The sequence below is a fragment of the Lethenteron reissneri genome, chromosome 3, assembly GCF_015708825.2.
Source record: "Lethenteron reissneri isolate LAM-NWPU_2019-01 chromosome 3, ASM1570882v1, whole genome shotgun sequence".
NCBI lineage: Eukaryota > Metazoa > Chordata > Hyperoartia > Petromyzontiformes > Petromyzontidae > Lethenteron > Lethenteron reissneri.
Genome location: NC_083781.1, coordinates 14,480,965 through 14,553,053, shown reverse-complemented (window position 1 = coordinate 14,553,053; position 72,089 = coordinate 14,480,965). Strand labels below are relative to the sequence as shown.

Below are 72,089 nucleotides of genomic sequence, written 5' to 3'. Positions count from 1 at the left end.
AATCAACGGTGCCAACTGCAGATATGGTAACAAAGAGTAACACATCCATAGATGGCTCCTTGGTATCTTATAGCAGTAAGAGCCAGCAGTGGACTTTGCATTTTGCAGTCGTGGTTATCACATTCAGCTTACTACATGACCAGGAACCATAATAATGTCCCACCTTGTTGCACACCTATATCACCTGCACACACTTGGAGTGCCAGCAATAGGCAAAACGAGTCATTCGTGTCCCATCGTGCCAACGCCAGAACTGTGGAGTGTCCCTTTGCTATTATTGCCCAAAAGTTATGGAATGGTGTGCCCAACTATCACGGCATTGACAAACTTAGGGAAAATCGTGAACTGGCAGCGGGATTATTTTTCTCAAATCAGCTATGATCAATGACTCCCCGTGAATTTTACGAGGAAACATTGTATTTTGTAAAGTTGTATTTATTCACACGTTCATACCGTAATTGGTTGCTGTTGCATGTTGTGCATCGGGGGGCATTTAGTTCACATCGGGGCTTCGTTTCAGCTGCAACGATCTTGGACGGAGCTCTGGAAATATCTAGTGGAGATTGAGATTTGGGGGCCGCAGGGAATATTCTATAAACAAATGAATCCCTGGTTCATACGTTACACCACGGTGCACGTCCTGTGAGATGTAAACAAATATATTAAATGATGTTGATATTAAGATGGGCCCCAGTATATCCATATGATAATGGTTGACATCCCACAAAATTGCAGTATTTCCAGGTGGTGCCCATTTCACCCACTTCACAGAAGCATGAGAATGACACTTGTTGACTGGTAAGTGGTAGCAGTGGAGGTGATGTGGCTTGGCTTACCCGAGTTAGTATTTGAACTCACATCCTCATGCTCTGAAACACTCCTGTTCTATCACCTCAGCTACAATCTCCCGATCCTTCTAGTTATGTCCTGGCACCTTCACCTCTCCCTTGATCATCCCGGCGAGAGAAAAAATATCTTCATTGTAATGCAGATACGTTCCAATTACTACAATAATAACAATAATTTAAATGTGTAATGTGCCGCATGGTATTATTTGCTCACTCTCGGAGAGAGAGAACACCTCAAGAGGCGTGAGTAGGAACCAAAGACGAGTGGGAAATCCAGCAGGCAGGCAGTGGAGCTGGCGCCAAATTCTCCACCCACTTCACCCCAAGCTGTGCGGTCTTCTACATATTAAGGTATTGTAAAGGAGAGCCGACACAAGATTGCAGGGGTTTCGTCTTTTTAATCCATCCACACCTGTCCCCAGCCGTCCCAATCTCGTTCCCGCCAAAGGCCTCCTCTTCCCGCCCGTTCTCCCCTATATCTCCTCGATCACCCCTCCCACTAACCCTCCTATTGGTGGGAATCCTTCCCCTGACACCCCTACAGTATTATTGGTCAATGAATGAGTGTGTAAACGTGGGAGGAAACCGGAGTGCAAAGAGAAAACTCACACGTTCGAGTGAACAACTCTATCCCATACAGATGGAACAGGTGGGGTGCCCGTATACTATACCGCCTTCCCCTGGCAAGCCAGGATATGGCACTTCCACGACACCCGCGGGAAGGGAGTCTCACAATATTCGTGTGATCCACAAACTCTTGCCTCCACAGTGCCGGATTCCCGGTGTGCGCTACAATCGCATCACTTCCACCGCGATTGTAAACAGAATGAAGAATGTTTCACTTCAATACCACGCTATTATGGAGTGTTTTCTCTTTTCTTCTCTTGGGATATATGTGCATAAGATAAATTAACTGTTGACTTAAAGCTTTCGTGACTGCAGGAATTCATATTCTTTGGGTCTGTCGGTAAAGTCACGTACATAGGCTGTTATTTTCTTTGAACCTATCTACGTGACTTTACCGAAAGACCCAAAGAATATAAAGTAACTGTTTGAATCGTGGGGTATGACTTATAAACACAGCATAATGTCTCGCTGACCTATTCACTGCCAGGACAGTGAAAATAAAAACTTGGACAGGACTGCCAGAGCGGGGTCTTCATTCACTGAATACATTCGCAGAACAACGATTGTCGTGCATTTGGGTGGCACGACCACAAGCTCAGCAGTCAGCAATTTCAACGTGATGGAATTTGAATGTAATGAATAATGTCGCTGAGCAGTGTGAAAATAGAAATGTCAAGGTATTTAAATGCCACGTTATTTTCCACGAGAGCTAAGGATATCAGACAAGCACCTGTAGATGCGCGTGTCTTTGTCTTGCCCTTGGGAGAGTGGCAGCATAGTGGTTAGTGCGTCGCGCTGCGAACCTGACGACCAGGGTTCGATTTCAGGCCGTGGCTACCATCAGTGGTGGTTATTTAAACCGGTCCTGGCGATTCCCTGGGTCGACTCGGCCTTAAATAGGTACGCGGTACAGTGTGTAAACATCAGTACTGGGGGAGACAAAGGCAACTGGGCACGTGGTACGAGCCACACCACCCCCGTCGGACATCGAATTGGCCTTCATTGGTGCCCATTAACAGCACGGACCCCAGTAGCCGGTTGGGCTCAACAGCATGGTATGATCCTGGGGCTGTAACAATTGACTCATCCTCACTCCACAGCAACATTCGCATTTGCTTTCTGAAAATTGCATTGAAAAAAGTAAAGGCATAAACATTTATAATGTATTTGGCATCTCAGAATTTTCTGCTGACAGTCAATATGACAAACACATTTACAGGAAATGATTTGATATTTAAAGATTTGATATATAAAGGTTGAAAGGACTGGCTCAAGATAAGTACGTGAAAATGAACACCAAGTACAACACGTTCATTAAATAAATTAAGATGTTTGTTGGAGAGACACACCTGGACATCACATTAGAGTGTGTGTATGTAGAGAGCAATCATTGAAGATATATCCAGGGTGAAAAGTATTCAATAAAGTGGTGAGGGACAGAAGGCTATAAAACTAAACTTGATAACAATGATGTTGATCCCCAGCTATATATATATGCAACAGCCAGATGACCGAGGTGTCTAGTCGTACGTTGCTTGTGACCGCCTGTGATTGGCCACCAAAAAAATGGAAGGCAGTGCACTGGGTAGGAACCTAATCCCTGGTGAAGACTGCACAGGCTGTGTGAACTACAGTTCAGCAGTGGAAATGCTTCGAGAAAAAACTTTAGTATCTGATAGTTCCTTTTGCCTCTGGTCAAGCTTGGCAAAAGCTTTTTAATTTGTCTAAATTAGAGATAACGGCTCACACAGCTCCATTTTAAAATGTATTTATAATGGGTTCAATTTTCAAATGCCATTTACATACCCTCCCTTTTCATTTGTCTGGGAACAGTCGCTGGAACAGATGGTAGAAGAGAATTAACCTTATTACCCATAATCCCCTGAACACAAGCACAAACAAATTGCCCCAAGGAAGATGTTGCCTATTTTTAGAAGCCAAGGCACCATTTCCTGCTGCTGAGAAGCATTATTTTTTTAAGTTTAATTATTTTGCAAATCTGCAAAGCAAAATATATTTTAATTATTATTATTCAGCTTGGCTTGAAGAACTGGGTTTGGACACAATCGTTTTCGCATTTAGTTACTTTATCTGGAACAACAACAAAGGTGTATAACAGCACTACTGTTCATGGGAAATGCCACATGATGACATCAGTCAGACTCTGGCCAACATGAGACGAATCACCCTGCTGAGAATCTAATTCCACTCCCCTCAGAAACCTGATGTGTTTTGGCATTGCCGATGACAGTAGTCATCATAGCCAGTCCTGACACCGTTTGGTGACTGGGTACTTAAAGAAGCCTGCTGCAAAGCACCGTTGAGGAGTTTTCATTAATAACTGCATTTGCAACGTAACGGTATGGTAATTTCGATTTAAAGCTTTCGTGACTGCAGGGATTCATCTTCTTGGTTCTTTCGGTAAAGTCACGTAGAAGGGAAGTAATATTATGTTTTATTTTTATTATTTTATTACTTCCCTTCTACGTGACTTTACCGAAAGAACCAAGAAGAGGTATGGTAATTCTAATGCAATCTGGGCCACACAAAGAAGCGTGCGTTAGCCAAGACCGCATCAGTCTTGCAAATAATGTACAGTGAGGGAAAAAAGTATTTGATCCCCTGCTGATTTTGTACGTTTTCCTACTGACAAAGGAATGATCAGTCTATAATTTTAATGGTAGGGTTATTTGAACAGTGAGAGACAGAATAACAACAACAAAATCCAGAAAAACGCATGTCAAAAATGTCATTTCTATTATTTTATTATTTCCATTCTACGTGACTTTACCGAAAGAATCAAGAAGATGTTATAAATTGATTTGCATTTTAATGAGGAAAATAAGTATTTGACCCCTCTGCAAAACATGACTTAGTACTTGGTGGCAAAACCCTTGTTGGCAATCACAGAGGTCAGACGTTTCTTGTAGTTGGCCACCAGGTTTGCACACATCTCAGGAGGGATTTTGTCCCACTCCTCTATGCAGATCTTTTCCAAGTCATTAAGGTTTCGAGGCTGACGTTTGGCAACTCGAACCTTCAGCTCCCTCCACAGATTTTTTTATGGGATTAAGGTCTGGAGACTGACTGGCTAGGCCACTCCAGGACCTTAATGTGCTTCTTCTTGAGCCACTCCTTTGTTGCCTTGGCCGTGTGTTTTGGGTCATTGTCATGCTGGAATACCCATCCATGACCCATTTTAAATGCCCTGGCTGAGGGAAGGAGGTTCTCACCCAAGATTTGACGGTACATGGCCCCGTCCATCGTCCCTTTAATGCGGTGAAGTTGTCCTGCCCCCTTAGCAGAAAAACACCTCCAAAGCATAATGTTTCCACCTCCATGTTTGACGGTGGGGATGGTGTTCTTGGGATCATAGGCAGCATTCCTCCTCCTCCAAACACGGCGAGTTGAGTTGATGCTAAAGAGCTCCATTTTGGTCTCATCTGACCACAACACTTTCACCCAGTTGTCCTCTGAATCATTCAGATATTCATTGGCAAACTTAGACGGGCATGTATATGTGCTTTTTTGAGCAGGGGGACCTTGCGGGCGCTGCAGGATTTCAGTCCTTCACGGCGTAGTGTGTTACCGACTGTTTTCTTGGTGACTATGGTCCCAGCTGCCTTGAGATCATTGACAAGATCCTCCCGTGTAGTTCTCGGCTGATTCCTCACTGTTCTCATGATCATTGCAACTCCACGAGGTGAGATCTTGCATGGAGCCTCAGGCCGAGGGAGATTGACAGTTATTTTGTGTTTCTTCCATTTGCGAATAATTGCACCAACTGTTGTCACCTTCTCACCAAGCTGCTTGGCGATGGTCTTGTAACCCATTCCAGCCTTGTGTAAATCTACAATCTTGTCCCTGACATCCTTGGAGAGCTCTTTGGTCTTGGCCATGGTGGAGAGTTTGGAATCTGATTGATTGATTGCTTCTGTGAACAGGCGCACTCCCTTTAAGAGTGTGCTCCTAATCTCAGCTCATTACCTATATAAAAGACACCTGGGAGCCAGAAATCTTTCTGATTGAGAGGGGCTCAAATACTTATTTCCCTCATTAAAATGCAAATCAATTTATACAATTTTTGACATGCGTTTTTCTGGATTTTGTTATTATTCTGTCTCTCACTCTTCAAATAAACCTACCATTAAAATTATAGACTAATAATTTCTTTGTCAGTGGGCAAACGTACAAAATCAGCAGGGGATCAAATACGTTTTCCCTCACTGTACTTGCCACGCAATGAACAAGCACGCACATTAAATGTAGGTCATTGTAGGTTTTAACAAAGGAAGCGTGGTGATTATTAAAGGATCAACATTCTCTTACGTTAAAACCTCAGGCACAGAACTGATGTGTTTATATTTGAAAAAAATAGGGTATTTTCAGGCTATGCCAGCATTTTCAACGTGTTCCCACGATTTGGAAATGCGCCTGTCATTTGAGAACAGCGATTTCGGCACAGCTCGAGATTGTCTGCAAACCGAAGCAGTGCCATGTGCACGTTCCTTGATTGCATTCCGTAAACTCAAGGAATGTCAAAGTGTCTCCTGTGTGAACAAGCAACAGAGTGATGCTCACACTTGTCGGTGGCCTGGAGACACTGATACACATTACAAATTGCCATGGAAAGGGACATTTATTTAAATGTTTAACAATTATACAGTACATACAACCAATACAGAATAATAATAAAAATGAAATCACAAAATACTAAGTGGACTCCTGACCAGGATTTGAACTCGGAACTTTCCGATTGCGAGTCGGGACATGTAAACAGTGGAGTGATGGTGCAGACGTTACGTGCACTGAGCTACGACCCCAGGCACCCAAGTTTGATTTCCCAGCTAGGGCTAAAACTAGCGGTGAGTGATATCTGAATTGGTCCTAGGCCCCCTCCCCCCACCCTTTTTTGCCAACCCGCGTTGACTAGTCTGGTGAAGTATGGCAAAACAACCCCAGGACTCGCACAGCATAGAGGCCTTCATCCAGCAGTGGATTGACAAAGGTCTGTAAAGTGTCATTATTACATGAACATACCTGGTCAACTCGAGGCAGAACAATGTGTCAGGCCATGGTGTACGTTGAACTCCTTCCGTACCTTACACAGCTAACCGCGCTAATCGGAGGTGCGGGAAAAACAATGTCAGCACAAACAATAATTTCACTCTCTCAATTCTTAAGCTCACAACACAGTACATGCATCAGATTACTTACGTAAGAATCGATGCATTTTGATTGACACATGTTGTAAGTAATTGGTTCACATGACCTTGTCAGCCACTAGAGGTGCTACAATGTTAAAACAATGACACTCAATATCTACATGTACACAGATAATGGTGCGAATTCCCCAACAGAGCCACCTTACACCCGACCTTGCGCTCAACCCCAGGTTATTGTTGTAAATGTGATTTAGACGCAGCAGCAGTAACCAATTGTCCACATATTGTACATCACTAATGATCCTCTATAAAGTTAGTCTGAACACGACCACTACAAACCGCTGCCAAAATTCAGTCAATTCTCGAGTTTTCTGGGATAAATTCAACAAATTTACTCATGCAGCCTGTGTCCGTGGGCCCCTTTTTGTATCGCACTCAACAGCTGTTAGAGCATGTGGCCAAGCATGTGGCCAAGCATGTGGGCCACCCGACACAGCCACCACAGCCACCGATGCAGCCCACTTGATGGGAACGTGCCAAGATATTCATAGAATGTGATGGTTCCTCATGGATGCAAACCCCAAAACACAAAAGCCCATAACCGGGCACAGACACATTTATCTGATTGCTCTGGGCCCAAATTATCCCTCCCGTTGGGGGGTGGGGTTGGCATTGGCCTTCAATAGAGTGAGAGAAGAAAGGAGGTGTTTGACTTTGTCTAACAGGAGGATCATTTTGATCTGTAGATCACAGGCACCTGAGCAGCCAGCTAGCTCTGGATATAGACGCAAATCAACAACTGTGTGGAACTTGGTGACTGTCATAATCGAGCCGGTGAGATTGTGTCTCTGATGGCACACAGCGTCATCAAATATGTCCTGTGTCGAAGCAGGGCTGATTGTTTTAAGTACTATACATGTAACAACACATTGATTACAAACTGATTCTTCCACACACATTATGTATTATGATGCTAGCACATTATATGCTCATGTTACATTTTAGGCCAAATTAAACTAACAATACCCCAATAGTAGTGATAATAACAAATTCGATACACTAAAAATGATGGTAAAAAAATAACCTAAAAAATTATTCAATGCACTGAATTGCTGAGGAAGGGATTGAATATAACATCTGGTGAGAGTAAAAATTAATGGTGCAGCTCCAAAATTCTTATCCATGCCACTGCTGGCTGCCCAGCCTCCACTGAAGGGAGCCCTTGAGAGCCTCTCTATGAGGGTATATTTGGCCTACTCTTCTACATTGGTCAGACGTTTGAAGAGGGGAGGTGGGGGGGGCAGAACCCACACTTTTAACCCCACGGCACGTGACTTGCCGACCGACTGTGGTTTTCCCATTTGTACCGCTGAGTGGGCAGAGGCGGGTTTAAGAAATGTGCCCCATTGTTCCCACCGCCACCCCTTGAGGTGACCTCTGGATTGCAAGTCCAGTCGGCTGCTGACCGTTACACCACTGTGGCAGCATCTGTATTCTCATTAAGATCCTGTAGCTTCAACCCCAACGCTACTGCACGTAGCAAAAGTAAATAACTCATTTTCTGTGTGAGTAACAAACACTAAGGCCAATGACAGATGTGTTACATCTGAGCAGCAGCCTAAAAGTTTCCTAGAATGCACACAGGAATTGCATCAACTTTCCACTATATCTTTACCATATGGTGATTTCATGGGTGCAGCACTGGAAGTCTTCGTGATTTACACAGAACAAAATGAAATATATGTTGAGTATCCCTGCCAAAACCCATGAGTGTAGACAGACGTGCTCTTACTGTGGGTTTTATTCAGATCTGTTCACTATCACACAGAGACACCGATATCCAGATATCTAAGACTGACAGAGAGAGACAGAGATAAAGGTATATCATCAGACAGGATGTATAAACAAACATATCCAGACATAAATACACAGGCATGTGTAAACAGATGTGCTGTCACTTATTTTGCATATCATTCTTAAAGCTATTTGACCGGCCATCAATGCTACCGAAGATTATAAAAAAAGTATTAATTTGCCGTGTTAAACTCCATTGTTTGAATTGACGTCAAATTCACTTGTATGTCCAGAAGATACACGTGTACGTATATGGGAACTCGGCAGCCACACTGGTATGTAAGAAACTTGCCCCATTGTTTCAAATGCCACGCTGGGAGATCAACTCAAACAGTTGGGACCTCTGAATTGCAACCCGAGTGAGCTAACCATTACCCCACGTCACCATCCATACACCAAATGTGTTTAATCTAGATTCATCCACTCGCTAGATTTGTAAAGTAGGGCAAATAATCAAATCACCGTCACTGTTCCTCGAAGCTTAACAGAGTGTAAAATCGCGCTACGAAGCTTGGAATGTTGAATTAGAGTCTCGCTTCGGCGACGCGGACGTGCCTCGGATCGTGGTGGACAGACCACGTGGCACGTTCTGCCTTTTGCAGGCACATGAGCGGCAGTTCTGCAGCGCAGAGCTTTTGCGGGCGATTTTAACATTCAGCTCTCCGATGGGATAGCACGAGTTGGTTTATGTGCTGCTCGGCCCCATGTCCCATGTTTCGCTCCATGTGATGGGAGCTTCTTCAGGAACAAGAACGGTGCACGGCTCAAAAACACACACACACACATCCAAAATCGCCAAAACCAGGCAGTGATAAAAAAAGACCAAATTCACACTTTAACTCGGTGTTTTGATTTAAGCAAGATGGTCATGTCGGCATTTGACTGCCAAACAGCAGGAAGGAAATGAACCCAGTTTAGTTTTTTCTTTATCCCTGTTTCCCACTCCCTCCCTCGCTCGCTCTTCCACCACTGTTACCAGAGGGAGAAAAAACATGTACATTGGAGCCAGATGGGGCTTTCCTTCCAAAGGTTTCACGGCTCACTACAGTGCCCAGCTCCATTCCCCTTGACATTTTACATATTTCCTTATACATGAATTATTATTATTATTTAGCCGGCGCCTTGTGTTTCACACTCCCAGATGAACGGTGCAGCCTTCTGGGGTTCACGTCGATGCTATGCCGTCACACGATCCCCTGCAAGGAGAAGTCGATCAATCACATCCCGAAGGGCACGGAAAGGTGAAGCATGCTGCTCTCGTGCTTGTGTCTATGTCGCACTTCTTTCGCCGACCATGATAATCGGAGGGGCTGTGGCCATCCAACAACTGCTGCATTCAAGAATCTGCACGGAAAAAGCATCGAGCGAGCTCCAGTCGATGAAGCGGATCGATATCCCACTGAGAGAATAACACCGAGGCTCCTGGCTGCTCGACATATTGTGATGCTTTCTAAACCAGGGGTGCACTTCCATGCTATGATTTGCCAATGAACATCGATTCTTATGCTGGCGATACCTGCACCGAAGTCGCGTGTGCAAGAACCAATGTTATGTATTGTATGTTGAACTTCTTTCACACCGTACGTAGCCAACCATGCAAATCCGAGGTGCGAGGGAATGACAACAAACTAAAAACACAAACATCTGTTCCAAAGAAATTCGTTTTCAATATTGATTTTTTTTTTAAATTAATCATCCATGTTGTTTTATTCGTACATATGTTGTAGATAATGGGTTCACATGACCCCTGTAGCTGCTGGAGGTGCTAACATTCACCATCATGTTGAAATAGAACTGCATCTCTAATCGAATTTAGGACAAATCATCATCGAATCATTGCATCCCTACTTCTAACCTACAGCTTGCACCAGATTACCGTAGTTTAATAGCAGTCGATTGCATGGGAGTACACATGAACAATTCTGCAAAAATACAATTGAGTCAACATTAAGCACACACACTTTCAAGTTGAATTACATCGCGGTGGCGGCGGTAGAAGGAAGAGGAAATAGGGTTGGGCCATAGAGGTTGTGCAAAAATCGGATTTTGAGATAATACTCAATAGAGGTTTCAACTAAGCAGAAGAAAGGGAGATATCCTGATTGAGCCAAAAAGAATCTGAGACATCAGTCTCAAGCGTGAGCCATTGTTTGGTGGGTGTGCTGGCGAAATGTCATGCCCCAAATCTTGCTATACCACAAATAAACTCGAAATCAGAGGTGTCCTTCACCCAAATCCTCCACGAGACCCACCGTCCCGAAGGTAGAGTTGCCATTTCGTGTCTTCCAATGAATATATCTATCCATGAACATTTGAGGTACAGCTGACAGCACTCGTATGGAAAACATGAATTGCTAAAATGTCATCACTTCGGGCCAGGCAAAAACCCACAAAGAATCAACATCTTTTTTTTCAACAAGACCTGGAAATTTTAACCAAAAGACCATAACTATGAAAGTATGTCAGCACTTGCCCGTGTTACCCATTGACAGGTTATGAGCCGTTTACATTTGTTTACTCTGTGTTATTACACTTTCTCTAAAGGCTACCATCATTATTATTACGTATACCATGTAGTATTAATAATAATGTACAGCTTATTTGGATCTCATTATTTATGTATTTTATGTATTTTTATTTGATAATGATGAATGATTCCTCTTGTTCACCCAGGAAAGCCTCACGGAGTCTCGAGACGTCTTCAGGAGGGCACCGTCAAGTTTCTGCAGAAGGGGCGACGTTGCTGCTCTGTGTAATCCAAATTGTGTAACTTGCAGGCAATTGTTTAGCAGTAATGTTTGGCCAAGATCGGTTACAATTTATGGGTTTGTTTTAGCTATGGAAGGAAAATGGGGAACCCAGAAGAAACCCATCCAGAACAGAGGGCGAACATTACAAATTCCATACAAAAGCACCCAATTCGTTTGGATATATGGATGAAATGTGCATTACAAATGTAAATTATTATCAAGTAAGGAATCTAAGCAGACCCTTCTTGCTCTGAGGCACAGTGTTACAAGCATCACCACTGTACCACCCTGCTGCATGAGTCACTCAATTCAGTCCCTATAATTAATGTGCATCAACATTTTAAAACATTCACTAACAAAGTGCAGCATCTCATATCACACTAATGACAGTTTTTCCTTCCCAATCACTATTATAAGCAATGGGGAAGTAATTGTTTACGGAACTGAACGACCAATTGATCTTGAGAAAAGATAAACGTGCACAAATTCTCTTTCAGATGCACTGAAATGTCAAAAGTCCATCCTGAGAATAGCAGCTGCACAACGAGCTATTGCACAGGTTTTCTAATTAGTGCATGAACGCACAATAATTCGTTTTTATGCTCCCTCTTTCGACATTAAAGGCAATGGGAGAGGATCATTTGGTAGAACATCAACAAGCTGATTGCAAATTGAGAGCACGTTACGGGTACGAATAACGGACATAAAACAGCTGTCTATATAGTAAGAGTGCAAGCATTGTGAAACATAATGGGGTAATTCTGTAAGAGATCTCTTCTCGCTGCAGTGTTTGTTAAGTGCTGATAGCAAGCGTTTGTTTTTGATGGGATAGTACATTCAAACGTGTGTAATACATGCATGCCATGCTTTATAATGGTTGCTTTTCCCCAAAGATATCGCACGCTTCTGCGGGTATACAGTTAAGGGCCAAGTGACCTCCTGGGAGGCCCTCAGTGGGGAAGAGATCAACCTGAATAGTGGGGGAAATGTCAAAGGTCAGGTTTGTGTTTCACACAAGAAGCAGGCACTGACATTAAAACCATAACAAATATTTACGAAAATTCAGGATTATATTTGCAATTTTTTGGATAAATAATTCATTTGCAACGATATAACAAAGCACGGGTCACTGTTCTGCCAAGTCTTTACAGAAATTGTGACAGTCCTTTCTCAGAGATGCATCTCAGAGAGGAAGAACATGGGCACTGACGACGGAGCTATGTAGAACTTCTTTTACACCATACGTAGCCAACCGTGCTAATCAGAGGTGCGGGTTACACGTTCGTTTTGAAGGAGACAACCACGGGAGCATGGCAAGGGGTGATCTGGTAAGGAGGAGATGAGAGGCATGCTTGGCTTGTGAGGCCACATCACGACAGTCGATATAAATGCTCAGAATGTATTACACTGGTTAAAATAGATTCACATGCTTACGACAAATGCAGTAAATAGCATGCGTGATCGCTTATTTTTTACGATTAATGCCAATTGTATATGATTTAATGTAAATATTAGGCTAATTATGTATTTAAGTTAAGGGAATAAACAAGACAAACAGGAAAAAATAGAAATGAGACGGTTAAAAAAAGACAAAAGACACAGTGGGTTTTTTCCCCTTCGGGTCATGTGTTTTTTTCTTAAATTGCCACGCGATGGTTCGACTGTCGTGCAATGAACATTTCTCTCTGTAGCCGAATAGGTGAGAAAAGTGCTTGTTTGAACCAGAGGTCACTTGAAGGGAACTCAGAGGTAGTAGCTCTATGGCATCCATTTCCGTGGGCCTCATTCTCCAAGGGTTGCACTGCTGTGTGAGCAATCCAAATGGACACTTCATGTCATGACACCGATGGCACGAATCGGGATAACAATAAAAAGGTCAGCCCTGCATCCACGCACACTCACAGGCAGCAACTGCCGTGGCGTGTTGTGTGCACGGCACACTCATGAATTTGCCACGATGTAACACGACCACACCATACCTCCACCGGTGTGGTGTCCTCTCTATAAATAGGCATGTGTTTCCATTGATGCCTGCAACATGAGTTGTACCCGCCATATACAGTAATGTATGTGCACTCCATATACTGTGAAGGTTACTCAAATTGTACACACACGCGCGCCCTTTATTTAATCTCAGAGAGGCGAGGTCTCTATATTTATTTAATCTCAGAGGCAAAGTGTATATTATACAAGAGAAGACAAGCTTGTAACAGGGGTTGCTCGCAAATGGGGTTGAACTTTATGTAAATTATATATTGCTATACACATTGCACAATGTATCATTGTATCGCTGTTACTAAACGCTTGGTAAATATTACTGTAGTACACACACTATGTACTACAGTATAATAGTATACATGGCCAAATTCACATGTAAAAATGTCTTTATCTCTTACCAAATCCATCCAATAGCTCGGCTGTATACAGCGAGTAACTCACAATTGGAAGGTTGCGAGTTCAAATGCTGGTTGGGAGTTGACCAAGCCCATCATCCTTCTGGGGTAGATAAATAGGTATCACTTTGTGTGGAAGCCAGCAGTCGTTGTCCTACAGATAGACTCACCCCTGCCATAGGAATGGGGAATTCTCACCACTGACTCAGGATTGTAAACAGAGGATGAGCATGACCTCAGTGCCCATTTGTGCAGGAAATCACTTTGTCTGTTACCACTATGCAGTGTAGAAATAAACAAGGCTCCGCATGAATAACATACCTCGGTTTGGTACAGGATGCGAGTTCAAACATCCAAGTCAGGATGGACTCGGCACCAGCATCATTGCCATCAACATGATCATGGTCATATATCTGTCATCTATTCATTGCGCAAAAACCATTATCATGATCCCTTTCAGGAGTAGAGTATTTGTATTTCCCTGTGACTGGCTTGTCACATTCGTGTCCTGTGGAATGGGTACAGAATTTTCTTACGTTTGTCTCTATATTCATGTCTCCCTCATCGTCTCTTTATTCAATATTCTGTATTTCTCTCGCTGTGTCTGTGCCACCATCTCACTGCGGCTCTCTCCCCGTCTTCCTCCCAGGTTATGTGCCTCCGATGTGAATCGTTGCTCTCTGTTTGACTGCACTTTTGTCTCTGGTCATCTACTCCTCACTCTCTCTGAAGAGACAGACTACATTCAACTCTTTTTTTTATTTAACGAGGTAAGGCCCACTACTGTATTAGTTATTTTTTTCAGAAGCGACCTGGCCACAAATGATAGCTGAACGAAGTGGCTAATCACGTGAAAATTAAAGCAGCCAAATACTTTCAAGTCCAACCTCATGACGACGGGGAGAGAGGCACGCAAACTCCAAATACACAACAGGTATCAGGGTCGGCATCGAACCCACGACGACCTCCTGTACACACGGCGAGGTTGTCAACATCTCGCCACAGCGGCGCCAATCGCACAACAAAGACTACACGCACGTGCATCTCTGCTACGGAGCACCGTATTCTGCAGCATGGAGTTGTGGGTGAAGCGTTGAGATGCTTCCCCATGTTAGTCGGCGGGGGGATGCGATTCATAAAAACCCCGCGGCTTTGATGCGCCGCGCCACGCGTGATTTGCAGGCAGCAGACGGCGGCTGAGGGGCTCCTCCCATTGGCCACAGACACAGCAGGGGGCGGGGCGAGGGGCGGGGCGGGGCGAGGGGCGGGGCGGGGCGAGGGGCGGGGGGCGGAGAGGAACGCAGCAGTCGGAGCCGGCGGCTCCATCCCGCACGGAGCGCGCGTCAACAATCAGCACCACCACCAGCACCACCACCACGGTCAGTCAACCACCACCACGGCCAGTCGACCACCGCCACCTTCTCTGCAGCACGGCTCGTGCGCGGCGAGGATTAACGCAGAGGGGCTCTGCACTGGCGGTAAGAGGAGACGAATGCGTGGTGGTGGTGGTGGCGGTGGCCACCAGAACGGCGTCCTGCTGCCCGCGTCGTGCGTCACGTGTCGCGTCGTGCTGTGATGGGTGCTCGCGAACAGCACTCGGCCCCCCGGCCCCCAGCCGTGTGCTGTTGAAGGCTACACGGGGGACCTTTGCCTGTGTGTGAGTACACGTGTGTGTGTGTGTACACGTGTGTGTGTGTGTGTACACGTGTGTGTGTACACGTGTGTGTGTGTACACGTGTGTGTGTGTGTACACGTGTGTGTGTGTGTACGTGTGTGTGTGTGTGTACACGTGTGTACATGCACGCAGCATTGCGCATCACAGACTGAGTCATGGGTCCCGCGTGCCGACTGCACGGACTGCGGACAACGCAGTGGTCAGGGCTGCGTTGCATCCGAGTGTCTGAGTGTGTGTGTGTCTGTGTGTGTGTGTCTGTGTGTGTATGTGTGTCTGTGTGTCTATGTGTGTCTGAGTGTGTGTGTGTCTGTATGTGTGTCTGTATGTGTATGCGTGTCTGACTGTGTGTGTCTGTGTGTGTGTCTGACTGTGTGTGTGTCTGTGTGTGTGTCTGTGTGTCTGTGTGTGTGTCTGAGTGTCTGACTGTGTGTGTGTATCTGTATGTGAATGTGTGTCTGTGTGTGTGTGTCTGTATGTGCATGTGTGTCTGTGTGTGTGTGTCTGTGTGTCTGTGTGTGTGTGTGTCTGTCTGTGTGTGTGTCTGAGTGTGCAAGTAAGCCATGTGCAGTGTGTCCAATGTAGGGTGACATCGTTCAAATAATCTGGATTCTGATTTACAGCGCATGCGGCATGCGGCATGCGTGCGGAGGGCGCGTGTGCGACTTTCATGATTGTGTTATCCTAAGGAGCTATTATTATTATTCAGTGAATACGCTGTGTGTGTGTATATATAGATGGGCATCTCCATGTTTAAGTGTGTAATCCTACGTAATCTTTATACATGCCACTACGCATGCGTGTACTTATATTGCTATGCAAAGACAACTCTCGTAATAAGTAAATTGTTCTCTATTTCTACGATAAAAGTGAAGGACAGCCTGTCCCAGTAAACATACCAACGTGAGGGCAACGTTGGCAAGTGGTTGGAAACGTTGGACCAATGTTGGGCCATGGTTGGACAAAATTTGGACATACGTTAGCCCAACGTTAGCCCAACGTTGAGACATGTTGTGGGAACCGTTGGATCAGTGTTGGACCAAAGTTCCATGTCAGTGGGTTGTGAGCCCTTTGCCCAGCCAATGGTGCGTGAAGGTCTCCGAGATCCGCATTAGTCGTGGGGGTTTGTTTGACCATACTGCGCCACGGCTGCTCAGTAGGCACGGGGCTTTGAAACGCGATGGAAATGGGAAACCAGCCAGGACCCGTTCAGACGCATTCGCCGCTGATGTTTGCTGTGAACGGGAATCGAACTCGGGGTGGTTCGGTTCAGTGCAGCGAGTGAACCAGCGCACACACACCGAGTGCGATACTGTGAGTGTACACACACACACACACGTGTTTAGATTTGCTCACATCGTATATGCTGTATGTATTTAATGTCAACAAGTCAAATTCACCAATAGCACTGCAATGGCCCTTCACAGCACGTTGTGGTGCTGTGAAGGGCCATTGTCATACACGTCGCCTATTCCAGTGCAGTAATTCATTTAGAGCAGTGTCATTGACAAATGTGTTGATGTTGTTATTCGGGGCCGTCCATAAATGACGTCACGCACCTGGGGGGGGGGGGGGTCAGACATGTGTGACGAGGGGGGGGGGGGTGACAAATGTGACGTCACATCAAAATGCGCAACTTTAAATAAATATAGACAACACGTTCTTCTTAATTAAATATACTTTTTAATAAATGTTTTCTCATACAACATCAGAGTGCAGCGCCACACTAATTACGCACTACAATGACAATAGTTTAAAGAGATTTGAAGCATGTTTTATTTTTAGGGCGGGCAGAGCTTTGTGACGTCATATTTGAGGGGGGGGGGTCTGACTTTTTGTGACGTCGTGTGACGAAGGGGGGGGGGGTCAAAAATCGTCCAAAATCGCGTGACGTCATTTATGGACGGCCCCTTTGTGCACCACTGCCAAACGCAGCATCAAATTATTGATATTTAACATATGTCTATATGCAACGTGTCATCTAGTGTGTCATGCGTGCAATGTATGGCTGTTAACGTGAGGGTTTGTGCATTCAACATACACTAACTCACTTCTCTTCTGCGTATGTATGTGTGTAGCACAATGATAGAGGTTACACATGCTTCATACAGAATCGGTGTGCTCGTGAGCATGTGGGAATGTGTGTGCGCGGTGACTCACCAGAATGAGTACCTGGTGCCAGGCGTGGTGATGACCACACCACCACCTTGTGCACCGTTCTTATTATAACCAATGGGACAGTCAAGGTACTGCTCTGATTGTGTAAATGGGGATGGAAATTCTTACATTTCCCAGTGAGCAAAAAAACATTTCTCTCCCGGGGAAAATTAAAAGAAAATAGGGATAATTGGACCTCGGTTAATTTTCTCTGTCTCTCCCTGCTCGCTGTATTAAGTGGTTATTCTACGCGGTTATGTTGATGCGGTGAATATAATCACAACAGCGCTAGGGCAGAGCCATCCCCCCACGTTCTATTCAATAAAGCAGTAACACTTCAACTTGCAAGGTTACGGGTTCTTCCACTCAGTGTGATCGGGTAGGGCTTAAACTATTGTGATAAGTACTGTAGCTTCCAATATATAATTTATGCTTGACATTTTATCAATCAGTCCACGCTAATGTGAAGACCATGTGACAGAACTGCAGTTGACCTATGAGATATATATATATATAATCCATGCCAACTAAGAACCCAAAACGTTTTAAATTACTGTAACTAAAACTACTAGGGTAGACAAAGTGAAACAATATTCTAAAGGTTACTTATAAAAAAGATAATCAATGTGTATGCATATTTTTACTTAACAATTACCAAAACCTATCAGTCGCCTTTCATATTCCCACCAGAGAGCATTCATAACTGCTGCTGTTTTGTTTTTCTATGTATGTATAACTTATTTCAACGCCGTATGTAGCCAAGTGTGCTGATCGGAGGTGTGTCAGGACAACAAACCAAGCACAAAAAGCAGTTCTAAAGAAATGGGGTTTCAATCTAAATTTAAAAGTGCATAGCTCCAGTGACTTCCTAATATGGGAAGGAAGAGCGTTCCAGACGGCTGCAGAAGCGCATCTGAACGCGCCAGCCAAAGCCATTGTGAGGATGACTGGAGTTCGCGTGATGGTTTATGCTCCTTGATGAAATCAGCAAGATATTGTGGTTCATTTGTGGCAGTATATATAATATATCACTCTACAATTGCCGGCACTGCTGTTTATACGGGCGTATTGTGTGCTACTTGAGTGCAACATTCTGCTGCGCTGACCGTACAGTGATAGCGCGGCTCTCCATCTCATCCTGGGAGGGGATACGGTTACAGCCATCGCTGGTCGCCCTGGTTAAAAGGTGACATGGGCTCATTGCCATGAAAGATGGACAGATTATGCACTGAGGGACCATACCTCATGTATGCTATCACGTATTGAGGCGGTCAGCTGCCGATGTTTTTCACCCTATTGATACATTCCACTTTGTAAACAATTAGGAGAGGAAAAACATATTCAAATTGCTTTGCAATTCGGGAGACAGTAAAGGGTTCAAAATATTACAGCAGACTGCCAACATCAACAGGGTTGGCAAGTATGCAATCTCCTAGTTTACACACTAAATATATATCTCTCATTTAAGGAAGAGCACGTCTGAATGTAAAGCGTAATTATCGGAGAGCACTTTAACAACCTGCGAGCAATCACAACGTCTGCTGCACGTTGCCGTGGAAGGGGCAGACATCACCTGGCCTCATCTGCTGGCTCGACGGCAGCAAAATGCGATAATTTCAGGTGATTGGGGACGTGGTCAACATTGAGATTTACAAAACGACCCAAGTGGACCCCAGTAATTGACCGGAATGAGAAAACATTTAAAAGATGGCTATTTTGTTAATGATCAGTCATGTTTCCAAAAAATACATATTTAAGTTGCTATGTTGAAATATTAAATGTTTGGCCTCAAATGAGGTAAAATTTAAAAGTGGGATATGTTGTACTTACATTCATAAACATGAATACAAAATATGAATATTCATGGTAATTTTTTATATTAACATTTTTGAAATTCATGATATTATCAATATCTGTATCATCTATTTCACCCGAATGAGGTGAAATTTGAATATGATCGATCTTATTGGTCGTATTCGTATCAAGAAAGCGCAGATGCTATGCATTGTGTAGTAGCTCTCGTCCACAGACAGCAAAATAAGAATTAGCCTAAGGCACTCACCCAGTAATAATCTGTTTTGATATTTTGGTTGGAGTGCAGGGAAGAGAGGGTGGGAGGGTGGACTGGGGGTTCGAGGCTACTTAACAAGTCGCATTTGCAGCCGTTGAACTCTGGTACATATTTCCATTATCACCTTTCCCTTTATACCCTGAAATGGCATCGCAGAAGAAAAACAAATTCTCAGTTCTCCAAGTTCCACGAATGGATGAGGCACTCCCCATGACATCCATTGATGGTATCCCAGGACTATTTTGATATTACTTTCCACTGATTTTAGCTGCATCTAGGAATCAGACTCAGGTCCATGCGTTCATAGCGACTGCACCGCCACTCCCTATCATTGCAGGTATATGTGGAAAAACTATGCCTATAGTTTTTTTATGGAATTGTCTTTTCATTGGCTTAAAATCACAATCCATTGTTTACAATAACAAAAAAATCTAAATGTGTCCTTGCAATGTTCATAGTAGGTCCATGCTCACAAGGAAATTAAGTTATTGATGTACATTATTAAATTATTAATGGCCCTAGAAATAATAACTTTTTTCAGGAGGGTTCTCAAACAAGGTAATACCTGTTTTGGGTATCTTAATACTCGAATTACAGCGCTTTCCATTCACACCACAGAGCAATTTTAAAATTGGCAAATTAGCATGAAATCACAATTTGTAATAATAGTGCTTTTGCATTTAAAAGGTCATCGCAGCAGTTAAGAGGTTGCCTTGGTAATTAGTCTTTTTTTCCGTGCCAATGTAGGATGTGTCAAATGTGTCCGGGCATTCCGTGTGAAGCGGTGGTGGTACGAGAGCGTCTCTGTCTATGTGCGGCCCGCTCCTTACCCATGGCAATGTGATGCCAGCTGTACAGTCGTGCGGTGTGCATTCCACGCTTGTCGCACACGTACGAATTGGATTACATCGTGGGTGCACACAAGTACTCCACAAACATGTATTTTGTGCGCAAAGACAATAAATAGCAAACTCATTCATTAATTATTTTTAGATTTCTGGTTCTGTACTGTATTTGAGATGTATTTGTTTGTAAACGAGTACCATTGAGGTAATGATCAGTCAAATACAGCATTGTTCAGTTTTCCCTGTTATAGTATTGGAATGGTGGCACAGTGGTTAGCGCACTGAGAAACGATCCCAGTGACCTGAGTTCAATTCCGCATCGTACCCAACATCAGTGGCAAGCGATATCTGAATTGGTCTTTCCCCCCCCCTCCCATTTTCACCAACTTGCATTGACCAGCAAGGTGAAGTATGGTCAAACCCCCATGGCGGGCACAGCATCTTGCAGTGGAGTTTTCTTAACCCGTAATTAATATTATTATTGATTAATCATAACACATATGTAACCTGAATTTGGGCAGTTTGTATGCCATAATATACATTAACTATGTTAACCTGTTTTCAGGTGCTAAAGTAAAATATACAAATTAATCATCACGAAAATGTGTGACCTAACAATATTTTATTTACTTTTGTTGACGAGCGTATTGTAACATTTCATTTTGCAATATTAACTGTCCATTGCATTGATCTTGTGATGTCACCATTAATAATGCAGATTGAACTTCCCTGTTATAAACAAATATAACCTTTACATTATGACGAATTAATTCCGGTCTGCACGAGAAGCCGTACCAAAGAAACATACCAATGTTCCTACGGAGGAGCGTTTTTAATCAGTGCAGATTACCTGCCATGTGGTACCCCTAGTTCAGGCCACACAAGCAGCTGATTAGAGTAGAAGAAAAACGTGGATACTCGTTGAATGAGCCAGACTCTCGCCAAGCACGTTCTCCGGGGAGGATGCTTGGTTAGTTTTTGGGCTGGAAAACGCGAGGTGGATTCCACTGCCAACCTGGACCTGGAGCTACTACACGTGACAGTCACCTGACCCTCGGATCGGGTAACAAATCACCATGAATAGATTTGCTCTAGCAATGTGTAATGGCTTCCAGACTCGTTGGTTCTTTCGGTAAATTCACGTAGTTAGAAATAAAATAAAACAAATCACGACGTTTCGATCGCAACACAAGCGGTCGTCATCAGGCAGATAAGGGGGAACCCATGGGGGGGGGGAGGGTACCTTCATTTTGTTTGTAGAAAGTACCATTCCAGGTGAATTAAGTGTTGGTAAGACAATGCATAACCAGAGCAGGTACATCAGAATTCAGTCCATGTTAGACTAAATCTTTAATTATTGCTTAGGTGTCAGGTCCAGGAACCTTGGTGAACAGAGAAACTACATCAAAGCTGACAAGCAAATCATCTGGGGACAGTGAAATGCCCTTGATTAGAGAGACCAAGTGAGCTGAGTTACGTACTGCCGAGGTTGTCTTGCCCGTGAATGGAAGCAAGGTATCAGACAGAAAACGGGCCAGTTTGTAGGTAGGTGAGTTGATAGTGGAAACGATGGGCCGAAGTGGAGTGCCTTCTTCATGGATTTTTGGAAGACCATAGAATCTGGGTGGTCTAGTAGCAGAAGGTTTTAGGGAGAGCCGTTTGCATGGTTCGATTAGTTGTTTTTTTTGTAGCCAGGCTGTTAGTAGGCTCTTTGTTGATTTTGGTGTAGCTGCCATCATTAAGAAAGCCCTGGATTTTGTTGTTGTTGTTTTATGTGGTTTTATCCATGATGACAGTAGCATTGCCCTTGTCGGTTGAGAGGATGACTATGTCCTCTCTCTTTTTCAATTTGGCGAGTTCAGAGCACTTGTTTTTGCTGATGTTACTAATGGGTTTCTTAGCATTTTTAAGGATGGTGGCAATTTCAGATCTTGCCACGTCTGTCGGGATGTGTCCCAAGCCTTTGAGAGCTACATCTACCTGGGCAATTATATCATCCACTGGGATGTGTTTGGGGGTGACAGCAAAATTCAGTCCTCTAGCTAGTACCGATTTTAGGCTATCGGGGATTGTGCTGTTTCTCTGATTGATAGTATGGATTCCTGCAGTCACGAAAGCTTCAAATCAAGATTGTAATGTCTTCTTGGTTCTTTCGGTAAAGTCACGTAGAAGGGAAGTAATAAAATAATAAAAAAATTAAAACATAATAAAATAATTCTCACGACGTTTCGGCCACAACGCAAGCAGCCGTCCTCAGGTGAAAACCAGGTCTGTCGAGGCGACAGCGTCTGAATTCTTATGTTTTATTTTTATTATTTTATTACTTCCCTTCTACGTGACTTTACCGAAAGAACCAAGAAGACGAATCCCTGCAGTCACGAAAGCTTTAAATCGAAATTTAAGATTGTAATGGCTTCGTTGTAAGCCTCATTTACATATAAAAATCATAAGCTTTGCCACGACAGAAGTGACTACACTACATTTACATGCAAAGCAATATAAGTAAGCCTGCATCAGTGGCAGTGCGAGGCCGAAGTAAACCAAGCCACAGCTTAGATCCCCCAGGAGCTCAGGGGGGCCCAGATTTATGAAGAAAACAAAATACCGGGTCAAATAAAAATTCAAATAAACATGAGCCAATGAATGTAAACATCAAAACCCGCTAATATCTATAATGTCTGTATCTCCTCTCACGTTACTCCCTATTTATTGTTGTCCACATTAATTTTCGATCACTACATATCTATCTTTTGTCCATGTCTCTTCTGTCCATTCACTTTGCATTTTAAACATTGAAAGGGGGCCGCCAAAATTTTACGTTTTTCGGGCCATCAATTGGTTACTACCATCATTACAACTTGGGCATGCATACGACATTTACAAATACCACTGCCTACAAAACATATCTTGACCAGCCCTTGTATTCCAAGTCTTCTTCTTTCGTACGGCTGCTGATGTAGATGCAGAGCAACTACAATTTCACGTTCAGGTGGTCAAACCAGCAACGACGTCAGGAGCAGCGCAGTGTACTGCTGTGATGACTCATTCGTATCTGTAGATTGGGCATTGTGTTGTTATACGTTGTATCTTCTGTCCTGGATGACCAGGCGCACACTGGAGAGTTTTTAATATTCCATTTGTGCATCAGGTATCTGCGGATGCGGTTTAGGGTGGACTATGAGCTTCGTGGAAGATCAAATCCAGGGATCTTCTGCATTGGGTATTTCCCAAGGTGGTGTTTGAGAGTTCTTTTGAACTCCATTCAGCTCTCCAAGCTTCATCGGGGTTGAATTTGCATCGTTGAAGATTTAGCGCATGGGTCCAAAACGGCTTGCGTGACTTCAAGCGATGATGAGGGCCGTTAGTAGAGGTCTTAATGAATTACAAGTGGCACACTCAAACTCGGTAGTATCAAGGTGGTCGCGAGGAATGGTCCACCCAAAATATTCATAAATACTTTCAAACTCCGACCCCACCAATTGTCTCCCTGGCTTAGAGCTGACGCGCCGGTCATGGGGCCTTGCTTAACAGCATTTCCCCTACACACAGCGCGCATTTGTGTTCAAAGTTTCAACTGTGACACACGCGTGGTATATGGAAAGCCACGGCACTCGAGATGGAACGCGTCGCTTCACCGTCGCCACACACCCATCGCACTCGCAACGCTCCCGCTCTGCAAGCAGAAGCGTAAGTTGGTAAAACACACGCAGCTACCGTCATCAGCATCACCGGTCATGATCTATCCTTTGCTGGGTGAAGGTCTCTCCACGTCTTTGCTGTCCCTTACTCTCTTGCGATAGCATGGCCCATCTCGTTCCTGCGCTACAGCTTACAGGATCGCTCTATATCCATCGTGGCTGTCTTAGGCACATTCTCTTCTTGGGCCACCATTCCATTACTGGTTTTGTCCATGGGCCATAATCCCCATTCTTCAATGGGTTGTTCTTCCAACGTCCAATAATTGTATTGCAGTGAAGACTATGTCCGAGTTTTTTTTTTATCCTCGATATAATTCTAAGCATGCATCACCACACTTTCTTGCATAATATTCAGCTTTTGTAACATTTTCTCCATCAGTTTCCATGTTACATCAGGGAAAAGCACTAAAACACAGGCCCCCCCAAGCCTTTTAGGCTCCACCAGCCATAGCAGCTCTGGTAAGGGAAGACACTTTAGAGCGCTCACTGTTCAAGTCGCGTGACTTAAATACTTAACCACGGATGGGACGCGGGCGACAAGTCCCAGGCACAGCACCGGACTGCAGTTCACACAAATGTCTCCCCATGTGAAATCGCTTTGGAATATACAAACACACACATAAAGTAAACTCATCCTCAGCACATCTAAATAATCACCAGTCGTTTCTCAGAATGCTGAATAACCGAGGTAAAAAAGTGCAAGCATTTATTGAATAGAATACAATGTATACATTGAATAGAATACAATGTATACATTGAATAGAATACAATGTATACATTGAATAGAATACAATGTATACATTGAGGCAGCTTGGTAGCACTGTGGCTAGTGTCCGACTCGTAGAAGATTGCGTGGTGTTCAAATCTGTTCCACTAAGCCCATCACACATTTAGGGAGAGGGGGGGAGATGATGAAATGAGTACCACTTAATTGAATATAACATTTCGTGGGAACTCATCGATGGTAGTCCCATTTCAAAACTGACTTCCTGCCATGGGATTGTGGAATTTCCATCACAGGAACAGGCCCATCAATGAAGAGCAGCACCGCACTGTTGTTCCTATAGGTAGGGCGAATATAGATGTTAAGATGACATGGGGTGAGAACACATCGAGTGAGACGGACGAGGGACGAACCATGAGTTACGAAGGCAAGGTCCTGTGTTTTGGATGTAAACTGGAAGAGGGAACTTTTAGTGCAGAGACACAATAGGGGGAGAGAGAGACAATTGGGGGAGAGAAATTCAACTATCCCAGGCAGCAGTCAGCAGAGAAGGAACGATCTCTCATTGAACCTATTTTTAAAATGGGGGTGGGCGGAGTTGGTGAAGTGGTTAGCACACTACGCTAAGAACCCGGCGACCCTAGTTAGCTTCCCGCTCACGACCAACATTGGTGACAAACATCAGTTTTGAGGAGACAAAGGCGGTCGGGCGTGCTGCTGGAAACTAACCCCCGCGTGTGTCGTGTGCCAGCTTTCATAGGTGCTCACTAACAGCAATTTTATTGTCATTCCCCCGCACCTCCGATTAGCACGTTTGGCTACGTACGGTGTGAATGAAGTTCAACATACATACGTACTGTACTTGCCCCAACAGTCTGTTAAAGGCCATACGTGAGAACGTTGTCTTTGTGTTGAGGGGAGGCAGTGGCTGTTTGAGCAATATAGGAGCGATGAGGTTAGAGAGCGATGAGGTTCGAGGCACGAAGGGAGGGATCTGGAGGGTCACTGAGAACAAAGTCAATCTCGTTAGAATGCACATGGCAGTTTGGTGTTGCGATAAAAACATTTAGAAGGCGAGTAGCTACGTATTTCACAAAAATATAAACTCAACATATTCGTCAATAACACCGTGCATGGCATTAAAATAGAAATGTATCATCATCGCCGTGTTGGGCAGTGGCCCCCCTCGTTCCCAGCACTGAGGCCAGAGTGATGAGAGTTGACAAGGGTGAGAGACTGCACTTTACACCATGGGGCCTGATGAGAATGATATTTGTTTTTAAACATGTTTCCTGACGACTCGTTTTTAAAATCGGCTTAAGAATAGTGACATATAGTAGCTAATGGGTAGCTACTTATCGCTGTGGTTGTACAATGAATGCCATGAAAAAAGGGCCAATGCCTGAAATGTCGGTAATAAGATGCTTTTTTTATTTGAATGCCAGTGTTATTGATCAAGGTGGAGTTTTTTGTTTATTGTGCTCGTGCACCACTACCAATGAAGCGTCACCAAATAATACATTTGTAGTGGCTAATCGAGTAGTCTTTGTGAAGTGAATCTTTGAGTATATACAAGTAACCTTTAAAACCTGGATGAACTAGATCTCGAAATGACCCATGTGATAAAAGGACCACGGGCCAGAGGAATTGAATTGTCTGTCGTGTCAACATGTCAGGTTGTGGTTGGATGTCAAAGATTCCCAATTTCAGGAATTACTGGAAATCTGTGATAAAACAGCTGTCCAGCACAGAGAATGTCTATCACCATAATCCATATCTACATATGCGATGTTACCCTTCTTATGCCGAGCCTGCCAAGAATGAAATGCTTCCTAATCTATAGAACCGTGAATAGTGTAAGACTCCACTATTACCGACTCCCTCGTCAAAATAAGTGTTGGGTGACACTCATCTCCATTTGATCAGTGCCACTGGTGAAAATGCCACATTACCATGTTGGAAACCAGCCTCTCTTCCATAGTCCTACCCAACTTCCCACAAAGCGGAATTTGTTTTGTGGTTGCTGAAGGGATGATGGGCAGAGGGATTCCACCGAGACCACTGTGGGAGCCATCCACCAGGCAGATTGACGGCTGTATACCGTTTGAATCAGGTAAGGGTTGTTTTCTGTGGTGTTCTGTTGTGGGTATAGCGGTCTCAGACGTCTGGGTAGTTTTACGTTTTTGGTGCGCAAACCAGGCAATTTATGCCGATTGTCAAAAAACTAGGCATGAAACCTGTAAATGATTAGTATAGAGTCATCACTGCCAACACAATATCATTTCAACAACCTAAGAGCACAATGCATTGCAGTTTTCCCAGCTGGTACACGTCAGACACCACAATCTAGTGTAGTGAGTCGGTGGCGAAGTTAATCCTGTTCATCAATGATCGCAATAAAAAATAAATGATAATGGTGATTTTCAATTAACTTAGCCTAGCTCATCTAATGTGCTCAATAGATATTGTTTGGTTTTACAAATACATAAGTGGTAAAGACTCTCCTTCTCAGAGCCTGAAGCAGTGGAGTCCCGTGGTGGGCGAGAGCGAACTATCGACACCAAAAGGGCATCTGAAGTGTCGTCTTCAACACTCATTCTCCGATGTCATGTGATGCTCGTTTGGCTGCGACATCTGGCAGGACTTTTATTCTAGAATAAAAAAACACAACAGCAACGATCCCTGCCTGATCGTATCAGTGCAAGGGCGAGCTTGGGTCATTTCATGAACAGACTCAGGACAATTTTGTTTTCTAATTAGCAATAAACAGACTCGTGTGCATTGTATGAGAAAGCAAATTTGTTCCAATTGTTTATTTTATTATATTTAATGTATTTACATTTCTTTGTACAGTATGTGGTTCTTGTATTTATTAGATTTGTGGGCATTTGGTCCACATTAAACGATTATACAAGTACTTATATGATGCATTCTAAAATATTAAAATGGCGACGATGAATATGATTGGTGAAAAAATTGAAAACACAGTTTAAACAGTTGAATATCTGAACATTAATGCGTGTATCCGGTGTGTTTCGTGCTCGTTTACTTCGTTGAGATCCAGCTCCAGTTCAGATACCGCTCACTGTAGATGCTGTAGATCACAGCCAGGGAGCCATACCTGAATTCACAAGAATGCAGTGCATTGCGTGCCCTATCATGCCAGAATAACAAGCACATTCGATTCCCAGTAGCTCATCAGCGGGTGTACCTTACAGAGTTTCCTTCCTTGCCTCTCTAGCTACACGCTGTCGAAAGCAATTGGCGCATTGCCAAATCCAGCTCACATTTTTTCAAGATCCAACTGGAGTGGAGGAGGATGGGTGGGATCTACAGCATGTTAAAAAAAATAATTGTACGTTTGCTTGTTGCTTAAATTCTGACTTTATTTGGGGGGAGATTTAGAAAAAAGAACCTCTCCATAGAAAAGTAGTGCCTGCCTCTCGCCTGTGTCGCGTTTCAACGCGCGGAGGAGCAAGATGCGTGCACCGCTATAGGCCTCATTGTGCAATACCATGACCAGCGGCTTGGCTCTAGTACGTGCATGTCCCGTTTACATCTGCACATAAAAGTGCCAAATCCTCAGTCAATTAGGACGCATATTTAAATCGAGATCTATAACGAATGATACGATTCTGCATGTTAAAAAGATGAGCAATTTAATATAATAAAAATAACAATTGCCTCCCCCCTCCAAATGACCCTTTCGTACGTCACGTTTCTGCATGCCTCATTAGGATGAAATTTGCGCGTTTCAAATCGTCCGAGATTAATACACGAATATAATGGGGTAGCGAAATGTAATGCTCCAGGCAGTGTGGTGTTGTGCTTTGCTCCCCTGTAGTAGATTATACTGCTATGTATGATTGCCTCAAAAACATGCTTGGATGATGCGATAATATGAAAACGATAGCATTCCACTCTTAATGAAATGTAACTCAGAATTTTCACATTTCAAAAGCAATGCAATATTTAGTTTAAAAAAGCTTCAATATATCAGTTTCATGTAATGACATTGCATGTGTAATATATTCATCATCCGTGCAATCACAGACATCACGATGGGTCAGATATCACTCGCCACTCATTGTAGCTGTGATTGGGAATCAAACTTGGATCACCGGATTCATATAACAGGCCGACAAACCACTGCCACTAGAGACACTGTTCCACCCCAAAGGTGTTTAATAATTGCAGTTATTTGTATCTCGGTCACATGATTTAAAATCTGAAATAGTTTTTTTTTTAAGATTAAAGTATTGTATGCTCACTGTGTTGTGTCATTTACATTGTTTTTGCTTCTGTGTAACCTTTCGTCCCCATTGCCAGAGAGACTGTTTGTCTCAACGATCTCCTACCCGATTCTATGCGTCATTCATTTACAACAATTGTGCACAGTGCTCAATACGAGCGTGCATACGGGACATGCACACACGCAAGCGCCGCACGAGAAACAACAGTGAATGCCACAAAGAGCACAGGCGCTTGGCAATTAGTGTCGCACTGCCACAAGAGCCGAGGCCCTCCCAGTCTTGGAGGCACGTGGAGCGACGGGGCTTGCGAGGAGACGGCGCACGCAGGCTACGAACACAGGCGAACACTTAAGCTTGTAAATGGGAGCGTGTGTTTCACACAATATTCAGCCATTGTGTTGAGGAGTCAGCCGAGCTAACACGCACACGCGCGCTCATTTTTCAGCGCATCACTTGAAAATATAATTCATCGGCCCCGCGGCATTCTGGGAGTGCAAGTTCCTTGCCTGTAACATCTGGCACTTCTCCATCATTGGTTCAAGCGAGGGGGAGGGTTAAAATTTCACTTGTGACTGCTGGCCAAGAATTGAATTCAGGGCAGTGTTCACAGCGGATTACTCTAGTCACCGCGCTAGTCACTGCATGACAAAAATCACCACGCATGATACAATATGAACTGCACAATGCATAAACTCACTGCCATGCTGCTTTACCGTGTATTTAGACAAAAATAACTACAACAGCAATGAAGTGAATTAGCTTTCATCCAAACTGAAAATGTCATGTAAACAAAAAAACGAATCATCTATGTATTTGTATATTCATTTACGGACTACAAATTTGCTTGTTTTACAAGACCACGTTGCCAGCCTGGGGGAAAAATTGCTGCTTGTAACCCCTTAAATGAACGTCCGCCAGCAAGGTTCTCGTGTTATTGAAGAAGAGCAACGAGACGCGCTTTGACACGTTCACGTGGCGAAGCCCAAAGGCGCGGACTCGTAAAGCTCGTTTGTGCACAAAGGCCGTCTAGACAGATGGACCCTAATCCTGATCCTCTGACCAATACTTTGCCTCCTGGTAGGCAACTTAGATAGCAGAGGGATTTACCACCGTGGTGGCGAGACAATCTATCAGTGACGCATTTCACGATTAAATATAAAAAAATTTTAAGGGACTGCGTTTTCACAATTGCTGCACTTCCCTTCCATGCTTTTGTCACATAATTTCAGTGCAGCCATATCCACTTGAAAACAACAACACACCCAGCCAAACAATGGACAAATGGGAAACAGGATGAGATTTTACTTTAAAAATGCAAAAATTGCCTACATAGACTGTTGGGGTAGATGCTGTTGGTGAGCACCTATTTAGACCAATACAGCAGATGGGGGTGCTGTGACCAGCACCATGCCTGGCCAGCTTTGTCTTCCCCATGCTGACGTTTATATACTGCATCAGATAATAATTTGAGGCCGAGTTGACACAGGGGAGTCCCAGGACCGATTCAGATAATTGCCACCAATGTTCACTATGTCGCCGGGAATCAAACAGGTCAGCGGAGTTTTAGCAAACCACAATGCCATTGCCACTATACTATCATCTCGCAGGCGTGCAGGAAAACACACGAGCACACATTCACATCCGTGCATCATTCCCTGCTTAATTGTTTGGCTGCTGAAATGTTGATGTCATCCTCGCCATCAGCTGGTCTAGCGGCAATAATTAGGGGCAGAAAAAGAAAAGAACAGGCGAGCTTGGGGAGAGGCAGTAAGCCAACGCTTTAAATCATAATCTGACCACTATGGCAACCGCCTGTGAAAATACGTCTGTCAGCAGCAGGGAACTGGTAAAGCACAGTCCAGGCCAGGGTAAAACAACAGCGACGAAATAACACATCTCTTATTTCGGCTCATCCTTGACCAAATTGCTCAGAGCGTTCCCGATCTTGTCCGTTCTCCAAAACCAAAGCAGGGCCACGCCTGGAGAGTTGTTTGGGATGGCGGTGACCGCCATGTTGGTCGATTGTGCTGTACTTTCTATGGTGCCACGTTTATGCTCCACTCCGACCTGTGGATTACAAGTGGAATATGCTAACCATTACATCACTGCAGTCATCGCATTGCTAAGGAGACAGAGACACGATGCTGCCAGCTGGTATTTGTTCCTCAGTCCGGCTCACAAGGTTGAGGTTGGAGGAGGTAGCCCAGTACCGTGTTAGCACTCGTATCGTGCCTGGGTGATGCCACCACTGGCCTGATAAAGAACACACATAAATATCATGACAGGTCCAGAAAAAATAACGTAGGCGATGGTACAATGCAGCTCTCCGCTGTTTTTTACCCAGGTTGCACCGCGTGTTGTTCAGCACGAAGTTTGACATTTCGCAAAACAGAATTTGCATTCCAAGTTGGTTAAAAATCTCGCAAAAACACTCACAATTACCGCTATGTCGTTCAATCGAGTTTATGAAGAAGCTCTTAGCAACATGGAGTGAAACGTCGGACACCGTGCCAAACCAGGAAACACATCGGAGAGCCGTGTAGGGCAACTGTGGAAGAAACCCAACGCCGATGCGGCGGTCATGCAGTGCGAGGTAATGCCTCCGCACTGCACTGTATATGCCACTGCAAATAACAGAAGTGGAGGAAAATAACATAAATGTCCCACGCATGACTGACAATGGGGGGGGGGAGGCGGCCTCATTCCCAGACACTCCAGCATTCACATCCACAGCTGTTTCCTCAGTCGTGTCACGTGTCACAAAATCCACAGTGGCATTACTGCGAGATTATTGCTTTTTTTTCATGATTTCATTCATTTTTCTTTCATAAGGACCAAACGGAGTGCCAAATAGACTCCATGTTGTGAACAAGATGGCACATGCCACCGATACAGTGGCGTTACATGTGATGAGACCAGTCGGCCAAATTGGACCGAACATTTGATCCTAATGGCGATACCCCGGGGTACCAAATAATACAAAATGCCCGAGGCAATAACATTTTATTTCTGGGACACTTTTTTCCAGGGGTGTACTTAACTCAGCAACTAAGGTACCAATCAATCCACAATCAGTGCTACTCCGCGATGTTGAAACGCCAAACATTACCATAAAAAATCCGTTATCGAAAAATTCAACTTTGAATAGTGCATCGTGCACGGCTCGTCGAGATGAGTATCTTGCCGCATCGCCGACCATCAACAGACTAAAAACGACTGCATCACGGACATTATGCGAGAGCCGGGGTACTATGGTACCCGGTGGTACCGCCATAAGGTTCATTTCACTCCTGATTAAAATGTGGGCGATTGTGCACGCATCCGTGCGATGCTTACTAAAGACTCTACGTATTTCATTAAGCAGTGTTTATTGTTAGAATAATACCTCCAGCTAGTTGATCGTCAGATGTACATTTTTAGAGGGATTTATTTGTGTGAAAGATAAAAGGAGCAGCGCTGGTGATTGCTCGCTCGCGCTGCTGGTGCCGGAGGGGCTCCCACTCGAGGTGGTTCTAGTGACCCTCTCTATACGGTGGAGTTTGACCTCTTCTCTGGTGGTCGGATGTCTTGGAAGAGGTAGCAGTACCCACGTTTTACCCCACCACATGCAACCCAACGATCGACTAAGTGGTAAACCCATTTTATACTGCTGGGTCGAGAGAGGCAGGGGAATTTAATAAAAATCCACTATGGTTTCAACTGCCACACTGGGATATCAACCCAGACGCCTCTGTTTATAAGTGATATTAAAAACAATAATCTGGATGTGCAGACAAAGAAACGGAGTTGCCACTTTTGTTTAAATTTGTAGCGGGTTCAACTCAGACGTACTCTTCAACTCGGAGGCAGCGTATTTTATTCTTGAACACAACAGGACAACTTAACACAACAACCTAGGGTGGTGACCACCCTGGCTAACTATGTAACAACTGCTAACGTGGGCCGGGGATAACAGCATACTGCCCGGACCACGTGCTTGAAGACTCGCGGACCGTAGAACGTAGACGAAGGGTTTCTTCCCCGGGATGGACAGCCCAGAGCCCTCTCGGGGTTCGGCTTATATTCTCTCCACCCCTGGCCACGCCTCCCTTCCAGAACCTTCCCGAGGAACCTCAGTTTCATCACGTGACTCTCAGTGTCCACCCGGGTCAACTAGACTGTCATGGCCTTACCCAACCTTCCCTTCGGGTCGGTGCACACCCTGTCCGCTATGGCCGGTACTGTTCTGACAGCCTGGTGACATCCCTTCATGTCATTACCCGCATGCCGTGCCCCCCTAGGGCCGGTACTGCACCCACAGCATGGTGACATTTATGAAGCCACTGCACATTTACATGCAAAATGTTACTCTTTTTAAATTTAAGATGACGCCTCTCACGAGTAATTTGTACACAGATTACATCTGGTGGGTAAAACCATAATTGGCTTGTGGCTTCTGCTGAACAGAATGGTAGGACTATTTCCTGTGTGGCAGCGTGACTTTCTTCAAATGGAAAATAGTGTTTTTGAGATAGGTTAAACATCTGTTATTGTACAGATCAGAGTACTGGAGAGCTTAGCTGAGCAACCAGAGAAGAAGAGTCTTACATTTCTAAAGAGGCGTATGCTGGAAATTTAATGGCAAGATCGTGTACAGAGGTTTGGAAAATAATTTGGTGGAAAAGTGTCGACAGATATATGGAATCGGGAAGAGGAGATTTTCATGGATGGCACGGGTTGCCATTTCTGAGGATACAAGAAAACTGGGACATAATGTGGGATGAGGAATATCTTACAATACCAGAAAAGCGGGAGAGCGACGTGTGGTGTATTGGTGTTACACAACAAACAAAGACTTACAGATGTCATAAAACAGCCACCTCAATAAGAGGATGTCCTGGGATAGGGACAAGCTTGGGTTAGACACGCAGTGTGCAGGTTGGCGCAGGCCAGGTTACAGAAACAGTTATTGGAGTGGTACCCGAGGTTGCAATTAAAGGAATGACTGGCACCTACGTGCTGGTTGTGGCAGAGCAGACCTTGAGGGCCAGGTGTTGACTGTGCAACACTTTCCAAGACCCACTGGAAAGGAAGCATTGGCTGTTAATTCAAAGTTTCAAGCAGTCAGAAAGATAGTCTTATTACGAACCAAATTAATTATAAACGGTTGCCGTCTTCATCATAGACTGGGCCTTTACACGAGGGAATGTGGAATTGCCACCCATGGCTCAGGGATGCCCACTGAAGTGAGCACTGCAGAACACCCATTGGAGCAGGGACACGTTGACATTCATGCGAGACGCACGGTAGAGCGATGATTACAACCAATTGTAACTGCTAACTGGTACTAAAGTTGTTTGTACACAGTGCTATGACGCTGGCGATACGAGTTTCATTCCCAGCCATGGCTCATAGTATCTGAACCACTCCCAAACACCATTCACCTAAAGCACCAACATTGACCGGTATAGGTCAATCAATCCCCGTAACCAACCTGCCATTGGGGAGGCTTTCATGTTAGGCAGCACATTTACAAAAGGAATGTAAACTATTTAATGTTTAACAATAAAGCCGTAAAAAGAGTCCATTCAAACATGAACAGAGAGACTAAAATGACACCGATGACCGGTAATTTATGTAAGTGGTGACCTGTGATGAGCCTTTCAAACTTTGTGAAATCCTGACGATTACAAATCCACAACAATAACAAATTACATTTGTCACAGCGCTCCCACTCGCTTGGTGCCAGATAAGGTGCACCATGCATGACCACACGAAAGCTATTCTCTGATTATTTCGGGGCGAGTGACAATTAATGACTAGATCTGCTGGTCGAGCTGAAACGTATCAAAGCGAACGTTGCACAATTTCGCTCTCTGCGGTGCTGTTAATTTTGCCACTCTTTGACGGCGATTCCGGGGATGAAAATGTAATAAGTGACCGTGCATCGATCATTTCCATTTTTTGTGCACCCAAATTGGTTGCAAGCACTAAGTGCCAATTAAAGGGCGTGCAAGCTGTGCACTGTACTCTGTGCTCAGAGCCCAGAGCCATGTGCAATGAAGACCGAAAGGGGATTTTACGGATGATCCTTCCTGTGACTTAATCAGTGCGAGCTATACGCATGCACACATTTATATGTATTTGTGTGTGTGTATATATATATATACCTCGTGGTATCTTTACTCACGGGTGCTTCTATTTGCATTAGCAGGACTTCACTTCTCATGCAATGTTCATGATGCAAGGTTTCCTACCCTCGTAACCCTCCCAGGGTTGTTGAGCTTGGAAATATTTTCCAAAGCTCAGCCTTGGACAACTCCAGCTGAAATTAAGCCCTGGATACTGGTGTAAATTAAGTGTTTTTTTATTTTAAACACTACAGTAGCGTAGGTATTCTAATTTGATGTTTTGTTTTCTATTACTAGAGGAGTCAGTCATACGATAGAATACACTATGAGTGTTTAAAATGCTGTGCATTCAGGACTCGTAGATCGTGAAACTTCAATGTAGTTGATGCGTAAATAATCATAGAGTCTATCCACCGAGGGGATACCTACCGACGCTCATCTCCAGGAGGGGGCTGCATTGTGTGGTTTTGCTTCATGTGGAAGGGAGGCGATGGGGGCACCCAGAGATACCCCACGATTCATTCGAGCGGCTAACACCAACTCACAAGGCTACTCTTCTATTTAAGTCTCATTCTAAATCCTTTTTGTTCACCACGCCCTTTAATTGGGGTTGCGATATTTCTTGCGAGGGGCAATATAAAAATGTTTGCTGCCATCTTGTAGAGCGTTGTGAGATGCAATTTAGCATAAACGATTCTTTATAAAATTGTATTATTATTACTCTTGTGCTTTTTGTAGCATCTACAAAAATACATTTTTTTAAATTTTATAGCGAAAGTCAAATCATCGGTAAGTGAGAGAGATGTTGAGTCTTTGGCAGGGAATCAACATCACGGATGGCTGGGAGAAGGGAGTTCCAGACTGGGGGTGCGGAGGAGAATAAGCAACCTCTCTGTTATTGCAAGTTGAAAACGGACTTCAAGAGGAACCCTCCCAGCTTAGCTGCTGGAGCTGAGCGTGTGTCGACGGGGGAAGGGGGAAGAGGGAGATGAGAGGCGAGAGGTAGGAGAGTGTACGGAGAGGAGTAGAGCAAAATTAGACAAGGAGACGTGTGGGAATCTTGAAGGTGGTGGGTGCAATCTGGAAATAGTGTTCTTTTAGCAAGATGTATTGCACACATCGACGGAAATAGTACAATTGAAACGCCGTGTTTCACTCGCCGAAAAAACCTCTTCGACCTTTCAATAGAGATGCTTTCAATCAGCACCATTTGAGATACAGGAACACTTTGCTTCATTAGCCAACCAGCCGTGCCTAGCAAAGAGCAGACTGCCAAAAGCAGTAGATTCCAAAATGTTATATGGCTGAGGGAGTGCACGACAACTATTGTAGGTTTCTGAACGCGACAATGGTCATTAATAGGGTTTTCGTTCCTCCGTGAGGTTTATAAAACAAAGCGATTCGGTCAAATATAGAACATGGTAAAGTTTCTCAAGTCAGTTGCTCGGGTTTATAATTCACTTTGTATATATTTGGATAAATACCATTCAATGACATGCTCATCTTTCACAATACAATGGCCACCTCCACAGCTTCCCCATGGAGGAGCTCAGCTCTCCGATCTTACATTGACATGCAAATTTCATCTCGAGCCCCGCCCACTTCGCTTATGACCCTTGGGCTACACCCATCTCCAACCTTTATAACACCCTGCCTCAGCAACGCTCCAAGTATATATTTTTCCTGCCTCAGTAGCTCTCCCGCTATATTTTTTCACCTGATGACGATTACTTGTGTTGCGATCGAAACGTCGTGATATTTTATTATTTTTTACTATTATTTTTCTATCTACGTGGCTTTAATCGAAAGATCCAAAGAATATGAATACAACTCTTCGCATTCGCAAATAGGATAAAAATTCACGAGTCTTAATTTTTTTTGCTGAATAAATGCATTTATAGGATTTGTCGAGTTAAGGTGTTTGTTGTCTTCCCCCCACACCTCCGATTAGTGTGGTTGGCTACGTATGGTGAAAAATAAGTTCAACATGCATACAAGATATTAATAAGCTACACGTGTCAGATGCCATGCAATTAGAGCATTATAAATTAGGATGTCACTGTGACAACAGTGCATACATCACATCACACAATGTTAGTGTGGTGGGGAATTGTCAGGCGTAATACGCCGCCACCACTACGGGAAAATGTGTACCTCCAGTCAGGGCCCAACAGGGGGCAATAGCGGGTCCGGTCTGTACTAAGTAGGACTCGTGGGTCAGGCAATCTGGGTGGCGGTTAGGAACCGGAGGGGGACACCCCAGCCCCCCAGTGGCGGCTGGAGGATTGCGCAACAATCTAGGTCCCTCCAGAAGGTTCCAGAGAGTGGGCGTGGCCAGGGCGGAGTGACCCTGGGAGCCCCGTGAAAGCCGGACCCCCCAGAGCGGCTCCAGCAGTCAGCGTCAAGCCGAAGACCCAAGAGGTCGCCTGAAGATAGGACCCTGGACTCCAAGCTCCGCCGTCCTTCTAAGGGCCGGAGCTCAGTGGGCCAGTGGTCAGAGGGTTAGGACCCTGAGGATCCCCAGACACGACGTCCTTCTAAGGGCCGGAGCTCAGTGGGCCAGTGGTCAGAGGGTTAGGACCCTGAGGATCCCCAGACACGACGTCCTTCTCAGGGCCGGGTCTGAGTGGGCCAGTGATCGAGATCCGAGGACCTTAGCTGGGTCGGGTCAGCCTCCCCTAGGTCCCGTTAGCCGGAGGGCTAAGAGTCGGTGGTCTCAGTGGCTCGGGCACGTTAACCCGGAGGCTATACCTCCTCAGGTCGTTGGGTAGAAGGGGCCATTACCCCTTCGTGTTAGGGACCCCGTGTGTTATTGTTAAATAAATACGTGTTGCCTCCTAAGAAGACTCCGTCTCCATACAACCCACTACACTAGTAGTGGCGGTTATCAAAGAGAAAGTTACATTTTGGAAAACAATTACTCAACTTATTTCGAATAAAAAAAAATGGGTAAGTGTGATTCAAACAAGATGCAATATTTATCCTGCTTATTAAAAGGTAACCCAGTTAGTGTGGGACCAGTGGTGGATGTTGTTGTACATTCCTGTGACAAATGCTGTTCACTCTAAAAAAACAAGCACTGGTAAAACTCAATTTATCAACCCCAGATGTGTAGCCCTTTGTCAATCCACTGCTGGTCGATGTCCTCCCCACACACACGCTGTGAGACGTGGGTTTTATTTGACCATACTTCAGGGGCACAGATGTACAGTACAATGCATTTCACTACATTTTATTTCGCTTCCCATAATGTAGCTGCTACTATTATGCATGGTGGTCACCTGTTCAGGTCCTATCCAAGCTCAAACGTGCTTAGCTTCTGAGATAGTGAGATTGGGCACATTTCAGGTGATTTTCCCACAGACTTAAAGCCGATGAAGACTATATACTCTTAGTTCTTTCGGTAAAGTCACGTAGGTAAAAAATGAAATTAATAAAAATAAAACAATTAAAATCACGACGTTTCGGAGTCAACACAAGTCTCCGTCATCAGGTGGCACCGTCACAGCCAGATTTGCTGCATCAAGTGAGGCAAGGATTCAAGATGTAAGCCCTTAAAAGCAAGTTGAGGGGGAGGAGAGGGGGGGGGAGCTCATCAGAATGTGGTAGCCAATGAATGGAACGATGAAAACTGCTATATTTTTCAGACAGCATTTATATTTTTACATTTTCTTCAGATATTTTTCAGCAGACTGGCCATGGAGAAAGTCAAGGCAGTAGTGTACTTACGGTCTATACAACTTCACTGGACACCCCAACAAATGACTGCTGTATAGGTGCTTTGGAGACCCGTTGTGCATGCACTGCCCTCAGTCATTTTATTAATTCATTTGCCATCAACTTTATTCTGTTGAGGAGCCTTTCAAGACCATCACCTTACCCTACATTGCTGGGGTCACAAAAAAGATCTCCAAAATCCTGATTAAACACAAGATCCAGGTCCGATTCAACACAGTACATAAAATCCGTGATCTGGTACCGTCTGTAAAAGATGTGGTTCCAGACATACAGTACCCTGGCGTCTACAAACTAAGTTGCCTCTGTGGTAGCAGTTACATTGGGGAAACCAAACGACATGTCTCGGACCGCATCCGCGAACATAAAGCTGACCTGAAATACGGTAGGACAAACACCTCAGCCGTGGCAGATCACTGTTACAACTCAGTGGGCTCACATGATATTGACTTCTCCAAGACAGAGGTTCTCTGCAAGCCATCTGGCTATCATGAGAGATTCGTTCATGAGGCGATCCACATATACAAACACAGAGACAATTTTAACCGAGAAGATGGATTCTGGCTTAGCAATCATTGGAAGGACGTAATAAACCATTTCGATACACATTAGGGTGTGTAGAATAATACATAGTATTATATTAAAATGTATAAGGTATAGGTTGGTTTACAGCAATACAGTATATAATTTAATGTTGGGTTTATCTATGGCAGTATATAGTACGGTATATGCTCGTGTGATGTAAGAGAATAAAGTTTAGATGGAAGCATATTATAGAATTTTTACGACGTAGAATTGTAATGTATTACTTGCTGTTAGTAACTCAGCTTATTGTAGAGTATAGTAAGTATACTGATGGTGCTATGCAGTTTATACTTTAGTTTTTTATGTAGTTTATACTTTAGTTTTCTACGTGGTTGTTGAGTAACTGCAGCTACATATCATTAACATTCCTTTCCTTTGTTACTGCTAATCCCTGCACCCCCCCTTGGTGCTGCTGATCTTGCATAATGCATGGGCATAATATGACTTTGAAACCCCCCCGCCCAACGCCTACGCATTTTCCATGAATATGCTAAATTCCTCTTCATATGCACATTATTTTTGTTAAGGCACTCTTCCACCCCCAACGCAGCTTATATATAAGCTCCTAGTTTGGTAGTGTCTCATTCTTCACCTGAAGACGGCTGCTTGCGTTGTAGCCGAAACGTCGTGAGAATTATTTTATTTTATTATGTTTTATTTTTATTATTTTATTACTTCCCTTCTACGTGACTTTACCGAAAGAACCAAGAAGATGAACTTTATTCATGTGAGGCTCCGGTACATATTGGCAGTTCCCCTGTAAAACTGTGAGCTGAGCCAAAGAGAAATGAGCCCTGTTGTTGTACTGCTCCAGGGCTCCACCGGCGTCACAGGTGATGAATGGATCCTCTAATACAATTCTAATTTGCCGTTACCTTTTGTCCATGTCCTGCAGTCTAGTCTGGTTACAATGACTGATGCCACATGTGTAATTGATGGCCTTTTCACTACCAACAAATGACGATGTCATTCACTTTAGCCTTTTACCCCCCTCCTCCACCTTTTCTCGCAGCACTATTTTTCCGGCGTATTTACACGTGCTTCGTCATCTTGGTTGCGGGTGTGCCTGTCCCACAGATTTCACGGTTCTGTCCTCCACGGAATGACTTTGGCAGGGTGACCGAGCCTAATTTATTTTCAGCCTTGGTGGCACAGACAGTGGCAGAGCAGGACTTAAATTCGCGTGAAAGAGCAATATGACAAGCTGCCCGTGTTTGCAGCTGCTGCAAATGTCCGTGAAATAAGGAAAAGAAAGCGGGAATCTCGGCTGATGCCGCTGGTGCTGCTGCACCTTGCCGTCGCTTCTTACTGTGTGCGAGGTCCCACAGCCGTGGCGCGGTGTTCACCCAACCTCAAGGCCCACACCTACAAGGTCCCTGCACCTGCAAAGGTCCTATCACCTGCCATTCATTCAGCGGCATCTGAATGTTGCTACATGGCGTGCCCCTGCTTCCTCCAGCACACATCCCCCTCTCATCACAGCGTCAGCTTGGAGAGTACATCTACCATGGATTTTTTTTGCCACATTATTCCAGACCTCCAAGTTGCTTACCCTATCCTGCTATGACATTCTCAATATTATGCGGATACACCGATATTCAAAGGCCAGAAGCCATTTTCTTTTTCAAGTCCAACTGTCAAATGAACACAAACTTTACCCAGAGGCGGAGCCAGGATTTTCAGGTTGGGGGGGGCAACCCCTCCAAAAATAAAAAATGAGTAAGTAAGGACTTGTCCCTTGCTCTTTATTTGACGCGTGTGCGGCGATAGCGCATGGCCTGGAAATATGACATGATTTGATAGTTCGTCACCGTCGCAGCAGTCTCTCTTTCTCGACATGGCGTCATTGAGGTAGTCGGAGCCCACTGCGGTGCGCAAACGCGTCTTGATGATTTTCAGGACGCTGAAGACGCGCTCGACCATGGCCATCGCCACCGACAACGTCAGTATCAGCCGCAGCAATCGGTATACAAGGTGGTAGCCGGCCATGGCCCAGCCGGTCTGCACCAGCATGACCGAAAGTTCGGGGAGCATGCCCACATTCTTCAATAGCTCGTCCTTCTCTATCTCTCTGCCGAAGTGGACCAGCTGCTGATCGAGAAGCATTAGGTCGACGTCTGGAAAGTCGATCATGTAGAACTTGCGGGCCAGCTCCACGAGCTTGTCGACATTTAACGAGGCAAACTGCTTGCGTGGAAAGATACATGCTGCTAGGCGGAGCATCTCCATCGACTCGGCGCTGAATCTGTTGGCGAACTCGGCCAGCATCTTGTCGATCGCTACGTACAACAGGTCGACACAGAAAACATGATCATTAGTGTTTATATGCCCATCGCGACGAGGCCGGCCAGGTCGAAGTTGGCGGTCATATCGAGCACCTCGATCTTGTGGGTCTCAGAACTGCTGCACCTTGTAGAGCAGGTCATCGTAGCCGATAACGCGCATCTCCGTCAGCGCTTTGACGACGCCATCGACCGACCGCAGTGCATTGACAATGTCCTGGTCCTTCGTTTGCAGCGCCTGCGACAAGTCATGCGTGATAAGCAGCATCTTCTCCATTAGGTGGAAGATGAAAGCAAACTTTAACGTGCACATGCCGTCGAGCAGGTGCGTCACCTCTACCCGCTGCTCCGACTTGCTGCCGTCCGTCTCCACATGCTGGATGACTTGCATTGTCGCGCCGAACATGTCGATCAAGCGACGCAGCGCGCGCCAGAACGACGACCAGCGGGTCTCGCCTGGGCGCACCAACGCCATCTCCTGGTTCAGACCACGGCTTGTCTCGACCAGCAGCTCGTTGATCATCTCCAGCACGATCTTCTTCTGCGTGTTGATGAGATTGTCGTTGCGCTTGCAGGAGCTCGTCACCACATTGATGTCATTGACCAATGCGAAGAACAGGCCGATGTCGGGGACGCCATCCTTGCAAGCAGCAAGCAGCACGAGTGGGAGCTTGTGCGCCCAGCAGTGCCCGTAATAGGCCAAATCGTTCAGCTGCTTGATCAGGGCTTGCAGGCCGTTGATCTCACGTGCCATCGTAGGCCTGCCCGCGGCAGTTGGCGATCGGGCGACCGCGATTGGTCTGCATGTCGACAATGGAATCGCGGAGTGTGGGGACGCACGTGTCGGTGACGTGCTTCAGGTCGACGAGACGCTCGCGCAGCATGCCAGTCTTGATCTCAACGAAGCGGTTAACGACGGCCAGTTGCTCCTTCTGGCTCGCATCGCGCGTCTCGTCCGCCATTATGCAGTAGAAGGCGTCAGCTTGTTCATCATCGAGGAGTTTTCGGACCATCTGGGCGTAGGCGTGGATGATGTCCTTCTGGATGTCGGGACTAGTCATGATGGCGTTCTGCGGGGCGTTTTCGAGCACGACGTGGGCCAGCTCGACGTCGCGTTTGCACAGGAACTGAAGCAGCTCGAGGAAGTTGCCGTGGTTGAGCGACTCGTCCGACTCATTGTGGCCCCGGCAGGTCAGCACCTTATTCATCAGGAATCGAATCGCATCGACTGACCCCTCCAACCGAGTCGATTGTCGGCGATCACCTGGGCCATCTGCTTCTCCAGGCCGTGCTTGCCCGTGATGATGTGCATCTCCGTGTTCATCATGTCTCTGGCCTTCTGTACCGCCTGGTTGTGGAGCGACTACACGCCGCCTTTATGTTGGAGAAGGCAGCAATTGCGGCCGCCCATCTTATTCCAGGCCGAGAACCCATCCGAGACGAACGCGTTTGAGCGATTGTGGGACAGGAAAGTGTGCTTGGGCAGGACACATCACTCAAGGGATGAAAGCGGATGGATAAGAGTGGTGATGGAATGACAGCTGGAGAAGGTGGAGCAGTGAGATGAGTATAGTTGCGGAAGTGAGATTGATTGTGGCATCGTAGGACTGAAAGATGGTGATGGCATGAGGCTACCTTCATCAAGTGGTGGAGAGGGAAAAGCTGATGATAATAATGATAAATCCACGTTGATAATCTTAAAAACAATGTCTTCCCTTTTCAGAATATTTGGAAGATATGTCTTGCCTACAGCAGTCACAAGTCATGTCTGCTAAATTACTATAAACACATCTCTTCGCGATGGCGAAGATTATATTATAGTTCAGGCATACAAGATTACCACCATAATAGCCAGCCAATGGCAAAACAAGTAATTGTGAAAAAATATAATTGTTGCCAATAAAACCACCTGTGCATGGACACTTCAGAAGTATTGCACATCTATGTGCTGGTCTTATCAATGCTGATACAGATTAATTGAAAAAAAGTATTCAACATTTTCAATAAACTCACATTTCGAAAGCTCCTGGGAGCAATGTTAAAATATTCGTTGAATCTTTTGAATTCCGTCCCATATAAATGTTGCATTTTTTGCGGGTGGCTTGCTTCCTTTGGTAAATAGCCCCACGGGCTGCTGGGAAATGCACTTTGCCCGTTGATGTTATTTTCAGATGGTTTCAAGTTGACCCACAGCTGCACTAAAAGGCAGAGTCAAGCGCAGACATTAAGCTACTGAACTTAAAAATACATGGGCACGACATCAAAATACATACTTCGCGCCACCAATTGGAGTTAAGGAGAGTGTGAAAAACCGTCACAGTAGAAGTGTTTTAAGGTCACACAAAATTAAGACATTTGGATCTCTCATCCTTATAGGAAATAGTTCTGCAAAGCGAATGTAAATTTGTATACACAAAAAAATCATAGCATCAGCCATAGTTATGATGCGTGCTTAAAAATCATAGAATATTATTCAATAAGTACGAGTCTTTTTGTAGGTGTATATGTTCCCGGTCTATTTTTGTTTTTCCACACTGTATCACTTAACTTTGAGCCAACAAACATTACCGTTTGCGAATTTGTAGAAATGTGTTATATAGCCACACAAAAAATATACATTAACTCTCCTGATGGGTCTTTCGGTTGTACCTCGTGGTGTCAGGTACAATGCCACGCCTCTCGCTGCACGTGCTAGTAGCTTCAGGAACTGGGCAGCATAATCATGAAAATCTACACCGCAGCAGTATTAATGCTGAACTTCTTTCACACCGTATGTAGCCAATCATGCTAATCGGAGATGCGCGGGAAGGAGAAACTAAAAGAGAAATGGGTTCCAAAGACATTACTTTTCAAGCTAGATTAAAGCAGATAGCTCCAGTGGCTTCCTAATATTGGAAGAGCGTTCTAAGATGGCCGCAGAAACGCATCTGAAAGCGCGCGATGCAATCACCACCGTCTTTGTAAGTTGGCTAGCCAAATGCTGCTGCTGCGAGGATGACTGGAGGTCGCGGAATTTGTTATGCTCGTTAACGAGATCTGCAAGGTATTGTGGTTACTACTATGAGACATCTCCTTTACCAGTGGCAAAATATAGTAATAGGTTTTTACCCTTTCAACCTGGTACAAAAACTGATACCTTTATACAAGGGATCATGTTTGCAATAACCACAACACAAGCAGTCAAAATGCAAACAAAAAGAAACAACTCTGATAATGAGTTGTTTCTTTTGCAAACAAAATGAAACAACTGATAATGAGTTGTTTCTTTTTGTTTGCATTTTGACTGCTTGTGTTGTGGTTATTGCAAACATGATCCCTTGTATAAAGGTATCAGTTTTTGTACCAGTTGAAAGGGTAAAAACCTATTACTGTATCGTGGTTAATTTGTGCCAAACACTTTGTGTTTAATGAGTGCGACTTTATAATGCGGTGTTTTTCACTAATTTTCAGAGGGAGGCCGCCACACATTTGAAACCATTGGGTTTGACAGCACGGCGATGAGGTGTTTTGACATTTGTGTATTGTCGGGGCCGCACGTCCGGTATCACACTAAAGGCCACCAGTGGCCTGCGGGCTTTGCAATGAAGAATACTTATGTATTTGTTCGGCATGCCTTCTAAATTACTCTGCACTTCTGCCAATGTAAAAATATATATTAGCATAAGCGCAAAGGATTTTGCATTTCACTGAATTTTGGGAACGGGTTCAGAGAGGGCACGCACAGCATTCCTCTTGACTTTAATGAACACGATTTGGGCGAAAGCTTTTCAGTTGGCTGCATTTAGGCAGAGAGCATTATTTGAGCCCAGCAAATGGAATATATTTGGATAGGAGGCACAACAAATACAATGCAAAACGATTTAGATTCATGTCACGTCCAAATGCAACCGCATCTCAAAAAGCTGTGCAGAGCAGTGGGGACATGAGCCTTCTGCGGAAAGGAAGCAAATTCACTAATGTATTTATAAACATAAAAACACAGTCAAGTCCTAGGAAGAGATGAAGGTCTCGACTCGAAATTGAACAGGGGTGACGAGTTAAACGCACAGATGGCTGATGGGTCAAGGGACTGCGAAACTCATAGAGTAAATGATTCAAGAAGGTATTGTTTTCTTGTATCTGACTGCACAAGAAAAACCGCTGTATGCCAAGCAGCTATTTGCACAACATGACTAACAGTGACATTTTTTTATGTCTTTCAGGAGGAGGAGAAGCCAGAAGTAATCATCCAAAAACAATGACCTTATGCCATTCCTCTATTCCTCGACTACATCACAGTAAACACATATTTAAATTTTAGACTTCATCGCGCAAAACATCAGCAAACAAAAAACAAACGATGCTGATAATGAACTTGGCGAAGACTGCCATGCGTAAATAAAAGACGTGGAGAAATACAGCAGACAACTACCAAGGAATCGGTCGGTAGTTCTCCTGAAAACAAACGGAGGGGGGACAGCGTCTTTCGCAATACAGCCTCGGCCTCACTCACTCTCCTCACTAGCCCACGCCACCTGCCTGCTGACGCGATGCTGCCCATGGACCACAGCCCCACGACTGGCGTGGTGACGGTCATTGTCATCTTGATAGCCATCGCGGCTCTCGGCGCGCTCATCTGCGGCTGCTGGTGCTACCTGCGCCTGCAGCGAGCATCGTGTCCCTCCGAGGACCAGGAGAGCATGGTGGTGGAGCCGGGCCGGTACGAGGGAGGCCTCAACGCCGGCGGTGGTGGTGTTGGGGGAGGACTGGGCAAAGGCAGCAGCCGTGAGCCTTTCCTCATGGTGCAAATGCCGGCCAAGGGGCCGTGTCCGGAGCGCCAGGCCATCCTCATCTCCGACCAGACAGGTGGTGGCGGCTAGACAACATCGTTTTACGACGGTGGCCCAAAACAACCATTACAACTACCGCTTTGGAAACGTGGGACGCCTAAAGTAAAAAACCACCAAACCAACCGCTTATTATAAAGTAGCATATCCAGTCCCCACCGTGCTATCGTACACACTGTAGAATCTCTTTGCAGAATTAAAAAACCCGTAATGCTTCAACAACCACATTCAAATGACAGGAGAGGAAACTTGAAGTGCATCTATATTTAAATCGGAATCTACAAGACATCTTACTGATCAGAGCTCAATAGACAATAATGATCAGAATGACCAAGATAAATTCATGAACAGAATTCAACTGGACCTCATGTTATTCCTACCCAATTTACGAAATTTAAATTGTAAAATTGTAACATTTCTCCGATTGCCGTCAACAAGTAGTGAACAATTGAAAATGCATTTGACTGTACGATATTGCCACTTCCGTGCGGTGGTGAGGAGCTGCTGCTGGAATCATATTTTGGGTGGCTCAACGTTGTTGGTTTCTCTCATGCCCACACAGGTGGGGTGGGGGGGGCCTATCACGTGTGAAAACATTATGATTGCGCAGTGTATTTGCTGCTTCAGTATTGAGGTTCGCTTCGGCAAACGCTCCGAAATGACTCTTGTCGAAAACAACAATGGGGGTTGTCTCCACATCACACCGTGGAATGCAACACCGTGGATCGCTGGCGCTCGAAGAAAGCCGCTTCACTTTTATTGTATTACTTAGCTTGCGAGGATGAGATGAGCCCTGCTGTCTCGCTCTACATTCATTGCCTCCCTCAAGCCCAAGGGACTGCTCCTTAAAAATAAATGGCTCACTTTGTGGCGCGGTAAGGCTGATTAGAAAACCGTGGCTCGAGATGTCACCTTTCTGAGATCAACACTTGACGTGGTATATTTATTACTCTCCAGCTTCCCAAATTTCATGACGATGCAAGACTACAAAATTAACTGGATCCTTGATTATAAAAAAAAGTAACGTGGATCAATATTCGAAGACTGTTCACCGTTCAAGTAGCACACTTTCCAGGGCAATTAAAAGAAAATAACACCTGCACCTGCTGGATGGAAGACTGGAACCCGCCATTGGAAGGTTTACTGTGGTACATGCTGTTGCACGTAACTTCTACTAGAAGTGAAACGCAACATTCAAGGGACCAATTTGGCAGTGGTCTACAAGAGCAGATCAGATTGAAACTCACAACTTGTTCAGTGAAACCGCCTCATACCAGGAAAATTCACAAGTGGGCAATGACTGTGCTGGAACATTTCTTCGCGGTGGTGAGATGTTAACTCCCTCGCTGGTATGCAGGGGATTGTGGGTTCGATCCCCACCCCGTCGCCTGTATATTTGGAGTTTGCGTGTTCTCCCCGTGGTTGCATAGAATTTTCTCTGGGTCCTCCGGTTTTTCCCTCCACATTTAGAAACATGCATTTGGGGTATTTGGCTGCTATATATTCCCATGTGATAAGCCACTCTCTTGAGCTATCATTTGTGACCAGGTCTGAAAAAGAGCTATTTAGCTCGGTAGGTCTTCCCTGGTAAAATAAAGAGAGAAAATTTGTTTTGGTCTGGGCAGGGGCCCAGTGTCCCAGTGTCCAAGACGTTACCCTCTGTGTGTTTCTGTATAATGCAGCATTGACGGAGGTGGAAAGAGTATTTTTTCAATGCGTGTCCTTGTACTCGAATACATTATTGAGACGGCTCCAGTTATGGCCGAATTGTGTTCCGACTGAGGCCAGCGATGATTGCTTGTTGACTCCACTGTGGAGACAGACGTATGATCTATAGCTGATGACCAAGGGGGATGTCACAGCGCCGAGACAAGGCCCAAGTTTTCAATATTTATCACCCAGCTCTGGTATGGAGTTTTATGGCAACACAAGTAATGCATTTAAAAATGGAATCTATCTACTGCACACGGGCTGCCAGAGCCATGATTGGTAATTGATAATTGCAAGTAATTGCCTTCCTCAAAAAGTATGAAGAAATCTATTTTCATCTCTCGTGAGGAGAACTTGGATTGTAGGATATATAAAAAAGAGTGGATTCATTTGATAATTGGAATCGAGTGCGGTATTGCAATGTAACAATGTCTTCTGTCTGTTACAAGTTTATTTGGCAGTTATTTAAAATATATATAGTGGGGGAGATACGTTTAAGCAATGAGAAAGTTTTAATTAGAATTCTTAAATGCCTGCGTTAATAATTATAGCACTTAGACACAGCGTCCCTTGTGAGAGGCCTGGGTAAGGAGCCAACTGAAAAATGAAACCAGGTGGTTGACTGGATATTGACCAATAGTGAAACTGTTCTTAGTCTACAGACCCAAAAAATTTCACAAATAGACAACAAAACATAGGACAAAGATCTTCCCCCGTCCGCCTTTTCAGGCTGTTGTGACTAGTGCTGTTCACGAGCAACTATGAAGGCAAACAGACACACACACATTCAAACATTTACATTGCTAAGTTGTATGTCGGATATAAGTTAAGTGCTTTTGGTTTGTAATTAGCAAGGCCAGAATGGGCCATTATGGGAGTGCATAAGTGTAAAAAATACATTTGTTTAAAGTGCAGTGACATGCGGCATATTGTTTGCTTATTTATTTAGTTACGTATATTCTCCACAACAACGCCTATTAGTAGTGTGGCATGTACAGTATTATATAATTGTGTCGAACAAGGACCCATATGTTATAATCTGACAGTTCACCAGCAGCGTTTCAAGCAAAACCGGTCCAGAGTTTTGCTTGTATTGAATCAATGCTGCTGAAATTATGCACTCCCACAGGTCGTTGTGGTTGATGGCAAGTGTAAAAAAAAAGATTTCATTTTGTACGTGGAAGGACAGCTATATATGAAGGAGATGCACTATATTGTGTGCATATTTACTCTGTCGTCTCCCAGGTGTTGTTTACACACTGCACTAGGCACTCATTTAAACCCAAATTGACCCTTTCAAGGCCTTGAATAGGTTGGAATTGAATCCGGACCTCTGGTATTGCAATGCAGCACAGTGTGTGCAATACTACGTGCCCACTCCATACCACAAAGACAAAGATCGACGTGAATGCACACGTGTGGTGTGAAGGCCGAGGGAAGGAGTATATGTGGGTGGAGAGAGGAAGGGGATGTTTTCTGCTGCGAGTTTGACTGCCATGCCGCACAAAAGCGTGTTGGTGTCCTATCATCGTTCTGCCGCGCTTCAGGTCTCCCCTCTTGTCGATTCGTCCATGCGATGGGAGAATTCATATTTGATGCATAATTGCTCGGCGCACGCCATCTGCCACAAATTATGGGATTCAGGAAAACAAACAACAATGGCTGCCGTTATGTGAGAAAAGGACCGGGCCAACAGACTTCACCTGCAGCTGCAAACGTGGGTCTGAATAAGTACGAAATTAATACCACAAATCGTTTTAGGATTCTGAAATACCTACATGGAACTTAAATGGAGTAGGATCGTAATAAAGGATAGTATCCACAGTGATCGTGTAGTTTTGTTCGGGTAACCAAGCTTAAAATTATGCTATTTGCACATTGTTAGTTACTTTCCATGAGTCCTGGAAATATCTATGACCAAATCACCGAGAATATGTCTAATATTGTAAGGCACATTTAGCTAGGTCACCGACCCTTTGGTGATCCTAGGGCTTGCCAGGTGTTTGTTGTTTAGAGGCGGCAAGGTGGCCAGGAGATGGCAGTGCTGAGTGTCACCCCCTCGTTTGCGTTGTGGTGCGTGTCTCTGGGGCACTCCAGTTTCTCCTCACATGGTCAAACATCCCAATTTTCAGGACTCTGCTGGAAAAGTACTGAGACTTGCTGAGGCCGTCATTGGTAAATATTTAGTTTTCTTATTACAACATTCTCATTTACGATCCTTTATTTTTATAATGTGATGCACAACAAGGGTGGGGAAGGCCAGTTTATCTGCAATAATCTAGTTCTCAGCTAAGTGCAAGAGGGCATTTCAAATTATTTCCAGTATAACCTCAGGTCAAGAAATCTGTCACCAAGACAGAAGCACAATACAAGAACAAGTCTTACAACAGGTCAGAGATCCATTTAAAGTCCATGATATTGACATTAATTGTATATGTTCTTGAAAATACAGCAGTAACGTATTATATTGGGTCCCTGTTCCACACTATTGCCATTTATAGTATGTTGAAACAATCCACTGTCGTAGTAATAAAACACCCAGGAAAACAACAAGATACCTTAATGGCCTAGCTCTAAGATCGTTTGTTAGAAAATTACACCAATATATGATGCTGAAATTATGCACAGATAAATCAGAAATTCACGTATGCATGTTGAACTTCTTCCGCATCGTATGTAGCCAACCACCCGCGAGGTAGACGCTGCAACACACATTGCTGCTCCCGTCTCGAGTGGCCCACCAACCCTGCCTCTAAGTTAGCGGGCTACAGCTGCCAATTGTAGAACACACCTTGAGTAGGGCATTTAAACCAATATGTCGGGGAGGTGGGGGGGGAATAACTAAAGATATTTTATTAGAAATATTAAGTCTTCATCAGCACAATATATTTAGTAAAACTATAATTGTTTATGAAGCCAACAGTGTTTTTGCTCTGAGTTGACAATGAATCGGCAACTTCAAGTGACTAAATACTGTTGTGAGAGGTTAGATATTATCACCAGAACTCATTGAAAGCTCGCTTACCCGACCTGGTTTTTCTATGTGGAGACAAATACGGCAAGGAGGAATATTTATATTCTTGGGTATTTTCGTTAAAGCCACGTGGCTTTACCGAAATACCCAAGAATATAAATTCCTGCAGCCACGAAAGCTTTAAATCAAGATTTGTGGAGGAATATTGTCTGCTTATTTATGTTGTTGAATTCAAATATTAATTTGCTAACGACTGAATTATCAGAAATGAAAATCGCATCCCAAGGGTCTTCAGCCTGGCAGGGCAATTGCTCAATAACTTTTCCAAACGCAATTGGAAATGTCAGATCTCGCGAGTTATTCAAGTTTTGTTCTGAACCAGAGTCTACAGCAACAAACACCACCGATATATATTAACAAGGACAAAAGGAATGCATTCCACACTCGCCATCATGACCACAAACGTCTTCACATGGCACGTGTTCGACTTGTTACAAACACTAAAAAGGTAGTTAAAAGTCAGTCTTCAAATTAAGCAGTGCCTCGCATGAGACATGGCAGTGTGCACATTTTGTGCATTGCCACATGCGAGTTATAACATAAAAACTACGTCCAGAAATTCTAACAAATCGGCTCATTAAAAGTTGAGGCCCTTTTTGCAGATATGGCAACATTGTAAGTAGAAACAAAGAGTTCAGGTTTCTCTCTGCAGTCAAAGACGTTAAAAATGCGTTATTTTACAATCAAGCATAAAAGCATTTTAATTTGAAGCTTAAGAGATGATTATATTGCACTTCTGCGGGACCAGAACACTACAGATACTGCAGACGTTTCTGCGATGACTCACAACGCAAACATTGGCATTGCATGTTTGCCCCCATTCTGAGTCCTGCTTGATCAAGAATACGAATTGAACTTATCAATTCCAATACTGTTGAGTCAAGTCCGTTGGACTCAATAAGGTCACTTTGAAGCAAATCCATCAATCAGATAACAGATATTCAAGCTTTAACTGCGTATTCTTCATGGATATAATCCATTGGATGGACCTTGCACTTGGATGATTTAAACATAGGTTGGGGGTAGCCCTTCCCACAATGCTCCATTCTCAATTGAACGTTGGGCAGAGCTCAACTGCATTACGGCACCAGGCATTTCTCATTCCCATGGTGGGGTTGGGTCCATCCATTTTACAAGTACATTGCTATTTCCCAAGCCGTGCTACCTCTTTCCATATGATTGGGCAAGTCATCTCACAGCTAAAAATCTACCAAAGTGATACAATTCACGCATTTCAAGTTTTCAATTGATAATTTACAAAACTCAAACGTTGCAACCGCCAGTCGCTTCACTCCGCATCTATTCAAGCCACGTTCATAGCATTGTTTCCCAGTGTTTATAATACACCAATGCTTACATTGGTGCCGTGAAAATACGAACGGCATGTTTTATAAAACAATGCGATGGAATAAATACAACAGTATGCATTAGAAATGGCTTCAATAGAGCGCCGTGAACGCGATTGGATTTGCTGTGAGCGTTATGAATGCGAAGGTCGGTGCGCTGCACCACGAACGTTCGTTTAGCGGCCGTTCAGGTGACAGCAGCAATGGTGCTTTTAAAGAAATGTCAACACGCAGCAGGCGGATGGCGGATGGCTCAGATGATGTATCTTTTAACTCCGTTCACAGCACAGGACTGATGTGATATTAGCACGTTGTCATGGAGAATTTTTTTTGCGAAAGGCGAGGAGTTGATCTGCGGCGTTGATGCTGCGCTCACGTCGAGGTTGGCGAGCGAGTGAAGTCGCCTCGCGGCGGAGACCTGGAACGCCGCCGCCAGTGACGCTTCTGTGTGGTCCACGGTGTGAGATTGGCGACCGCACTGTGGGCTATTCTTAATCGTGCATTGGTGCTGTGCATTGTTTTGACGCGGCTCAATACGGATTGTGTGCAGGGTACTTAGTAATGTGGGTACACACACTCAAAATACATGTAGAATATGTATACATGTGCACACACACAAATAAGTGAATTACTGTACAGATAGCTGGCCTTGAAAAAAAACTGTTTTGAAATCCGATTTTGTATTTAAAGATTACTTGCCCAAATGCGAGGGTCAAAAAATTGCCTTCGGCAGGAGCGTTTAACCTAAAATGGTATCAAATTGTGAGAGGAATTGCGTTCGGTGGTGAAAACCCTGCAATATTTACAAATGCACATTTTAAATAGCGACGCATAAAGTTTGAAGCTACCGAATTGTCGCTAATGAATATAAGTAACGATGACAAGGCATTTGTGCATCGATTTAAAAGCGTAATTGCGCGTTGTATATGGATCCTTATTTAACGCAGCGAGCAAAGCTTTGGTTCTCATCGGCATAGCGGTCGATGGAGGCGACGTAGAGACGAGCGACGAATGTGTGACGAGGTGTGACGAGGTGTGACGAGGTGTGACGAGGTGTGCACTTGTCATCAAGGACACGTCGTGCTCCTTGAATCATTCCATTGGTCGATTTATGTTGGGCAGTATTCTCCAACGCTAGATGGAAGCACCTTATGACTACCTACGCATATTGTAGACATGCTTTGTACATTTGTAGCAAAACACGTTGTGTCATTTCCTTTAGACAAATGGCACCAGAGCTTACCAACTTAAACGTTAACGTAAAACGTTTTAGAAAACGCAGAAAATAATAACAATTTGTAATTAGAATATTAAATGTAAGATCACTAATCCAGAAGCAATATGCTGGTATAACTGCATATGAGTTCATTTAAATATTCAAGTGTACTATTATTGTATGTATTTAGAAATACCTAATAATGTACACGGTAGCTTCGATTTCTTCGCGTCGGTAGTGTTAGCAAAATAGTTACGCCGAGACAGAACACTATGCTGTGAAAAATTTGCACAATATGATAAATGTGACTTTTCGTTTGATGTTCGCCTTTGGTGGTCTAGAGTAGACTAAGAGGCAAGTGCCGCTGCTACGCTCGTGTGGGATGAGACGCTTTGGGATGAGACGCTTTGGGATGAGACGCTCTCTTGGGATGAAAATGAGGCGGGGGGAGGAGGCACTTTAGAGTCTGCGCTCGCCAGGGCCTTTATGCAGCACATGACAGGACAAAACATACAACAACCCAGAAATTAACCATTTGGAACAAAACTCGCATCTTTGGTTTAAACGTGCGCAAACGTGAGCCATTCAAACGCAACACTTTCTGTAAATGGTGAGAAAGGCTAGCACAAAAATAAATTGTGCGCGAGGCTGGAAAACGAACAGGCTGAACATCAACACAAAGGTGTTGCTGCTCGCAAACAGCAGGAAGAAGGTTCGACTGCCATCACGAGGCTTGGACAAGGCTGAGAGCAGCATTGTGCATGCAATGTGGCAGGTCACGTGACATGCACACAAGGTGTGATAGGAATTGTGCTTGCCTGTTGTTGAGAGCAGCACACGTTTGAGCTTTTAAATGTAAAATGTGAAAGGAAGTGGCAGTATTTTTGCGAAATTCCAAAAATGCATGGCCCTTTTATTTGCTTTGAGCACCAATCTTACTACTTTTAGCTAAAGCATTGCAATAAATGTGACTATTATTTCGACATTGTACATGTTTTACTTGCAGCTATTGTACATTTTCTGAATTGATATGAAATCGTAATTTATACAATATAGATTCCCCTTAAACATTGTTACATTATAACGCCTTATTCAATATTGTAAATACATAATAAAACATGCCAAATTTATAATATTAATCAGTTAATAAATTCCAGTGGAATTATCAGATACTACAGTACATTTTTTGACATCCTACAATGTGTTTTTCTAAAACATGCACGTGAAAAAAACCTCCAAACAAACAAGAAAAGACATGTTAAATTTCGGACACTATTTTAATTCATGTTTGAACAATACTGCTATTTAAAAAAAAATCACCTACACGAGCTCGTTAAGTTAAATCCCACGGCATGTGTTTTAGTACAGCACTATTCTATAATAAACAAACAGCAAGACCTCATTCACAACACCTACCACCCCAGCCTCTTTTTCTGGAAAGGTTAAAGGTTATGCACGATTTTGCCACCGAGCAGAGCGACGCACTTCGTTTCCCTTGCACTCCTGAAAGCGCCACAGCAGGCACCGCTGTTTGGTGTAGATGACGGAGGCAACATTTTCTATCAGCGCCAGATATTCTCCCCAAATACCTCTCTTCCACTGTACCAAGCGAGCCGCACCAGGGTCACATGGAACCAAGCCCGGCGTGGGCTAGGAGGCGCCAGATTGTTTTTCCATTGCAGAATCCATGCTGTGTCTCACTGACGTCGCACGCAAGATTAAAGAATCGAGACGTATACAGATGGTGCCGTATTTGATTGTACTGACAAGTCACATGCGTTAAAGGTTCGTTAGCTCCAACCGTGGCCCTCCTTGGACCCGAGCCAGATTCAGATGACTTTTGATGCAAGCACAGCACCGTTTGATTCCAACAGTGCAATAACCTAAACTACGAGGGCAACCACGCTGGCTCGGCTCAAATGTGCCAGTGGAAAAGGGGTATAACGGTGTTCCACGATCTTTAAGAGCATTACATCTGTATTTATTCGTGGTACAACTCAGTGTCACATGCACACATGTATCTGTGTGTACACACACACATTACACACATCCTATTCACGCACAGTTCAAAAGTGGCGCAATTAAAGCATTTTAAGAGCAAGATACTAACAATTGTCACGTCAAAACCTAACATTGCGCTTAACTTTAGCGCCACATTATTGCCAGCAAACAAAATATATGCCAAATCAAAAGTTAAATCAGTGTCCCCATACGCATTTCGTGCAGTGCTCCGCTCTAATAGTATTCGAGAACCAACAATGGAAATCCCATATTGCAATGACAGATAACAGTTTCTCCACAGTACCGACTTCGCATGAAGTGGTGGAACTTGACCGTGCAATGCTCATTTTATGAGCTCTGCATGATGATGATGATGGGGCCGACTTGGCACCGACTGAGACTCGACCTTACGACCTCTTGATTGGGAGCTCTGCTGTTCTAGCCAAGTGAGCAAAATACACCCGTTTATATTTGTGCACGAATCATGTTGCGAGTGCAGCAACGTCAGAGCTTGCACTATTGTATATCCTGGGCATACTTTTTAATATCTTGCACTCAAAATGTATGATTGCTGCTCTAAAATATTGTAATGTATATATGCCTGCATATAAGCATCGTGTCAAGTACAAGACTGTCTCTATTAGCACTGGCTAATGAAAATGCCAATCGTTATTACCTCCGTCAGCTTGGTATTGTGTATTAAGTTTTTTTTTTTATCAAATAACCAATGTCACGATCACGAAGGAACTCATTTCACTGTTAAGAATCTTCCTGCCGCCCGGATTAAATAAAAGATCATAAGGTTCAACCAAATACAACTCTTGTGTCGTAATGATCAAACATGTGGCAGATGATTGCAGTAGCACAGCTTTTAGAGTTTGTGCAGGGAGTGCAAATGAACCGGGGCCCGACCACAGGCCAGATGGGCCCAGCATCCAGGTTGTGAAGACGATGGCAAGGCCATTGACGGTACGTCGCTGGATGGTTGCTCATCTCAATATTCTGCAGGTACTCTTTGGGTCTTTCGGTAAAGTCACGTAGGTAGATCACTGTGATCACTGTGATCTAGATCACAGCGATCTATTATACCTACGTGACTTTACCGAAAGACCCAAAGAGTATGTATTCCTGCAGTCACGAAAGCTTCAAGATTCTGTAGATACTTTACCACTGTTGCTATTGCCCACAGTGTGGCCAATGCGATGGACAGCCGAAAAAGACCGAAAAAATTTGTATAAGCTAAAAATGCGCTAAAAGCTACTGTTTAGCATTGTCGTATTCTAGAATGACCATTATCCACTGCCAAAAACATTTAAAAGCCAGTGTATTTAATCAAGTTGTTGATCTACTGTTTTTGGCCTGCACTTGGTCACTATAGATAGTTGTGTCCATTGGTGCTCCTAAGCTACTGGTGGACATTCCTCGTTATTATGGTAGGGACCAGTCTGTAGAATAGAGTGAGGTTAAGTTAAGTACAACGGTTTGTGCAGTCGCTGGAAATAAATTTCAAATGTCCTTTCTGGTTTTACACGAATTTCCTATCATTCTACGAGGATGTTACAATTCCAGCGGCCAATGCCGATATTAATCTTGGAAGCTATATTATAATATGGACTGCCATACTTGAAATCCTAATTCATTACGCTGTGGGAAATTGAATTGAATTCCTGGTAGCATGGAAATTACAAATGAAATGCAATGGCACATTTCTCAGTCTTTTTGCTGCTAATCAATTTGGCCACCTTTACTGGCACACCATGCCAATGGTGTGATGGGGAGCAGGGGCAGGTGTCGACATGCCCGAGCAGATACAGTACAATATCGCGGACTGTAGAGTTCGCACAGACGAGCCCCGGCAACGCACTTGCACAGCACTCCGTGTTCTCGAACACTGTCCCCAGGCCTTACAGAGGCCAGCTCTCAGGTTGTCCTTGTCAATGGGTTCACGGAACAACATGCATGCAACCTTCATCGTGAACAAGAGGGGCAAACCTATGTTTTCGTTCTGTACGCGTAACTAACTGTTTTCCAAGAGCACCAAGGCAATGGTGGTTGATGTATTTTGCTCTGCATGATATGTATGTGGAATTTATTTCGCACCGTATGTAGCCAACCGCACTAATCGGAGGCGTGGGGGAAGGACAAACTAAACAAAAAAGCAGTTCTAAATAATTGAGTTTTGAATCTAGATTTTAAAATGCATAGCTCCAGTGGCTTCCTAATATCGGAAGAGCATTCCAGACAGCTGCAGAAGCGCATCTGAAAGCATGCAATGTAGTGACAGTCTTCGTTCGATGGCTCGCCCAAATCTTTTGCGAGAATGCTCTAAGCTGCGGTGAGAATTTAAAATCTGCCTCTGGAGAGAACATCCAGAGTAGGCACTGCCAGTAGGAATCTAACGGGACAGCAAAGCATCAATTAAAATAAATTCTTACATTTGTAGTGACACAGCGCTGACTGTTGTCCAGCAGCGGCAACTGCGGTGGATAGTTATCGCACACACCGTCGAGCGTACACACGGTGTGTGCGCCGGCAGGGCGGAGGAACTGGGGCAAGGGTCACGGAAGACCTCATCGGAGGCCCCTGGAACCCGCTAGTAGGTTCGAGAAGGGAGGCGTGGCCAGGGCAAATCAAAGCGGCGAAGAACTCCGGGCTGCCGGTTCTGTGAGTGGTGCTGTCGCTGTCATCTTAGCCACCGCCAACTTCGCCCGATCATTGCGCGGTTGGACGGTAGTTGGCCGTCTCGGTCGACACCGTCGGTGCAACACGGCCAGGGTTATGTCTAGGCCGGGCTGTATGGCAAAGTAGTCGAGAGAGGAGGCGATCCGTGTGAGTGAGAACGGCCAGAGTTGGTGCAATGGAAATAAAAGAGAAGGTGCCTCCAGTTACTACCTCGTTTCCGACTGAGTGTGCGCTACACTCACACACCGAGGAGGACACTACACATTTACAATACACGCATTGATTTGTGTACGCATGAATGGATTATGTATATCTCTCAGCCGATGGAGACGTGGGTTGATCGGCCGTGCAGAGTTGTGAGACTTCCCAAGGTCATTCTCTTTGGTTTTTTCGGTAAAGTCACGTAGGTGAAAACAAAATAAAAAAGAAATAAAACTACTAAATTAAATCACGACGTTTGGGAAGCAACGCAAGCATCCGTCATCAGGTGTGACTGCTCCAGCAAAATTACTGTAGCGTATGAAGAGAGCTATTTAGAGACACGTGTTTATATAGGGGACTAGCGGTAAGTACCCGGCGTTGCTCGGGCAAAAAAGGAAGATACACACATGGACTTACACACAGACATTGACCCACACACATAGAAACACATCAACGTAGACGCACACACACACATATATGGTTAAATCCAGGAAAGGATCGTTAGCAGGCCAACCTAAATGTTTCTAACCGGTGAAGATGTTCCATTAGGGGGGTGCACGTTTCGCAAGCGTAGAGAAGGGAGGGAATTACCGTGCCCGAGAAGACCTAGAGCTTCATGGAGCGAAAGACCAGGTAGCTTCCACACAGCAGTAACACAGCCGATGAAAAGATAATGGCGCTCGACTGATTTGGAGTGAGACCTCTGCTGTTAAACCGGAGCCGGTCATGAGCACACTGGCCAGGTATGGGAATCTCGGCAATCTCTCCACAACTACCGCATTACCAATTGTGAGTTGTGGGGGTGGATTGTTCGATGGTACAAAATACCCAGGCAGGTGCTTAGTTTTGGTGGGGCTGATAGTAAGGCTCCACCTCTTAGTGGCAAGCTCCAGGTTCAGCCGCAGTGAGCAGCAATCACCAGAGCATCGGCATACATAACATGGTTGAGCAATAGGGAGGCATCCCTTGACCGCACCCGGGAATCGATCAGCCTCCCATTGTATCTGTACCATATGGTAATTCCTCGGGAACAGCCATTGAAGGCTTCACGAACTACGTGGTCAAAATGTGTTAAATAATGTGGAGCCAGAGGACATCCCTGTTACACCCTAAGGTGTAGAGGGAATGGCTCTGACTGACGGCCATGTAGTTTAACGCGGGGCCGCTCACCATCATGAAGGTCCTTAAGGATTATGAGCAAAGTTTGAGGGACTCCGAAAGCATGAAGAACAACCCAGAGGCCAGGCCTACTGATGGTATCATAGGCCTTGAGCAGGTCAATAAAGCACATACATTCACTCACTCACATGCGCACATGGAGCTACAGACACGCAAAGAAATGGACTTACACTGACTGACATGGAGCCATGCACACAAAGCGACTAACACAGACAGCCATGGACTGACACACACAGACATTGACTCACACATACAAACACATGGACTTACACACACATACATAGACTGACACACATTGCCCTACACACACATAGACATATGGACTGTGACACACAGACATCTACTTTAGATACACACACATAGATTAACAAACACACATCGACACACATAGACACACAAACGCACATTGACTTACACACTCAGATGGAGCCATGCACACACATCGACTCACACACACGCATTGACGTACACACATCGAGTGAAACACAGACGTATGAACTAACACACACATGTGGACTAACATACACACAGCGACAGATACGCACACAAATGGACTGACACGCACACACAAACACTTGTACGTACACACACGGGGCGTTGTCCATTTGAAAAAGACAGACACACACATGGACCCACACACATAGAAACCCATCGACTTACACGCACACAAACACATGGACTCACACACACAGACATCGACTTTAGGCACACGCATCTAGTTTCTGCACACGAACATTATAATAGTAATAGAGTATTAGGCAACTTATTAGTTTCATAATAGTAAAGAATGAAGCAAGAGTTGTTATGTGTACACAAACATTATCATTGTAATGTTTATAAACGTATTTGTTTAATAATAGTAAACAATAAACCTGAGTTCTTAGCGAAAGATTTAATAAAATTGTACTTTACATTGGCGTGGTGACGCCTCGTCCCGTGCAGAGCCCGCGGCCTCGCCTAGATTGGCAAGCCGGAGGAGGTGAGACATTGCCAGGCTGCTGGCTGGGCCGCTACCCCCCCCACCACCCCCCCGCCCTCGCCATAATAATACTATGTAACCGCTTTAATAATATAAAATTAATATGTAAGGACTTTATATGAGTAACTGCACGCATTGGGGTGGGGGGGGGGGAAGAGGACATCACACTGTGAAGATAAATCGGCAGCGTGATGTGTATATCTATTCCATGGTAAACGCGTAAAATAAAATGTCTCCCGTGAGCTGGAGCGAACGCTTTAATGACTTGGCAGGGTCCGCCCCCCCACGCAATTGGCGTCACTTGGTACGGTCGATGTCGCGCAATAAGTAAATAATGAATAATAGAAACGGCACAAATGTGTTAATTAAACTACTTTAAAGTTTACGGACGGGAAAACGGAATAGCCTAAACCCACCACGGGGCTTAGGGCGTGCCGCCTGGAAAATTATTTCGGTCTTAAACCCCACCGTCCGAGAGCCAAATCCCCCGCAAGCGCGAGCGCGCGGAGACTTTTATATATAAGAAGAAGAAGAAGACTAGGGGGGGGGGGGGGGGGGAGCCAAGGGATCGGGGGGGGGGGGCATGCGGCAGGCCGTGTGGCGTCGCGGGCGGTTGGGCAGGGGATTAGCTGAGTTAAGCCGACAGAGAACCATCTTTTTTTTGTGATGCCAGGCGAGGTGTACGTCAGATGTGGCACTGGGGGAAACGGGGAAGAGTAGGATTGGGGGGACAATTTTTTGCGCTATTGAAACACTGTTGTACATCAACATTTCTAAGTGAAGGTGGTGTATCAGGCTGGGAGTAAAAGACTGGAAATATGAATATGGCTGTAAAATTATTGCGATGCCAGGGGAGGGGAGGGTGAGTGCGAGTACGGTGTCTGTACGACGAATGTGGTGGGGGGGGAACGGGGGGGGAAAGGAAGGGGGTAATTTCTTCAAATCTAGAACTTCCCAAGGTCACTTGGAAGTAAAGTGCCAGGAGATAGTAGTATGCGTTGCGAGTTTTCTTCAGGTACTCCCAGAACCTTCTCACAAGAAAAACAACGATTTGGCCAGACTCCGAATGCAGGATGCTCCCAAAGGAGGAGTTTGCAAGACTCAGTGCAGCTTTCATCGAGAAGAAAATTATTGATTATTAAAATAATGTACAAGTTGTGCATTAATGGGAAAGACCACTTGAAGAGAAACCCAAGAATGGATAACAGAAACAGCACTTACACTTTTTGAGTAGACAATAAGAAGTGGTGGAGCAATGCATGTGACATGGAAAACCAAACTGTGGCAGAGGTAACTCGATTTCCTACCTCTGGTACCTGAAGCACGGTGACCGAGCATTCAATACGCGGTTCAGACACAAGTTCGTGGGACAAGAACACAATCTGCGCAGCCTTCCATCCATAACAAAACACAAAGCAATTCTCATTTAGCAGCTGCCAGGCTCATTCCTGCTGCATGGGACATGGCCAACTGTAGCCCAAGCGTTTGGCCAAGCAATGAGGAGGCCCCAGCTGTGCATTACCGAGCGGTCACTGCAGGAATGGCGAATAAACTGCAATCATCAAGCTCGGGGTGCCCTGTTGTAATGTCAGAGGAGTCCAGCACACTGCAGAGGTGCATGCTCATATCGATGGGCATGTTTCCAGTTTCTTATGGTTCTTTTTGCAAGGAACGTTGCTGGCTGCCATTACACTTTAACTGTTATCCAGACATATTTATGCATGGGTGGCAACCACCCAAATAAATGGAAAGGATTTAAACATTCTTCAGTTCGTGGTGCACTTTAGAATAAACTATCAGACTTTGGGGAGGAGACTCGCTGCCAAAAGTAAGCAATCACTCTCAATCACATTGGTTTGTTTAATCTGGACTAACATAATACACTTTATAGCTTGAAATACGCATTGCACCACGATTGGTTAAAGGAAAAGCATGTGATCTGCATGCCCTTGCCGCATGTATCAGACTATTTGGTTGTTTTACATTTAAGTCCATGCACGTGAACAAACAGTCTGGGCAACACAGAGGGTTGTGCGTTTGGTTTGATTGCCGTGGGCACTGCAGAAGCATATAACCAACACGGTAAATGCTTTCTTCGGTTGGGCGAGTTAGCAAAGCCGCCCGATTCTTCACGGCGCGGTGGTGAGCAACAGAAGGAAGACGGCTACAGAGGAACTGCCCAACAATGCCACGGATGTCTGCATGGGTAGAAGATTGATTCACGCAGCAGATGTTGTTTTATTCCCATGTTTTTTTTTTATCAGGATAACAGAAGGGAAATGTGGAAGCAATTCCTGTCCAATCAGCACAGGCAAAGTTTTTCTCCCCAGCACAACAATGGCCATTGGCGTGGTACTCATTTTCATTTGGCAGCCTAGAGGCAGCAGTGGAAATTCCAAATTGCTGTGGCAGGAGCCAGTTTTTCAATCAGCATTTCACAAAGCGTTTCAAGCAGAGCACCATAACAGTGTATGAAGATGGCGGGCTGCCAGTGGCGTAGTGACGACATTATCAGCTCAGGCGGTGCGGCTCGTTACGCTACTGGGGGTTGCCACCTCTAACCAGGTACAAAAAACCGGGGGCAGATCATGGGAAGGCGGTGTCGAACTATACGTACAACTGACAAAAACCGGGACTCAATGTTCAATGTTTTGGGAAGCGCTACGGATTTCCCAGGACAGTTTAGTCTGAAAAGAGGATGATCCTGAGGAAACCAGGACACGTCGCAACCCGAGTATCGAGTGAAGTGATTAAAATAAAATCTTGTTTATGTTATAAAATGTCACACGTGGATGTACGAGACAGCAGGCTCATTTCACAGCAAGTCGTACAACCAAGTTCACGTCACTTCACCCCCTCCCTTTCTCGTTTCTTGCTCCTCCCTCCCCCAAAAATAATGTCGTAACAAGTGTGTCTTGGCACGGTCAATTGTAATGAAACCACCGGCCACATTCAGTTGAGAACGAGGGCGTGTGAGATCAATACTGGAGTAGAGATGCCCAACCATACTGGTTGCATTTCACTAAACAGCCCTTTGTGAATTAATCGAGAAATGCATCCACACTCAGCTCTCAGTAGCTCAAGGCAAAGTGCTCATGTGAAAAATATGTCTCTTGGTAAATCTGATACTGAAATAATTATTTAGATCGTTCATACAAACTCACATGCATGGTTATTGTAGCGCAAATGCTGTGGCTTGGAATTCACTCCCACCAGATTAACGAGATACAATTTCAGTAATAGTATTTTAATTCATCATTACGCGTCTTCATTTTTAACTGCCATTAACCAGACTCGTGGGACTGTGGTTCGTATACGGGACCCATTGGCACAAGAATGCCTGTTCAGATCCCGGATTAGGGGTCAACATCAACATCTCTACGGGGTCAATATGAAGGGATACCCACTTTGTGGGAAGTCCATGTTACGTCCTGTGGATAATCTGACCCCTGCCAGAAGACTGTCATTTTTTACCACTGGCTCAGGGTCACCAACAGACATGAACACTTATTACCTCATTGCTCGTTTGAACAGACAGGAATATTTTACTTTTATTCAGAATGTTTGTGTTGACTAAAACATCAGCTGCCCTTTGAAATACTGTACAGTATTACACACCTATGTTGCTTCCAGAAATATGGTGCCTGGGCACATGATCGTGGTAAGCGAATACTTTACAATGGTACTGTATCATTCCATATATTCCCATACCGCTTAATATATCACATCAGACGAGATCGTAGCTATAACCTGTGCTGCTCATATACGTTACTCAATTGGGATTACACGAAGTAATCACCCCCACTCTCCGCCTCCCCCCCCCACACCGAGTCACCTTGTACCCAGAGGGCCAGCTGCCACTGGGGTGCCCTACAAATCTAGGGAGATGCGATTAGATGTAGAGCCTCAGAGATGCCTCAGTGTATAGGGCATTATATTTAAAAAAGTGTTATCTTTACGTGCATGTAATATAACATTGTGATTTCAAAACACATTTTCTCATTTACAGCTCTGATCATGATTTGATGTGCGAGGGATCTAAACGCAATGGCCACCGATTATTGGCGTGAGCTCTGTGTGCGACTGTCGGGAGGCCTTGGTGTATAAAACAGGGTCTGAAACTAGTCACAATACCATGCTTGGTCAGACGACCTCTGAGATTACCTGTACACAGTTGTTCATGAGCTGGAATCTAACTCAGGGCACCGGGTTCAGAGAGCAGCGCTCTAACCGCTAACCTACCGCACGTACAGAACAAACACGGTCATGCAATTTCATCAGAGCTCTGCCAAATAATCTACAGGGGTCCACTTAAACCAGCTTGGAAAAGAGTTCTGAGCACCCTTGTAATTACACAATGTCTGTCAAGTGCTACCAACGCATCACAGAGCGTGAGCTAATGGCCAACATACGAGATGCTAAGCGAGTGAGCAAGCATTCGCAGGTTTGGCCGTAGGAGCAGCGAGTCAATCAGCAATGTTCCCGTTGTAAAGTCATGCTGACATTCAAGTTTAAATTAATGTTGTTTTGTGTTCAGAAAAAAATGAAAAGTTTCCAGTGCAGGGCTTGCTTCTTATTTTCCAGTATACGCAGCAAATGCCACCGTCGCTTCTGGGTTTGCAACTGCTGCATCAGTTGTTATTTTTATTTTATCTTGGAGTATTGCAACCAGTTTTTTCTCAAAATGTCCCTCGATATTTTTAAGGTACCGGTGTACAGGTGGCGTCTTGCGAATGCCTGTGTTAAAGTGTCAGAAGCAATTGTTGGAAAGCCTGGTTAAAATAGCCATCAAGTCCCCAACATTTGCTTAAAATATTCAGTCCTGCAAATTAGCTGGCTGCAAAACAAAACGCTACATATCCCGTTGATTAAGACATTTAAAATGATGCTGTAATGCAACGAATTACAATATTTATTGTCTTTTATTTACGCCGAATGGAATCCCAAAAGCACATTTGCATTTACACTACAAAGGAAGATTTATAGCTTGTTAAAGTATATCAAAGCATTTGTAATGGAGTTTTAAATTAATATATTTCAATGACCAAAGAGTAACATTTTTACGAGCTAGAATACATCGTAGGTGTTAAGATATTTGAACCGACTTAATGGTAATTTGAAAGTTAGCAGATGCATTCGTTTGTTTAAACCTACGTTTACCCAAACCACACCTACACTGTTTAACTGCTTGTAGAATGAATACATCCTCCACCGCAGTTGCTCGTTAAAAGCAATAATACGCACACAAAACTAAAAGGACAATCAAAGGGAAGAAATGTAAGTTGATGTATGTAAATTTGGTTTAGGCTGTGAAGTGTATGCTGCAGTGTAGTACTGGGATTTTAGCTTACTTTGGTGAGAGCCACCTTCTGTTTGACGTCATCTCTCGGCACAAAATAGGGTCTGTTGAAGCATAGCGAACGATGAACGACACTCGAATACAACTTCACCAGCACGAAGGCCTGCGTGTAACTTCTACGCGGAACCAAGGGCTTTCTCAACTCATAGAACAAAGCTTCGAGAACTCGAGCAGTGCTTATACACTGCCACTCCACCCAGCAGATGTCTACAATCAAGCGACATGTGTGACAATGGGCGTTTGCCTCATTTGCGTGTGAATTGAGAAAAGTATGCACCTGGATTATATTAACCATGGCATTGATTGTTTGGAAAATAACATTGTCATCATTCTTGTGAACTGTGTGCTGGGGCATTATCCTCATTGGTGGCTCTGAGCAAGATGCAGGAAATGGTCCACCCGAACCCGCATCCGTACACACCATGGCAGATGCGAACATTAAAAACTCTTCCGTGTGCGACTGTGGTCATCCACCATATAACGACGCAATGCCCGATCCACAAATACGAAGGCGACATCACGTCGATACACTTTGCTGCTCCTGACGCATTTATCTGATTTGACCAGCTGAATATGAAATTGTAGTTGATGCTCTGCATCTATGTCAGCAGCCGTGTGAAAGAAGTAGATATGAGCAGTGCATTTCTGCTCAAATGACAATGTAGTGTTGGTGGTGGTAATGCCTCTCTCCATTGTTTCCCCGTGACAAAATTGTGCACATTCCACGCTACCACAAAAGGGACCGAACTGTAACATCCAAGCGACAACCGCTGGTGACGTCCCACACCGTGGCAGTGCTCTCCTTTTATTGACCCCCCCCCCCGGGGGACGATAAACTGAGTTGACCGCTCTGATTGGGATTTCTAAAAATATTTTATTTTTCATGCGAAAGCCATTACAAAACATCGATTGATCTAAACTTGAACTGAGTGAAAACCGCTGGGGATCTGTTCGGCGTTCTATTGATTAATGCTGCTCGCTCAGCCAGGAGGTGTAATTCAGAGTTGATTGCCCTGGACTTTAATAGCATTCGTGTGTGCGCTTTGTGTCTTTATAATGCTGCCCTGTCACTGCCAATTATATGAAATGGCAATCAGATTTCTTACAGATAAATGTGTTTTGTGATCTGAACGTTGTTACAAGCTGGCAAGGAATTAGATTGTACAAATAATTTTCGAAATGCAAGAAAAATAAAACGATTCCCCATACCGTTGGGAAAGTGCTGTTTGCGAGCACTTATGAAGAGCAGAATGGCACACAAAGGGTTGGGTGGCCAACACCACGCTCGGCCGCCTTTATTTATTCAGTGGTAATGTTTAAACAACGCACCAGGTACTCATTTAAGAGTCGACCTAGGTAAGGTCCAGGACTGGTTCAAATACTATATTCGCCGCTGTTGTTGGTCGTGAACGGGAATCGAACTCAGGTGGCCAGGTTAGTAGTGGTACTGTGGTGCGCTAACCACAGCGCCACGGCTCCCCGCACGTGCTCACACACAAACGCACGTGTGTTCTAACTACGAATATCATAAGTGTGTAATCTTGAGTGGTAAGTTTTATTCAGATTATTTGTGAAGTGTCTTTCGATGAATGGACGGACGTATTTAGTATACAGCCTCTCAGCTCTCTTTCACAGTAGGGCATATTAATACATTTGCATGCTAAACCTGGCAGTGAATATGCATGTGTATATACAGATAAAATATGAATTTACTTTTGTTACGAATGCCAAACCTTATCCTAAATCCTTGAATGATGTAGGAACTATCATTTAACTAAAGTAAACGTAAAGCAAAGGCTTTCATTTGAGGCGGAGAGCCTTTGAGACTCATTACCTCTTTATCAAATGGAAGCAGCAAACAACCGATCATAACAACCACACGCTATAAATATGGCATGCGTGCGTGTGTGTGTGATTATCAAAGATAAGGTGACTTCAAAGGTAAGATGATATAACCCCACGTGTACAACATCCGCATGCTGTTGAACACTAATGATGTACGGCAGTGGTTCTCAACATTTTTGGTCAGGTCGCCCACTAATAACGTGGCAGTGACGTTCTCCGCACTTATTCAACATATCCCTTGCACGGCATCCATGCCGCAGGCTGCCCCCCCTCCACAAACCCCGCCCCTCCTCCACCAAACCTCCTCCCTACCCCCCCTGAAAGGCTTTCGCGACGTACGCATTGAGAGCCACTGCTGTATGGACTTGTGAACATTTTTAAAGGTCTCGAGTCACATTGGTGGTCGAGATGGCAGCATGGTGCTTCGACAACCTCGTTGGAAAAAAAGTGGTCATGGAACATAATGGATGGAACACGACGGTGAACATACATCACTGCTAACCTAAGAACATACATTACTGCTACTGAAATGTTAAATGTTATTGTAACCTTAAAGGTTTTTTAACTATATAAACAAGAAAAATATAAACATGCAAAATAAGATCATTCATTGTTTGTTCTCCCATATTCTACGTTACACTTGCAAGGAGAATTGCAATTTAAATATTCACCTGCAGATAAACGACTGTGCACGAGCACGTCATTTTCAGAGATGCTTCTGCAATTAATAAAGAAATGTGGAAAATTGGTGAGTATAAATAAGCCATCGCACCATTGTACGTGGAAAATAATTGCAAACGATTTTAATTAGATGGGGGCTTATTGCTCACAAGATGGCTTTGGCCAGGGAATTGAGCAGTCAAAGCAGTTAATTTTTTTAATTTTATTTTTGGTTTGCGTTCACATTATTGCCTTGTTATTGATATTAATAGATTCAGAGACTCAGAGTAGGCCAATACATTTGCGATGATTGTATTTACGTACCACCCATACGTCTCTGTGTTACCTTGAGAGTCGAAGTCAAAACGTTTTCTTATTCCGGAGGGCTCTACTTTCAGATGTTTGATCAAACAGATCCTTTATGCGATGTTTGAATACAGTCTATATATTTTCGGTCTCTTCACCCCTGTTTGTTCCAATGATGCTATCGCTCGCCATCATGTAACGAGACGAAGGATCAATTCGGAAATGTTGCAGGGCGTTTCATCAACCTGGCGTGTCAAAGGATCCTGAAAGAGGTCGTTCTCCAAATACAATCGTCACGCAGCCTCTTTACCCTGGAGAGAGCAGTGGTTGCTATTTCCCCATGCAAGCTGCTATGAGACAGTGGTTCACTGGTTAACTGGGCTGAGGCCATGAACGAACTGCACTTGAAAACCGGTTTAATAACAGGTGGCTGCCCAGATTCGAGCCCAGGCCCTCAAGGTTGCAGGTTCACGCTTGAGACACCTGGCACCTTCTCGTCTTCATTGATTTGTGAGGAACCCACGGTGCCCAAAGTAAACACAGAAAGGAGACAAACACTCTCAGCCTCATCGCAGATAGGCCAGAAACCAACTTGCTACACTGTCCTTTGCAGCAGAGTGTCATACGCAGGCTTCATCTCAGCTATGTCAGCTGTCATCGCTACTGGTCGGCTTCAGAGCCAACGGTGATACACAAAATAATAGTTCGATGACAGTGACTGAAAATCAATGTTGTATATAGCACAATAGGATATACAATACACTGATTAATCAGCTAACATCTCTTCTCGAACCTACATTACATAGTTAACAATCGCGTGCGTACGAATTTATAGTTTCAATTTGTATAGGCTGTATATAGTAGGTTCACGTCATGTCTGCAGCCACTGGAGGTGGTTCCATTCCCCGCAATGCCAGAACAAAACAAGTTGATCCTTTAATCGAATTGCTACCACGAATCATATCACTGGGGAAGATGAGAATGTTGGCATGAATTGTTAATACCTTACCGTATAAACAGTATAGTGAAGAGACTGGATGTCAAGTTCACACTTCTGCATATAAAATCAGGAATCCTGCAGCTGATATAGCAACTTGCATATGGCCCATTCTCTTGTAATGATTGCCAGTTGGGAAACAACTTAAGTCCATACGTCATTCATTTCATCCACATTTTAGCAATCACTGAGGTTGCTTCTGGAATTAATTGAAAAGTTATGTGCAAAGAACACTCGTTATTGCAAGGGAAACATATTACTAATCTTTCGAGGCATCTCCATGAAATATAATTAAACTGTAATAAAAACTAGAAAAATATGAGCTATATTATTTTACCAGGTAAGGCCCACTGAGATATATAACTCTTTCTCAGAAGCGTCCTGGCCACAAATGATAGCTTAACAAAGTGGCTTATCATGTGGAAATGTATAGAGGAAAAAACCGGACGCGGAGAAAAACCCACACAACCACGGGGAGAAAATGCAAATTCCAAATATACAGCAGCCGTCAGGGTCGGGAGTAAACCGTGACCTTCTGTAAACCAGGCGAGGTAGTTAACATCTCGCCACCGCGGTGTCCCGGTAATTGTCATTAACCCAAGGATGATGCAGACACGGGTTACTGTATTTGTCTTAGACTTATACTACAACACATCTGGTATAATGTGAAGTCGCCCACCAATAGCTGCTCACTTCATCCGTGTCAACAAGTTGGTACTACCACTTTGCCTTTGTCTGGTTAATCATTACGGGTCCACGCAATCGATTGATGATGTCTTGTAGGGACGTACCCACTCATGTAAGCACTAGCGGCATTGATGGGTTTTTGTCTGCTGTAATATTACGATCCTTGAACAACGTGTGTGAAACACACATCTATTTGGGCCATACTGGTGTGCGATTATTGAGATTATTTTGCTGCTATAACATGTCCACATTATGATAAGCCACTTCGTTGAGCTGTCATTTGTGGCAATATCGCTTCTGAAAAATAAGTTAATCGCTCAGTGGGCCTTACCTGGTAAGATAAAAAAAAACGACTGTAGTTTTTTGTACATTTTTATATGGTTTCTTTACATTTTCTATACTTTGCACTCCTATCGTGTTTTTGTATTGTTTGTGAAAACAAGCTTTATGGTTCATCAGATTCCTCCAGTATAAATATTCTGATTCTGATATGGTGTAGACAAGATTAGATGCTGACAATTGTCTTCTTATATTAATGGGTTTTTCAGGGAATCTGTTTCAGATATTTAAAAAAACTATTGATCTTCCACAAAAAATAAAGACTCGGTGAGATCTTAATGGATTCACTCTTCGATGAGCATGCGATACGAACCTTGATGAAGATGAATACGTTTTCATTGTAAAATGGGAGGCTACCTCACAAGACATTCAGGAAGGCACTACTATATTCAGATGTTTGGTGATATCCTTTTAAGGTTTGTTTTTCATGTGGAAGGAAACTGGAGTGCCTGGAGAAAACCCAGGCATATGAGGAGAAAACCCTGAAGGTATGCCTAGGCAGGTTCACATAGAGCCAATCGGTGTGATTTTATAAGATACCATCAGAGCAGAACTTGGATAATGACTCCTAATCTGACAAAAACAGTGGGTTTCAATGGCGGTGGTTCAAACCTGATTTAAAGCTTTCGTGACTGCAGGAATTACTCTTTGGTTATTTCGGTAAAGTCACGTAGAAAGAAAATAAATTAAATAGAATATGACGTTTCGATTGCAACACAAGCAGTCGTCATCAGGTAGAACTAAATTTGAGAGAGGCAAAACACAGACACGGAGACACACATACAGACACACCAGCAGAGAGAGACAACACAGAGACACACAGAGAGAGACATACAACATAGACACACAGAGAGGCGGTGGTTGTGATGGCCAGCATTGGAATATCATAAGTTATTAACTTTGTCCGGTGGTGCTGTAGCAGAATATTGGACCCAATCACATGCGAGTTCAAA

The 72,089-nt window shown here is 44.3% G+C and overlaps 1 protein-coding gene across 1 annotated transcript; it reads left to right on the top strand.

Annotated features, from left to right (window-relative positions):
• The first annotated feature begins 14,978 nt into the window (after positions 1–14,978).
• Positions 14,979–56,720, top strand: LOC133347283 (stannin-like). The gene is made up of 2 exons (XM_061559416.1): positions 14,979–15,115; positions 45,972–56,720. Exon 2 carries the CDS (start codon positions 46,299–46,301, stop codon positions 46,626–46,628), a length of 330 nt encoding a protein of 109 aa, XP_061415400.1. The 5' UTR covers positions 14,979–15,115; positions 45,972–46,298; the 3' UTR covers positions 46,629–56,720.
• The last annotated feature ends 15,369 nt before the right edge of the window (positions 56,721–72,089 follow it).

Excerpts from the sequence above, each read along its gene's own strand:
- LOC133347283 (XM_061559416.1), top strand. The coding sequence starts at position 46,299 with ATGCTGCCCATGGACCACAGCCCCACGACTGGCGTGGTGACGGTCATT.